Genomic DNA, 72,089 nt, shown 5'->3' with positions numbered 1-72,089 from the left:
GAAGGATGGGCCTTAGGGCGAAGTTCACTTCTTGAGAAAAATGATAGGCTTAGAGATGGATGGAGCCGGAACGGCAAGAGATTCCTTATCTAAGAAAGTTAAATGAGCTATATTTATGAAGCTTGATTGGATATGACTAAGAAATGGAGACATTCTAGGGAAGAGGTACTATGAGTTGGTTGAAATTGAAAATGAGCCCTCTCTAAGTACATATATGATTGAATACTCTATGGGAAATAAGGCTAGCACCGAGTGGATGTGGTTAGGAAGGTGGCCTAGTTTAGTATGAGATTAGGCACGATGAACTTCCTTGGACATCCCCTAAACCATATGCCTACATGGGTTGCTTACTAGTTCAACCCTTGGCAAGTAGAACAACCTCCACGGAGTAGGATAGACTCCGAATTCCATACCTAGCTAGTATGGTCTATGTCGGTTATGCCTAATCCCATCAAATGGGATGTGCACTCTAGTATTGGATAGGTTCTACAAAGTGTAGGTAGTAGTATGGGATGCTATGTATACATGGCACGAGTAGGCCTAGAAGATACTAAAATGAGTTCCCTAAGTCTAACGACTATTATGTGAAGGTCCCCTTATGTGCTTAAATGTCTCCTAAATGGTTTCTTAAAAGAATGTTGGTTTATCAATGTTATGTTGTAAAACAAATGTCCTTATCTATGGTAATCTTGGGGAACACTTAAGTGTACAGGAAGAGGTTGTACTGGCGGTCACTTCTTGTCTCACTCAAGTGTGTCTTAACGAAATGTCTCCTAAATGGTTTCTTAAAAGAATGTTGGTTTATCAATGTTATGTTGTAAAACAAATGTCCTTATCTATGGTAATCTTGGGGAACACTTAAGTGTACAGGAAGAGGTTGTACTGGCGGTCACTTCTTGTCTCACTCAAGTGTGTCTTAACGTTATATTAGGTAGAGGTCCTATGGTAATGAAATAGCATGTGTTCTCTTAAAATTAAGCATTTGGGTTGTATATGGATATATGTTGAGTAGGTGTATGGTTTGCTATATATAGTCTTATATGTGAATGTTGAATTGTATTATGTCTCTTATACTTGTGAAGTGTAGGTTTAATCAAAATGATATGAAAGCATACATTTCTTGTAAATGTCCGTTGTGCATGTTTTTGCCTGGTCTCCGTACTTAGTACTAATTGTGCTAACCCCTTTCTTTCCCTTTTTGATTAAAGTGTAGCGATTTGGAGATGGTGACATGTCATGGCTACTTCATAGGTTTCTAAGTGTTGAAGATGAGGACTTGGTGAGTCCTTATAGATTCGAGGACAATACCCTACATGTTCCTTTTGATGTATTTCTAGCATTTTCTTTAAGTCTTGTATGGGCTTAGTCCCTATGTTGTACTCCAAAGTATTAGATGATTTATGAGACATATATATTGTAAAGATTAGATGTTTTAAAAGTCTTCCGCTTGCTTATTAATGAAAGTAATCTTCGTGTGTGAACAAAGTTTAAATTCCTGATGGTTTTTAGTGTCTATGTGACGAATGAATGCTAAGAGTCTTGTATTAGACCTCTGAGAGGTCGAATACGCCGTTTCGCGACTTGGGGGTGCCCTTGGGTCGTGACAAACTTGATATCAGAGCATAAGGTTTTGAAATGGTCTTAGGTTGTCTCAAACCACATCTGGTAGAGTCTTGTTCATAATGTGAAGCGCACCACATTATGAATAAGAGGCTATTGGGTGCTAAGAAAGTTTCACTTCTTCATTCTTTTAGTCATGCCATGGAGTTTCTCTCTATAATGTCTTCCTCTGTTCCCTCCGTGATGGTCATTACAGTGTTACCTTTGAGATGTTGTTGTTGCAGGGGTTGAGGGAGAGGAATAGGTTGGTTGTGATGCCAACTATGGCTTTGTGACTTGATGAAGATGGTGTGAGTGTTTGTGATGATGACTCTTGGTTGGATGAGTTGCTTTATGGTTTTGTGTGTTATTGGTAGAATCCGACTTAGATATGTTGATGTTGAAGTACATTGAAAGAGATAATGGAGTGTGGTCTTTTAAGGGGCATAGGTGTGATGAGTATGGAAGTTTAGTGTTGTGGTGATCCTACCATAGGGTGGAAGAGATGAAATTGACAGAGTCAGTATGAGTTCCTTCTAAGTGGGGGATGTTGTGTCTTTATGGTAAGGCTTTTTGAGAATCTTTGGTAGTCATGAGTTAGGTTTGAAAGATGTTCTCATTACAAGGGCTTTAGGGAATTGAAGAGTTGGGTGAGAATGGTTTTTGGTAAGATTGATGGTCTTTCCCTTGAGATTCTTATGGCATGTCCATGTTGTCCTTAGCTTGGTTTACCCTTAAGTGGGGGATGGTATGTTGAGTAGTGAGGGGGTTGAGGAGTGTTGATATCCTTACCTTTTCTTTATGTGACTATTCAAGCCTAAAACAAAGAGTTCCTAGAAGCTTGTAGCATGTCTTGGAGTCTTAGGTGAAAAAAAAAAGTTTTCCATGGTCTCCTTATATTAGGCATGATTTAAATGAATTCTTGTTAAAGTGGGGAAATGAGTTTTCATAAAGTTATGTTCCTCATGTTGATGTGCATATGTAATGATTTGCCTAAATGTTGCATGATTTGACTTGCTTAGCATGCCTTATGTGTTATTGAGAAGTTGCATATGGAGCCATTAGGAGAGAATTGCTTAAATGTGCCTTAAGGTAAACGTTGCATAATTGTGCATTGATGAGAAATTTGCATGATGTGCTTGATGATGTTTGAATGAGCATGATGTGAATTGGAGAAGGAAGATCCTCCAATAGCATGAGAAAAGGGTAAACATAATGCATTAGGAGTTAGTAGATGTTGTGCCTACTTTCTTGAATTGCATGAAGTTATTGTGGGACTTTGATATGGAGTGATGGTCGTCCTTATTATGTGTATGATTTGTATTATGGTATGCATGAGTATGGGCTGTTTACTTTGGTCGTTTTCCTTGAAAAGTGTTTAAGTGTCATTCGAGGACGAATGTTCCTAAGTGGGGGGATAATGTAACGACCCTAAAAAATGAAAATAGGAAGAACTAGAGCCTCTCATGTGTTTTTGTAGCGGTTATCTTGTTTAAATGATAAGTTTTGGCTTTTGAGGCTTAGCTTGAAGAGTTTAAGGAGTCAACGTCAATGCACGTGTTATATTCTATGCTATGAGACCTACTCTAGGTTGGTTGAGGGTGCTAGACAAGGAGCCAAGCCAAAAGGGGCAAGCTTTAGCCAAAAAGCCAAAGCTGTCCGAAGTTGGCTGCTCACTGCCCCAAAGACCACGGGAACCACCGCGACAAGTGGTGCCCTAGACGGTCCGTATACTTGGGCGTGAAGATCACTTGGTCTCAAGGGAGGGAAGGCAAATTTGCCTTGTTGCTGCCTTATCTTCACGAGCTCCACCACGACTCGTGGTGTGCAGCACGAATTGTGGGAGCTCCCATGAAGATGCATTGGGCCCTTGAGGACTTGACATGGTGGAGAGGCTCACTGGTCAAGGGACCGCAGGCACCAACATGAGTTGTGGTGCCCCTCACGACCCGTTTAGTTGGGCGTGGTCCCTTATAGGCTGCCTCAAGTTGAGGGGTTTTTGGTAATTCCGTTTTAATGTTTTATTATGTGGGGTTGATTTTTTTGGGTAATTTCATTTTAATTTTTTATTATTTGGGATTGATTTTAAATTGTTTATATGATAAATGTATAAGGTTTTAAATCTTTTAACAATTCATTTACTCTCTTCAAACCACAAATCAAAACCCTATTTCCTTTCTCTCCCAAAGTCTTCTCTTTAGAAACTCCTTTGGAGCTCATGGTCAAGTAAAGCTAGGGTTGACGATTTCATGGTGTTTCTTCTTCAATTTCGTTTGGTTCTTGAATATTAAGGTATGGGGACTCTTCATCTTTGATTCCTTCTTCAATCAAAGAGTCGATTCAAAAGATTTCAAAGGTTGTTAAAAAAAAAACAACCTAATTTCAATTCTAGCATGGGTTCTTGTATTAATTGATTTTAAATGATGTTTTAGGTTGTTATTAATGATTATTGGTGGTTTTAAGAAATAAATCTTCTTGAACCCATGTCTTCTTAAATTCTCTAAATTTGGCCTAAAGTGGGTCTATTGATTTTGAGTAATTGATGAAGGATTATATAGTTGTTTGATGTGGGTTGTTCTTATATGCTCTTAGCTATGTTGAATTGTTGGAAATTGTTATTAAACTGTATAATGTGAGGTAGTAGCCTAGAATGGTCATAACTTGGGATTTACCCTTTATGTTGGTTATTGGATATTGTTTAGCTTAGCTTGTATAGTTGAATGTTGTTATTATCATTGTTATTGTATTGTTAATTGTTGGAATATGAGGATGATGAAGATAGCAATGGAAAGAGGTAAAGTTGACCTAACTTGATGAATATTTTATAATTGGCATGGAATTGAGTATTGTGGCTTATGGCCTTTGAAAGGTGGTAAGATGGCTTGATCTCTTAATATTGCTATAATTGTTTCTTAGGTTGGATCCACCTTTTGTGGAAGTGTTGCTTGTTGCTCTAGAAGTATGATTGTGGCCATTAAGGGCATTATATGAGTATTGTTGTATTGTTGTGTTATTATATATATAAATGAGGATATATGTAAAGTCCTATATGAAGCTATATGTAAATTTTTATGTGAAGCTATATGTGAAGATATGATGCGATTGAGTTTATGTGATCTTGTGATGATCCTATGTAAAATGGATAGCATTGTGATCTAAAGTATGAATTCTCATCAGGTATATATGTGATGATGTTGGATTATGAAGTATCCCCAGATGATAATGTTGTGACTTGGTTAGTAGACGAAAGTGTCTCTTCTTGTCACTTGAAGTCTTGAATGCACGAATATGTGAAGTGGGCTAGAACTAAGAAATGGTACCCTTTTTATAAATGCTAAAAGAGGAAATCTAGGCCAAGACTTGAATCGACAGAACTAAGAAATGGTGCCCTTTCATAAGTCTAGATTCCTAAGTAAATGTATAACCTTGAAGGATGGGCTTTAGGGCGATGTTCCCTTCTTGAGTGAAATGATAGACTTAGAGATGGATGGAGGCGGAACGACATTAGAATCCTTATCTAAGAAAGTTAATTGTGCTATCCTTTTGAACCTTGATTGGCTATGACTAAGAAAAAAGGACATTCTTGGGAAGAGGTACTATGAGTTGGTTGAACTTGAAAAGGAACCCTCTCTAAGTACATAAATGATTGAATAATCTATGGGAAATAAGGCTAGCACCGAGTAGATGTGGTTAGGAAGGTGGCCTAGTTTAGTATGAGATTAGGCACAATGAACTTCCTTGGACATCCCCTAAACCATGTGCCTACATGGGTTGCTTACTAGTTCTACCCTTGGCAAGTAGAACAACCTCCACGGAGTAGGATAGACTCCGGATTCCATACCTAGCTAGTATGGTCTATGTCAGTTATGCCTAATCCCATCATATGGGATGTGCACTCTAGTATTGGATAGCTTCTACAAAGTGTAGGCAGTGGTATGGGATGCTACGTATACATGGCACGAGTAGGCCTAGAAGATACTAAAGTGAGTTCCCTAAGTCTAACGACTATTATGTGAAGGTCCCCTTATGTGCTTGAATGTCTCCTAAATGGTTTCTTAAAAGAATGTTGGTCTATCGATATTATGTTGTAAAAGGAATGCCCTTATCTAAGGTAATGTTGGGGAACACTTAAGTGTGCTTGAAGAGGTTGTATCGGCGGTGACTTCTTGTCTCACTCAAGTGTGTCTTAAGGTTATTTTAGGTAGAGGTCCTATGGTAATGAAATGACATGTGTTCTCTTAAAGTTAAGTATTTGGGTTGTATATGGATATATGTTGAGTAGGTGTATGGTTTGCTATATATAGTCTTATATGTGTATGCTGAATTGTATTATGTCTCTTATATTTGTGAAGTGTAGGTTTTATCAAAATGATATGAAAGCATACATTCCTTGTAAATATCCGTTGTGCATGTTTTTGCATGGTCTCCATACTTAGTACTTAATGTGCTAATCCCTTTCTTTCCCTTTTTGATTATAGTGTAGGGATTTGGAGATGGTGACATGTCATGGCTACTTGATAGGTTTCTAAGTGTTGAAGATGAGGACTCGGTTAGTCCTTATAGATTCGAGGATAATACCCTACATGTTCCTTTCGATGTATTTCTAGCATTTTCTTCAAGTCTTGTATGGGCTTAGTCCCTATGTTGTACTCCAAAGTATTATATGGTTCATGAGACATATATATTGTAAAGATTAGATGTTTTAAAGGTCTTCCGCTTGCTTATTAATGAAAGTATTCTTCGTGTGTGAAGAAAGTTGTAAATTCCTAATGGTTTTTAGTGTCTATGCGATGAATGAATGCTAAGAGGCTTGTATTAGACCTCCGAGAGGTCGAGTACGCCGTGACGCGACTTAGGGGTGCTCCCGGGTCGTGACAGCAGCATATCTAGACAAAGCATGGAACGTAGCCTCGGAAGCAGCAACAGACATACCAGCTTGCTCCAATGCCATTGACTTATCCTTCTGACGATCTCGCAAAGTATGGGGCACATATGTAACAGCTCAACTTTTCAAAACGTCTAAATTAACTCCTATCTTCGTGGAAAGACAAGGAGAGTGGGTAATATATTAATAATGATGTGGTATGTCATATTTTAAGTGTTCAAGGGTTTTATCTCAAGTATTGAAGTTAGGTAAGTGGCAAAATAAAAGTTGGCAAAACTTATCGTAAGTTCCTTTTTTAAAGATTTCTCTGAAATTTGGGTGAAATGGCTTGGCTGTTTTCTCAAAATATATAAAGAGTTAGAAGGCCTATCACCCTATTAATCGAAGGCCTACGAGTCTAGTTTGCAACGCACAAAACACCGTATCGAACCGAGAGCGGAGTAAAAAGTTATGAGGGTTTTACTACTGACTGCCGGGGCAAAATTCGGGTCAGGTAAAAAATGTGGTATGTCGGGTTACTCAAAGATTTAAGCCATGAAAACATTTATTTTCACTTCCAAACCAGAGAGAAAGCTTAAGAGAGGGTTCCTATGGAGTTCCTGCATGATGAAGGTTAGTTTTTGATGATTTGTACCATTAAACGGTGCCCCCGTGCCTAGACACGTGATCTCTACACGTGGCAATCAGTTTTCCCTTCTATTAGCTGCATTTGGAGCTGTTTTTTGAAGATATTAATTTGTAGTTATTAGTATTTATTCAAGGTTTAAACTTGGTTAACTAAGGTAATCATCTCGGGGCTCTTTTATGATTGTTTTTATGAATTTCTACGAATGTTTCGACAAGTTGGGGCAATATAGCAAATCTGCCGATTTAAGATTAATTACGAACTATTTATAGGTGCATACCAGCTGTTTATATATACTGATTGTGAAGCTTAGGACATAAGGAACAACTTTCGTGAAGGAACTACGGTCTTGCGAGCGTTAATTGGAAACATATGTTAAGGCTGTAGATTGATTTGGCACCTTCTAGGCTTAAGGGGGCCTGGGTAGGTGGTATGTTGTTTGTACCTGCAGAACTTATAGGGGTTGGTTAGGTTGATGTTTGATTATTTTTTTGTTTTTTTGATTCAGTAGCGGGTTAGCATGCTTATCTAAAATTTGGATTTGCTTACGTGATTTCGTTTGGTGTATTATGATACTTGTTGAGTTAGTCTATAGCCTTTCATACTCTGTACATTATTTTGTACGGACGCCCCATTGCCTTGGGGGTGCTGCATTCATGCATGCAGGTCCCGACAGCCGACCCAGTTGACCTCCTCAGTAGTAGGATTGACTTCTATCCGATTTTCTAGCCCCTTTCCTCTAGAGCTGCCAGAGTTGGAAGGTTTATTACCTTTTGTTGTATATACTTTATGGATAGGCTGGGGCCTTGTCCCGCCAATCTTTATTACTCTTAGAGGCTTGCAGACTAGTTTGTGGGGTGTATAGCTATGTTATGGCCGCATTGGCCTAGTTTGTTGGTTTGCTGAATCATGTGAGCTGTTTGATGTATTGTCTTGATATATACCTGCTTTCAGTTTTGGTAAAGATATCATGGTGGCCTCGACGGCCCAGTCAGTACTTCTATGCTAGTTGGCTATTTATAAATATGATATCCTAGGAGTATATGTTTCTTTTATAGATCAGTTGACAGGGGCCTTGCCGGCCGAGGGCTTAGTTTTTAGCCGAGATATACTTATTTGTTTACTTGATTGCGTGTGGCTGCCATGAGCTAGTAGCAAATTGTTCAGCAGGGTCAGTTCAGGCCTGAGTTTTGGCATTAGAAGCCAGTTGCACCCCTCGAGTTTTAGGTGTGACAAACTTGATATCAGAGCAACGTCGTATCCTAGGGAGTCTGCAAGCCATGTATAGTAGAGCCTTGTTTATAAATGTGTTGTGCACCACATTCGATAAGCAAGAAGCTACCGGGAATGTTAGAATGACTATCCTTATTTTGCTCACCTCGTGCTATAGAGCAGTGTCTTAAGGGTTGAGGTTTCGGGCTTATTATTGATACTTGTATGCAGATAGAGATAGCTGACACCAAAGAGACCACAGCTAGCCAGGAGCTAGATACAGCTGCAGGTGAGGGTACTGACAAGGTACCATAGGTGGAGGAAGCCCATTGTGAGACCCAGGGGGAGACATCTTCTCAGCCCCCTAGAGCTTCTTCACCGCTTCAGGAGCCTCTAATGGCTACAGGACTTCTAGCTCCACCAGCATTACCACCTCTAGTTCCTCCTATTCCATCTGATGAGGATTTCAAGTGTGCATTAGCATAGTTAGTAGCTGCACAGTTCCAACCAGTTGCGCCAGATGATGCCGGACCTTCTGAAGGGCTGAGAAGTTCGAGAGTTCTGGAATTTCTTTAATTGAATCCTCCACAATTTATATGGATAGATCGCAGGAAGGACCCTCAGCACTTTGTTGATCAGCTTCATAGGATCTTTAGAGTCATGCATGCCTCAGTGCCTAAGTCAGTTGAGTTAGCAGCATTCTGATTGCGCAATGTTGCAGCATTGTGGTATGAGAGTTGGGAGTGATCTAGGAGAAAAGATGCATCTCTACCCACTTAGTATAGATTTACAGAAGCTTTCATAGATCACTATTTGCCTCGAGAGATTAGGGATGGCCGGGTGGACCAGTTTCTGAACCTCCGACAGGGCAACATTAGTGTCTAAGAGTACGGGCTGAGATTTAATTCATTGGCTAGATATGCACCAGTATTTGTTGATACGATGCATGATAGGGTGCGTAGATTTATGAGAGGGCTAGACTTAGACTATATCAACGCTTCTTCTACCGCTGCACTAAATGATAATATGGATATCTTGTGAATTCAGGCTTTTGCACAAGGCGTAGAGGATCACCGACATTTACAGTATATGGGTGAGAGGGTCGAAAGAGAGAGACAGAAGAGGGCTAGGCCCGCTGGTTCACATGGAGATTTCATGGTGGTCCCAGACCACGATATTCTATTACGCCACCTAGACATCCACAACAGCAGTTATAGGGTAGTATATTTGATCGCTAGGGATAGTCAGTCCCAGGTGAGGGTTCACAAGCATCAAGCTCTCAGCAGTAGAGGGGTTCAGGCCAAGCTAGGACAGCCTCCGCCGCATTGCGCTTCTTGTGAAAGGATGCATTTCGGGAGGTGAAGACAGGGTTCTACAGGTTGTTATTCTTGTGGACAGGAGGGGCATGGGTGAAGAAAATGCCCGACCAAAGGTCAGGGTAGTATAGATCAATCGACTAGGTCAGTAGTAGGTTCCTCCTCATCAGCCCAATCTACAAGACGTGGACCCCAAACTTCAGCAGGTAGAGGTAGAGGCGGAGGCTGAGAGGGAGCATCTAGTTCTGGTAGTGGACAGAACCGTACATATTCACTAGCCGGCCGACATGACTTAGGGTAATCATTAGATGTTGTGACAGGTACATTGATTGTTTGCTCCCATAGCGTTTATGCTTTGATAGATCCTGGATTTACTATGTCTTAAGTTACGCCATTTATCGCAGGGAAGTTATGTATAGGAGCAGAGTCATTAGATCTACCTTTTATTGTATCTACACCAGTTGGTGAATCTATTTTTTCCAGGAGAGTCTATCAAGGTTGCATAGTAGAAAGTATTGACCGTCAGACCTCTGTCGATATCGTAGAGTTAGAGATGGACCATTTCGACGTCATCATGGGTATGTACTGGTTAGCGTCTTGTTATGGTAATGTTGAGTGCCGGACAAAGATTGTTAGATTCCACTTTTCCAGGAGAGGCAGTTCGGGAATGGAAAGGCGATATAGCAACACCGAAAGGTAGGGTTATTTCCTATCTTAAGGGGAGGACGATGATTACTAGGAGTTGTATTTATCATCTCTTCATTTTATTCCGGTAGTTAATGACTTTTAAGACGTATTTCCAAACGAGCTCCCTGGTATCCTTCCAAAAAGGGAAATTGATTTTTCTATCGATATGCTACCAGGTACACAACCCATATCTATACCTCCTTATAATATGTCTCCTGCTGAGCTAAAAGAGATGAAGGATCATCGGAAAGACTTGCTGGATAAAGGATATATTAGGCTGTTGCTTCACAATGGGGTGCGCCAGTGTTATTTTTAAGGAAGAAAGATGGCTCACTAAGAATGTGTATCGATTACCGATAGCTGAATAAGGCGACTATAAAGAATAAGTATCCCCTTACGAGAATTGATGACTTGTTTGATCAATTACAAGGTGTTAAGTGTTTCTCGAAGATTGATTTAATATCAGGGTACCACCATATACGAGTTCGGGAGAAAGACGTTCCAAAGATAGCTTTTAGAATTAGATATGGACATTTTGAGTTCTTGGTAATGTCTTTTGGATTAACTAATGCCCCAACAGTGTTCATGGACCTGATGAATAGTATATTCAGGGCATATCTAGACTTGTTTGTGATTGTACTTATCGATGATATTTTGGTGTATTCATGTTCAAAAGCTGGGCATATAAATCATCTGCGAGTACTCCTTTAGGTTCTTCGAGATCGTGAACTTTATGCAAAGTTTTCTAAGTGTGAGTTCTGGTTGGACTCTGTAGCTTTCTTAGGCCATATGGTATCAGATGCAGGCATTGCGATTGATGCACAAAAGATTGAGGTCGTAAAAACATGGCCTAGACCCATGACTCCAACTGAGGTTCGTAGTTTCTTAGGGTTAGTTGGGTACTACAACAAGTTTGTAGAAGGGTTTTCTTCACTTTCATCCCCATTAACGAAGCTGACTCAAAAAGCAGCTAAGTTCTCGTGGACTAGGGCTTGCGAGCATAGTTTCCAGGAGCTGAAGCACAAGTTGACATCAGCACCAATTCTAGCATTGCATAGTGTTCAGAAGGTTATGCGGTGTATTGTGATTCTTCGAGTTTTGGGTTACGTTGGTATGTGTTCTAATGCAACTTGGTAAGGTTATCACATATGCTTCAAGACAGTTAAGAAAGCATGAGAGGAACAATCCAACCCACGATTTAGAGTTAGTTGCAGTTGTGCATGCGTTAAAGATCTGTAGACATTATTTGTATGGCGTTCATGTTGACATCTTCAAAGATCATAAAAGCCTTCAATATATCTTTAGACAGAAGGAGTTAAATTTGCGACAACGTCAATGGCTTGAGTTACTAAAAGACTATGACGTGGATATTTTATATCATCCAGGAAAGGCAAATGTGGTAGCCGATGCCCTCAGTTAAAGATCTATGGGTAGTTTATCCTATTTAGGTGTTGCGAAGCATGAGCTAGTGCGAGAGCTTCATCAGTTAGCTAGCTTGGGAGTCATATTGTTTGAGGCAGAAGATAGTGGGGTAACAATTCAGGACACAGCCATATCATCAATAGTTGTAGAAGAAAAATCACGGCAACAAGAGGATCCTATCTTAGACCAACTCAGAGCCAAGGCTCAGGATTAGCAGTCTTTAGCATTTGATATAGCAGGAGATGGATTCCTTAGATATAGCGATCAATTGTGTGTTCCAAATGTTGCAGGGCTTCGACATCCGATTATGCAATAGGCACATCATTCCCGTTATTCTATTCACCCTGGTTTGATGAAGATGTACCATGATATTAAGGAGATCTATTGGTGGCATGGGATGAAGAAAGATGTTGCTGAGTTTGTGGCACAGTGTCTTAACTGCCAACATGTTAAGGTTGAGCACCAAAAGCCCACTGGGCTAGTTCAGGAGATAGCCATTCCTTTGTGGAAGTAGAAAGCAATTAATATGGATTTTACTACAGGGTTACCTCGATCGCATCGCAAGTTTGACACTATTTGGGTAATTGTTGATAGACTAACAAAATTAGCCCACTTCTTACCAGTCAGAGCTACTTTTACAGCCAAAGACTATGCAGGGATCTATATTAGCGAGATTGTTAGGCTACACGGTGTCCCAGTATCTATTATCTCTGATAGAGGATCACAATTTACCGGCAACTTCTGGAAGTCCTTCTAGAAAGGACTGGAGACACAGGTTAATCTTAGTACAGCCTTTCACCCTCAGACAGATGGCCAGGTTGAGCGCACAATTCTAACACTCTAGGATATGCTACGAACGTGTGCGCTAGACTTCAAGGGAAGTTGGGTTGACCACTTACCTCGTATTGAGTTTGCATACAATAATAGTTATCATTCTAGCATCGGGATGACACCTAATGAGGCTTTGGATGGGCAAAAATGTAGGTCCCCCATCATATCATTTGAGGTAAGTGAGTCAGGGTTGATTGGACCCGACTTAGTACAACAGATAGTAGAGCAGGTTATGCTCATTCGAGAGAGGTTACTAACATCTCAAAGCCGACAAAAGTCATACTGAGATGTGTGACGAAGGGACTTAGATTTTTGTGTCGATGACCGGGTATTCTTAAAAGTCTCTCCTCTGAAGGGTGTTATGAGATTTGGCAAAAAAGGCAAACTTAGTCCAAGATTAATTGGGCCATACTGGATCTTTCAAAGGGTAGGACGGGTGGATTCTGAGTTAGAATTGCCTTCGGGGCTAGAATCTGTTCATCCAATTTTCAATGTATCGATGCTACGGAAGTGCGTAGGAGACCCTTCTTGGGTTGTCCCATTTGAGGATGTTCATATCACAAAGTAGTTGTCCTACGAGGAAACTCCAATTTCCATATTAGATCGGCAGGTCCATAAATTGAGGAGCAAAGAGGTGGTTTCGGTTAAAGAATTGTGGAGAAACAAGAATAGAGAAGAGGTGACCTGGGAAGATGAGGATGGCATGAGGTCCAAATATCCTCACTTGTTTCATACCCCAAGGTGATGGTATATCAGTTTATATTAGTGCAGTGAGGTTAGATACCAATCTAATTTTTTTTATATTGTTGCTTATTATTATTATTGTTGTTGTCGTTGTATTTTTTCTCGCACTTTATTGTGGAGTTATAGTGCTTAGCTATTTATGTCATCCTAAGAGTCGCCTAGGTTAGAATTTATGTGTTTCATGTTCCTGGATAGTCACATTTACAATGGATATTCTGCCTAAATTTTGGAAACTCCTAAGGACTTAACCGCGTGACTCAAATTTTTTCATTCGAGGAAGAATGTTTCTAAGGAGTGAAAGATGTAACACCTCGACTATTCAAAACGTCTAAATTAACTTGTATCTTCGTGGAAAGACAAGAAGGGTGGGTAATAAATTAAGTATGATGTGGTATATCATATTTTAAGTGTTTACTGGTTGTATCTCAAGTTTTGAAGTGAGGTAAGTGACAAAAAAAAAGTTGGCGAAAGTTATCGTAAATTCCTTTTTAAAGATTTCTCTGAAATTTGGGTCCAATGTCTTGGATGTTTTCTCCCAATATATAAAGAGTTAGAAGTCCTATCACCCATTAAATAGAAGGCCTACGAGTCTAGTTTGAAATGCACAAAACCCCGTATCCAACGGACATTGGAGTAAAACGTTATGAGGGTTTTACTACGCCGGGTCGGATACAGGTTGGGTAAAAAATGTGGTAAGTCAGCTTAGTCAACATTTTAAGCCATGAAACATTTCTTTTGACTTCTAAACCAGAGAGAAAGCTTAGAGAGGGTTCCTATGGAGTTCCTGCATGATGAAGGTTAGTTTTTGATGATTTTTACCATTAAACGTTGCCTCCGTGCCTAGAAATGTGATCTCTATACGTGGCAATCATTTTTCACTTCTATTAGCTGTGTTTGGAGCTGGTTTTTGAAGATATAAATTTGTAGTTATTGCTGTTTCTTCAAGGTTTTAACTTGGTTAACTAAGGTAATCATCTCGGGACTCTATTATGATTGTTTTTATGAATTTCTACGGACGTTTTGACAAGTTAGGGCAATATGGAAAATAAGCCGATTTAAGATTAATTATAAACTATTTATAAGCGTACCAACTATGTATATATAGTGTTTGTGAAGCTTAGGACATAAGGAACAACTTTCGTGCAGGAACTACGGTCTTTCGAGCGTTCATTGGAAAGGTATGTTAAGGCTATTCCCTTCGTTCGACATGTTTCCTTAGAGGTAGTTAATGTTGGAGATCTTGTAGATGTAATTGTGTGTGTTTGGCTGATTGAGTGGTTATAAACCCTCATTTTAGGGACTCATAATTTGTTAAGAACGGCCGTAAGTTAGGAACGACTTGGAGATTATTCATATATATTGTTTATAGCTAAATTTCTCGCCTTTAGCCTATTCAATTGTTTGTTGTCACCCTTGGGGCTATTGTGGTTAGTTGTTGAGCTATGAACTGCCTATTGGGGAAATTATGTTGTCTAATAGGACTATTTTATTTCCAAAGAGGGCTATGTGTTGCCCACGGGGCTATATTGATGCCAAAGAGTGTTATGTATTACCTACGGGGTAATTTTGACATATAAAAGGGCTATGTGTTTCCTACAGGGATATGTTGATGCAAAAAAAGGCTATTCCCAGCCCACAGAGCTATGATTTTGCCTAAGAGGGCTTTGTGCTGCCAATCGGGCTACATCGTTGCCAAAAAGGGCTATGTGACTTCTTACAAAGACAAGGGGATACCGATTGGGGTATGTAGATGATTTGGCACCTTTTGGACTTATGGGGGCCTAGGTAGGTGGTATGTTATTTGTCCCTGCTGAGCTTATGGGGGCTTGGTTAGGTTGATGTTTGATCATTTTTGTATTTTTTTTATTCAGTAGCGGGTTAGCATGCTTATCTAAAATTTTGATTTCCTTACGTGATTTCTTTTGGTATACTATGATACTTGCTCACTTAGTCTATAGCCTTTCATACTTTGTACATTATTTTGTATGGACGCCCCAGTAGACCTCCTCAACAGCATGATTGACTTCTATTTAATTAGCTAGCCCCTTTCCTCCGGAGCTGCCAGAGCTGGGAGGTTTGTTACCTTTTGTTGTATATATCTTTATGGGTAGGTTGGAGCCCTGTCCCGCCAATATTTACTACTCTTAGAGGCTTGCAGACTAGTGTGTTGGGTTTATAGCTACGTTATGGTCATACTGGCCTAGTTTGTTTGTTTGCTGAAGCTTGTGAGCTGTTTGATGTATTGTCTTGCTATATACCTGCTTTCAGTTTTGCTATAGATATCATGGTGGGCCTCGACGGCCCAATTAGGACTTCTATTCTAGTTGGCTATTTATTTATATGATCTCCTAGGAGTAGTTGTTTCTTTTATAGATCAGTTGACAGGGGACTTGCCAGCCGAGGGCTTAATTTTAAGCCGAGATATACTTGTTTGTTTTCTTGATTGCGTGTGACTGCCATGCTCTAGTAGCAAATGATTTAGCAGGGTTGGCTCGGACCTGAGTTTTGGCATTAGGAGCTAGTTGCCCCCCTCGAGTTTAAGGCGTGACAACATACTTCTCCCAGAACAAAGTATGAAATTGGTCCAAGTGAGTGGGGGAAAAGCTGAATATCTACACTCCACATAAGCTCTCTACCACCGCTTTACCTCACCTTGAAGTTGAAAAGTCACAAACTCTACTCCATGCTGATGAACAATTCCTAACTTATGAAGCCTCTCATAACAATCTAGAATGAACTCCTAAGCGTCCTTACTCTCGAAACCAGGGACACAAACGGTTTCAATTTCAAGAACTTAGTCAACATTTCATGTTCATTACCGGTCATAACAGGACCAAACAAAGGATGGAAGAAAGCATCATTACTATAGTTCCACCCACTTTGGGGACAGTGATAGCAAAAGGGGGATTGGCGGGAGCTTGAGTTTCTTGAACTGAGAGAAGCACTCCAGGACCAACCAATCCTTTCAGGAACGAGATAATCTGCTGAGCTAACACTGGGTCTAAGGGAGGAATATATGTAGTCTATGCCTGCACCTCTTTCTCTTGTCCAACATTCTCCTCATTCTCAACCTCTACATTTTCCTCTACTTTTTCATAATGTGAAGGAGGAGCCTCATTTCTGGGAGCATTCTCAACTGGTGCTCCATCTATAGTAGGCGCTACCCTTCCTCGGCCTCTACCCCTAGCTCTTCCTCTACCCCTGCCTCGACCGCGACGGAAGATACGGGTTTGACGTCGTTGAACCTAGTGTTAACCATTTCTAGATAGAAGAGTGAAGGAGATTAGATACAAATTTGGATCACCAACTATCAATTGGAACCAAGTAGTAGCACGAAAGGAGACAAAAGAAAACAGAGAGATTTCGTAAAGTCCTATAGCCACTCGAAGAAAAGTACATATGTCTCTGTACCGTTCCGCAAGAATCTACTAGACTCGTTTTGGTACGTCAAGATAAACAAACCTAGGGCCCTGATACCAAATTTGTCACGACCCTGACCGTCGTGATTGGCACCCATACTAACCCTCCGGTTGGAGAACCATTTGTACCAATTAGCTAACCTAAGAACAACACAACCTAATCAAAACTAAGACATTTAAAGATACGAAAACAGGTTTAAATGCAATAGTCAAATAGAGTTCCCATAAACACCAAAAGTCTAACAACGACTAACAAAACAAATGCGGAAAATATGACTAGAACCTGAAAGTCAATGTACCAAAACATCTACTAACGACCAGTCTAAGAAAATCGGTGCAACCCCAAACTAGAGTTAAGAATATCTAATGTACTAGTCTAAGTCCGAATAAAAATGGAATAAAGATAACGAGAGCGCATGGCTGCCTGGAAGAACTGGCTCACCCTTCAATTCGAATCGGTCACTAGTCTTCTAAACGAGGTCTGTCAGTAGCCGCCTGAAAATGCCCTGTACTCAACAAAGAAAGAGTAAATGCAGTATCAGTACACAACTACAGTGTACTGGTAGGATCACGCTGCTATCCCAATAAGTGAAACATATCAAAAGTAACCATAACATAATAACACAGGCATATACCGAACATATACAATATCTGTCATCATTTCAGGATCAACGACAATTCCACATTCTCAATAATTGATCAATATGAAAAGTTAATAGTCCTCTCATAGAAACCACACCCAAACTGTTAGTTTACCGGTACGTGGTACCCGATCCAAGTTAGTCTGCCGGACGTGACACCCGATCCCATATATGCACTGAAACGTGGCACCCGATTACAGTTAGTGTGTTGAGACGTAACACCCGATCCATTCACAAAGCCACAATCACAATCACAATGTACAGTCTCATAATCATACGATCAAGTGTTGGTTCATGGCATACAATCATTCATTCATACTCATTTACGATTATTGTGATCAATAATGTAACATTTGAATGCATACATGCATTAAAATGAAGGAATCACTAACATACATCACACCAACATGAAATCACAGCCATCATCTACCTCTAACAAGGCTTTAACCCTCTTAAGAAGCTTGATTCATCTCTTTCCGGATTCTTTCCGCTGGCTCTAGGTCTACAAACAAACAATTCAATACGGGGATCAATAATTAAGGTCTAATTTACCCGGATTATGACAAACCCAATAACCCAAAACCCCAATTATGATCTTATGGTGCAGCGAGGGCTTCTCCCACCATCCAAAACCGTTCAAAACCCTGCCCAATGATATAGAATCAAGATTTTATGTTCTACGGATTGAAAGAAGGAATTGTAGAGCGAAAATCTTACATTTAGCCTCAAGAATAGTGAAAAACTTTCAAGAATTGCTTGGGTTCGTCTCCTAGCTCTCAAAAATTAATTTTGATGAATAATAGCATTTTTGAGGTTTAATTCTGACTTAATTTGCGATTAAGCCGCTACTGCGGGTCACATTCGCCACAGAAGCCCCACCCTGGCGGAAATAATCCCGCTCTAGCGGCTTGCACCGTAACAGACAGTCCAATTTAGAGTTCCAAGCTCCCATTTCACAACACACCTTCAACCCATGACACTCAGTAACTATCCGTTCACGCTAAGATCACATTCCAGACTTCTACTCGCCTGAATTCAATTCTATAAAGTCATACGATTTCCTTAATGTCTTGGGTATTCACTCATTCGATCAAATTCATTATTAAATCTCTCATTTGTTACCAGATTTCCCTAGACCTCACTGACTCTGATTTTGTCAAAGTCTGGACTAGGCTAGGAGTTCTCAAGTTACTAAAAAAAAGTTTTCTGATCGAAAATTTTTCCCTGATGGTTTTTTTATAACGACGGGAACAAGTCGTTACAAAAATGTGAGAATCTAAAACACTACCATAAACAGGAACGAGAAATCTAACAAGTATGCACACAAGTGTATTAACATAAAAAGAAAAGGAGAATAACTAACTAAATCTGACTGGGTTCCCATAAACCGAAAAGTTACACTCGCACCCAAGATAAAAGTAAAACCCAAGCGGACTCCCATAAGCCCGAGATGTACAAGGAACAATATAGAATGGAATAAGAGGACCCGACAATGTTTCCAAGATTTCCATAACTTTTCATGAACTTGAACCGAACCGAACCAATCCATAAGCTTGAAGCTCATTGAGAACTGATAGGGGTTAAGGACTTTTAACCTGATTGAAGATTTAGGATCTAGGACTTGAACTGAGATTGGGAATTACCGAGGGCTTGAACCAACGTTAAGGATAAATGTAGACTTGAGCCACATATTAATATGACCAAGTACTTGAATCGAGGTGAGTAGCTATCGATTTGAACCAAGCTGTAACGAGCGGTGGACTTGAACAACGATTGCAAATGGCGCTGGACTTGAACCACCGCTAAAGAAAGACAGGACTTGAACCAAGCCTATAATACCACGGCGAGGACTTAAACCACGCCCGGTCCAGTGAATTGGGGGACTTGAACCACGAATAGAGGTGAATCGGGTAGAAATAGGATAGGCGGCCAACCCATCACCATGAGGAGTACCCCCAATCCAAGTGCTATCAAGAAATCACTCTAGCCTGAACCATATCCAACTAGAACCGACGAGTAGTTTCCACACCAAGAATTAGAGACATCGAAACCGACGGAAATAGAGGATTTATGAATATATTATTCGAAAAGAAATGTTACTGCCTAGCTAAGGCCCAAACTATTAAACTCAGATCTATTACATCAGTTTACAGGAGCTAAGCCGTCTGAAGCTACGTCGGGGAGAATACAGTGCCTAACAGCACCAAAAGGAAGCAAGTTAATGCATTCACTAGCCTAATCCTAGGCTAACGACAACATGCTCCAACAATATTTAAAAATCACAAATAAGGCACACCTAAAGGTGAGGATGATCACCAAATACAATAGACATGCTTCAACCGCCCGAAAACTTGATAAATAGCCTTAATCATGGATTCTAGGAATTTAACATGATTAACCACCAATTCAACCCCAAATTTAAACAAATCAACATAAAATTGCTTAATCATGCTCAGTCTAAGGAGAGGGAGGCCATAGCCTACCAGCAGGCCGACCCCACGCGCTCCAAATTAAGTTGTCGGAGCTTTTCTCTTCTGCATGGCATCAGAACTATGTAACACTATCAAAAATAGAATCACAACATCAATATGGTATTTTTGACACAACAATCATATTTTTTAGATCTGAATCCAAAATAGCGTCTAAAACGGGATTGTGGGACCTGCACCAGGGATCCCAAAATCAACTTTGTGACAAGGTTCATTTTACCTCCCCCATTTTGTGTCCCTAAATGGAATAAAATTCGGGACTCGGAACAGCCTGGAATCAGCCCATGCATTTAAATCACAATTAAATTAAAGCTTAAGAAGAAGAGAGGATGGAATCTAAAACTCAAAAATTACCTCAAACAGAGGTCCCCCCCCCCCCCCCCCCACCACCCCAGGACCCCACCAACATAGCTCAAATAGTCCCTGAGCACCCCCAATGCGTAGTAACGCCAATTTCAAGCAGCCCAGCCTTTGAATCACCCAAAAAGGAGCTAAAATGAGAATTAAATCATGTTTAGTAAATAAGAGTTGAATGCTGATTTTCAGCTTTAAATAATAGTAGATCTGGTCGCTAAAAGGACTTCTGGTCGCTAAAAGGACTTCTGGTCGCTAAAATATACATTTTCTAGTCGCTAAAACTGTGCACCAGATTTTTTCTATTTTTTTCAAAGTCTCCAAATGTACGTCGGGATTCATTCGGGATTCGATAAAAATAAACCAGATATGCTACCCCACTAAATTTGGAATTCGAGAATCAATAGAATTGTCGAATTTCCGTAAAAAGATTATTATGATAGAAATAACCCATTGGGACCCATTTGGCCTAAAACTAAACTTTTTGTCTAAACACGCAAATATCAAAATGAAGAACTCAAGACAAACACGAAAGGTCCAATTAGACAAAATTCAACATTCTTTAGTTAATGCGCTCATACGACAACTAATTCTCCGAATGTAGACCAAAGTAAACTCTAGTCCTTTAAGCTTTCTGTTACCTCAACCAAGTGCTCAAACCCACATTGGAATCCTTAGGACCCAAACTAAAGGTCCTTCTAGACCAAACTCGACATTCGGGAGCTAACCGCGCTGACGGAATTTCAATCCGAGAACGTTTACCAAAAATGTTGATCAAGGTCAAACTTAAGCCAAAATTTAGAAGCTAAAATGCCTAATGGCACAATCTCGCACCAGAAGCCTTGGGATTCGAACCGACCATGCCACTATCCTAAAATGACAATTCCAGAGCTGATAGAACCGTCAGAATTCCATTCTGAGGATTTTTAGCTGATGTTTTGACTAAAGTCAACTATTCAAGTTTCAAAAGCTCCATAATGGGGGAACAAGAATAAAACCTAAACGAACGACCAAGAGACCGAAGAGTCAGTGCCAACAAGTCATTAAGGCGAAAATGAATTGGAGGGTCATTACAATGCACATGTACAAAACAATAGAGAAAGTGTGAAAACACACACCCCCTTGCAAGCTTTAACTATAGGAACTCTCTTCGGTGGGTGATTTATGTAATTAGAAACTTAATATAATAGCTGTAACAACTCGCCAATTTGAAATAACTAGGAAGAAGTTAGGAATTGGAAATAACCATTTTTAGAAAGAATATAAAAATCTGGAAATTTGTAAAGTATGTTGAGTTGAGTTTTTGATCAACTTCAAACTACCATAACTACTAGATCAGTATGAGTTAGGTGTGGGTCTAGATATTGTAAGAAATATCCTGGAATAATATTTCCAACGCCGCTGAGTTTGTGCGATTCCGAGTTCGTAAGAGTGAGATATGCCCATTTTAAGTTGGGTTGTTCGAATAAGGAAATGTCCAATCCGGATTTTGAAAGTGTAATTTGGTCTTTTCCTTACCCAATTAATGTAATTCACTTTAGTAAATTAAATAAGGGTCAAATCAGAATTTGGTCAGTTTAGAAAATTGGAAATTCACGCTAGGGCTTGGCGAAAAGAGAAAAGAAGAGAAAGGAGGAGAAAAGCTCAAGATTCACCAAGATCGTGAGATTTAGTTGTGGATTTCGCCAAGGAATTAATCCTACAGGGTCTGTGAGGTGTTCATAACGTTGGGTTCGTTCACCCAAATGCCAAACATGTTTATTTTAGCGTGAATTCATCCTAAAAGAGTTTGAAAGTTCATGTTCTTGATATCTATTCTTGAATTTGATAATGTTCTTCAGTTAGGCTGAAATTGAGAACTTTCTGAGATCGTTAAGTCAAATTATTGAGTTGGATAGAGTTAGGTTCTTAGGTACATTTGCTGGGTCTCTGTATCTAAGAAGAATTTGGGAAAAAGAACCAGGTTTTGGTGAATTGGAGCTGGAAAACGAAAAAGAAATTTAGTCAGGAAAATCTGGGCACTGACTCCGCGTCGCAAACCTTCTCCCCAGATTTGGAAAATATACATTCGCGTCGTGGAGCGGTTACAGACCGTTCTACCTTAAAAAGTATTTTTTGTTACCAAAATTTAAATACCTCTCCGCGTTGCGAACCTACCCTCACACAGTAATATTTTGATCGTTTCTCATGTTTTGCTATCTAAAAACACTCATAGACATCATGATATCGTTCCTATCACAAATCGCGATCCTTGAATTCATAATTAAATACAAGGAAAGCTAAGAGTCAAGTTTAGAAGTCAAGAGAAGTTCATTAAAGTGTTTCAAAAGTCTTTCACAAATGTTTTAACTTTGTTCTAAGACTTAAGTTTTAAGTTAAGCAAAGATTAAAGAGTTGAGTTCATTTCTCCAAACGTTATAAGGGAACTAAGTATTCCCAAGAGTTTTAAACGTTTTCACATTTGAACAAGAAACGGAACATCAATTCCAACAGAGCTTTTAAGCTAAGTTTTGAGTAATTATGTCAAACCAAAGAAAGAAGTTTGTTTTAAAAATATAAGAGCTAAGTATATTTTAGGAGTAGTATTGAGCACCGATATGGGGATGCGAGTTCATATTAACTCAAGTCTCCACAAACCATGTAGCCATCATGGGTAGTAAAGGATCATACTTTTTAGATGACTCCTTAAGATGCTTTTAGCATAGACTACTGGATCCACTTAGTTAAGCTCTCAATATGAAGAAAAAGTATATGACAATTCTGGTAGCGTGGGCAAGACGTTTTATCAACACTTAGGCTCATACTGGTGATTGTCGGTTAGAGAAACACCCACATAAACTATAATACTTTATTACATGAGTAAAGTTGAGTTTGTTATTGCCTTTTGTTTAGCGAACTAAGTTTTTTTACACTGTTTTACAAGATTTATATATATTACATGTGCTTTATTGCTCTATATTGAGTTAAGTTGTTCAGGAGTTGAGTAAAGTCAAGGTAAGTGTTCCTTCCAGATTTTTTTCAAGCTTAAGTTGTGTTTAGCATTTCCAACTCGCATACTCGTACATTCAATGTACTGATGCCATCTGGCCTGCATCATTTTATGATGCAGACCGGTGTAACCAGGATCGGCATCCAGCGCCTCGTTTTGAGCACTCAGTGTCTATTGGTGAGCCTTCTTGCATTCCAGAGAACTCTTTTTTATCATTTGCTTTATGTATTTCCTTCTTAGGTTGATTGGGGGTGTTGTCCCGACATCCCTCTTTGTTTTAGAGGCTTCATAGATAGTTAGTAGTTCAATTGTCTTTACATTATTATTTCATATGTTCAGACTTGAGTTTCCATTTTGGCCAAGTTGAATGTACTTTTAAACATTCTAAGTTATCTTATTAAAAAATTGAGTATGTGCATTTGATCATTGTAATAATGCTTAGAGTCTTCCGCTAGGTAAGCCAGCCAAGCCAAGGGTTTATTTGGTTCCAGCAATGGTTCTCGAGTGCCAGCCACATCCGGGGTGTAGGCTCGGGGCGTGACAAACTTGGTATCAGAGCACAGAGTTCAACAGTCCTATGGATTCTATGAAGTCATGTATGTAGAGTACTAGTTATCGGTGTGAAGCGAGCCATATCTATATTTAGAAGGCTGCAACACATAAGAAAATTATCTAACTTCTTTCACACTCATTTCGTGTGTTAGAGTTTGATCTCTAAAAAGTTTCCTTCTAACTCGTTCTTGCACGTATTTTCAGATAATCATGCCTTCACAAAGAGCTGTAAGTGGTTGTCCTGCTAGGAGGAATGTTGAGGAGCAAGGGGTACCCAATGCACCGGAAGTGCAACCCCAAGGAGAGGTTACCAATGCTGAGTTCTGTGAGGCTATCCGGATGTTGAGACAAGTTGTGACCAACCAAGCTAGGCAACAAAGAGGAGCTAGACAGGAAGTGACTGATACTTCGAGGATCCTCGAGTTCTTGAGGATGAATCCTCAGGTTTCACGGGTTCAAGCACTACTGATGATCCAGAGAGTTTTGTTGAGGAACTGAAAAAGGTATTTGAGGTTATTCATGTTGCTGATACTGAGAGAGTTGAACTAGCTGCATATCAACTGAAGAGAGTTGCTAGGACTTGGTTTGACCAGTGGAAAGAGGGTAAAGCTCAGGATGCACCACTTGCGAGTTGGGCATGTTTTGAAGAGGACTTCTTTGGGCGTTTCTTTCCTCGAGAACTGAAAAAGGATAAGGTACGAGAATTTCTTACCCTTAAGCAGGATTCCTTGAGTGTTCATGAGTATGGGTTGAGTGAACCAACTATCCCGTTCTGCTTCGGAGATGGTTGTGGATATGAGAAGTAGAATAAGTCTCTTTGTTGCTGGGTTTTCCCGTCTACTAAGCAAGGAGGGCAAGGCAGCGATGTAAATTGGGGACATGGATATATCAAGGTTGATGGTCTATGTGCAGTAGTTTGAAGAAGAGAAGCTGAGGGATATAGAAGAATTCAGAAATAAGAAAGCTAAGTCACGGAATGAGTCCGGGAAGCAGAAAAGTAATGTGAACCGTTCGTCCTTTCAGCCAAAGCAAAAGGGAGGAGATCCATCATCTGCTAGTGCACCTGTACCCAGAAACAAATGTGATAACGGTTAGAATTTGCAAAACATCAGAGCTAGACCTGCGCAGTTTCAAGGTAGTGTGGTATAAGGCGGTTACTGGGCTTCTGCATGTCCTAGGTGTGGTAGAACCCACCCAGGTAAGTGTTGTGATGGCCAGTCAGGTTTTTTCAAGTGTGGACAAAAGGGTCACTTCATGAAAGAGTGCCCTAAGAACAGGCAAGGTAGTGGAAATCAGGGCAATAGAGCCCAATCTTCATCAGTTGCACCACCAGACAAGGCTGCACCTAGGGGAGCTATATCCGGTACTGGCGGAGGAGTAAACCGCCTCTATGTGAGCACTAGTCGCCAACAGCAACAGAACTCTCTAGATGTTGTCACTGGTATGATCAAAGTATTTTCTTTGATGTTTATGCTTTGCTAGACCCAGGAGCAAGTTTATCTTTTGTAACCCCTTATGTTGCAAATAAGTTTGATGTTATTCCTGTGAAACTCTATGAACCCTTTTCTGTTTCTACACATGTTGGGGAGTCTATTATAGCTAAGTGAGTATATCGTGATTGTATCATTTCGATCAATCACAAAGGCACCCTGGCTGATTTAATTAAGTTATACATGGTATATTTTGTTGTCATTCTAGGTATGTACTCACTTCATGCCTGTTATGTTTCCAGTGATTGTAGGACTCGAGTTATCAAGTTCCAAATTCCTAATGAGCCAGTCTTAGAGTGGAAAAGTAGTTCAGTAGTGCCTAAGGGTCATTTTATTTTCTACCTGAAGGCAAGAAAGTTAGTTTACAAGGGGTGTGTCTATCACTTAGTCCGACTTAATGACTCTAGTGTTGAGATATCTCCTATTCAGTCAATTCCTATAGTAAAAGAGTTTCCAGAAGTTTTTCCAGATAATCTACCCGGAGTCCCTCCTGAGAGAGAGATAGACTTCGGTATAGATGTTCTTCCAGATAATCGTTCTATCTCTATTCCACCATATAGAATGACACCAACAGAGTTGAAAGAGCTTAAAGAACAATTGAAATATCTCTTTGAGAAGGGCTTTATTTGACCGAGTGTCACCTTGGGGTTGTACGGTCTTATTTTTTAGAAAGAAATACGGTTCCCTTAGGATGTGTATAGATTACCATTAGTTGAACAAGGTTACCATCAAGAACAAGTACCCTCTTTCGAGAATTGATGATTTGTTTTATCAGCTTCAGGGTGCTTCTTGTTTTTCTTAGATAGACCTCAGATCTGCCTACCATCTATTGAAAGTAAGGGAATGTGATACTCCCAAGACAACATTCAGGACCCGCTATGGTCACTCTGAGTTTCTGGTCATGTCGTTCGGTTTGACCAATGCACCTGCACCATTCATGGACCTTATGAATAGAGTTTTTCAAAACCTTATTTAGATATGTTTGTTATCGTCTTCATTGATGACATACTAATCTATTCAAGGAATAAAGAAGATCATGCTAGCCATCTGAGAATAGTTCTTCAGACTTTGAAAGATAAGGAGTTATATGCTAAGTTCTCTAAATGTAAGTTTTGGCTTGAATCTGTGGCGTTCTTGGGCCACATAGTTTCCGGTGATGGAATTAGAGTTTATGCCCAAAAGATAGAGGAAGTGAAGAATTGGCCTAGACCTACATCTCCAACTGATATTAGGAGTTTCTTGGGTTTGGTTGGGTATTATAGAAGGTTCGTAGAGGGATTGTCATCTATTTCGTCTCCTTTGACCAAGTTGGCTAAAAAAATAGTGAAGTTTCAATGGTCTGAAGCTTATGGGAAAAGCTTTCAAGAATTGAAAAAGAGGTTGACTACTACCCCAGTGTTGACCTTACCAGAAGGTACATAAGGTTTTGCTGTATATTGTGATGCGTCTAGAGTTGGGTTGGGTTGTGTGCTAATTCAGAATGGCAAGGTTATAGCTTATATCTCCAGACAGTTGAAAATCCATGAGAAGAATTACCCAACCCATGACTTAGAGTTGGCTGCTGTAGTATTTACTTTCAAGATATGGCGTCATTATTTATATGGTGTTCATGTAGTTGTATTCACTGATCACAAGAGTCTTCAATATGTGTTCACTCGGAAAGAGCTTAATCTCAGACAAATGAGGTGGTTGGAATTACTCAAGGATTATAACATGAGTATTTTTTATCGCCCAGGTAAGGCTAATGTTGTTGTTGATGCCTTAAACAGATTGTCTATGGGTAGTACTACCCATGTTGAGGAAGAAAAGAGAGAGTTAGTGAAAGATATGCATAGACTTGCACGCTTAGGAGTACGACTGATGGATTCCACAGAAGGAGGAGTAGTGGTGATGAATTGGGCTGAATTTTTTATTAGTGTCAGAAGTAAAAGAAAAGCAAGACCAAGATCCTATTTTGCTTGAATTGAAGGCAAATGTTCATAATAAAAAAGTATTAGCTTTTTGAACAAGGGGGAGATGGCGTATTGAGATATCAAGGTAGATTGTGTGTACCAATGGTGGATGTACTCCAAGAGAAAATCATGGAGGAAGCTCATAGCTCCAAATATTCTATTCATCCGGGTTCCACAAAGATGTAAAGCGATTTGACAGAAATTTATTGGTGGGGTAGCATGAAGAAAATCATTGCAGAGTTAAAGTGGAGCATCAAAGGCCCAGTGGTTTGGCTAAGAATATAGAACTTCCGGAATGAAAGTGGGAGATGAGAAACATGAATTTCATCACAGGTTTACCAAGGTCTCGCAGGCAGCGTGATTCTATTTGGGTGATTGTCGACATAATGACTAAATCAGCCCACTTTTTACCGGTAAAGACTACCCATTCAGTAGAAGATTATGCTAAATTGTATATTCATGAGGTGGTAAGAGTTCATAGAGTCCTTGTTTCGATTATATTAAATAAGGGTGCATAATTTATTGCACTGTTTTGGAAGTCATTCCAGAAAGGCTTGGGTTCAAAAGTGAACTTGAGTACTGCTTTTCATACTTAGGCAAATGGCCAAGCATAGCGCACTATTAAGACCTTAGAGGATATGTTGAGGGCTTGTGTGATTGATTTCAAAGGAAATTGGGATGATCAACTACCTCTTATTGCGTTTGCTTACAGCAATAGTTACCACTCCAGCATCCAGATGGCTCCTTATGAGGCACTTTATGGGAGAAGATGTAGATCTCCTATTGGATGATTTGAAGTTGGTGAAGCTGGGTTTATAGGACAAAATTTGGTTCATAAAGCTATAGAGAAGGTGAAAGTGATTCAAGAGAGGTTGAAAATGGTGCAAAGTCGTCAGAAATCCTACACTGATGTTAGGAGAAAGGAGTTAGAGTTTGAAGTAGATGATTGGGTGTATTTGAAAGTTTCACCCATGAAGGGAGTTATGAGGTTTGGGAAGAAGGGGAAACTTAATCCCCAATATATTGGACCTTACAGAATATCTAAGAGGATTGGCAAAATAGCTTATAAGTTAGAGCTACCACAAGAGTTAGCAGTCGTTCATCCAGTATTTCATGTTTCCATGATGAAGAAGTCAATGGGATATCCTTCACTGATCATACCAACTGAATATGTTGGGATCAAGGATATTTTATCTTATGAAGGGATTCCAGTTCAGATTCTAGATCACCAAGTTCACAAGTTGAGAACAAAAGAGGTAGCATCAGTCAAAGTTCTTTGGAGGAACGAATTTGTTGGGGAAGCTACTTCAGATGCTGAGGAACATATGAAAAAGAGATATCCACATCTCTTTGAAACCGAAGAAGTTCCAGACCAAGGTACTAATTTTATTCTTAGTACTCTTTCATTTATAAGTTAGCATGTTGAAATTGCTTTGCTTGTTGGGTGGTTGGCTGAATGTTAGATGTTACACCCTTAGCCTAGTAAGAGTAATCTCATTTGAGGGTGAATTTTTCCCAAGGGGGAGATATTGTAACATCTCGCCAATTTGAAATAACTAGGAAGAAGTTATGAATTGGAAATAACCATTTTTGGAAAGAATATAAAAATCTGGAAATTTGTTAAGTATGTTAAGTTGAGTTTTTGGAAGGGTAGTTTGGTCTTTCCCTTACACAGTTAATGTAATTCGTTTTAGTGAATTAAATAAGAGTCAAATAAGAAATTAGTCAGTTTAGAAAATTGGAAATTCATGCTAGGGCTTGGAGAAAAGTGAAAAGAAGAGAAAGGAGGAGAAAAACTCAAGATTCTCCAAAATAATGCGATTTGGTTGTGGATTTCACCAAGGAATTAATCCTACAAAGTATGTGAGGCTTTCGTAACGTTGGGTTCGTTCACCCACGTGCCAAACATATTTATTTCAGTGTGAATTCTTCCTAAAAGAGTTTGAAAGTTGATGTTCTTGATATCTATTCTTGAATTTGATAATGTTCTTGAGTTGGGCTGAAATTGAAAAGTTTCTGAGATCGTTACATCAAATTATTTAGTTGGTTGGAGTTAGTTTCTTAGGTACATTTGTTGTGTATCTGTATCTAAGAATAATTTGGGAAAAATAATAGAGTTTGGGCGAATAGGGGTTGGAAAACGAAGAAGAAATTTAGTAGGGCATCTCTGGGCACTGGCTCCGGGTTGCAAAATTGCTCCCCAGATTTGGGAAATATGCCTTCGCGGAGCGGAGCGGTCACGGACCGTTCTGCCTTAAAAAGTATTTTCGTTACCATAATTTAAATACCTCTCCGCGTCATGAACCTACCCTCAGACAGTGATATTTTTATCTTTTCTCATGTTTAGCTATATAAAAACACTACTAGACATCATTAGATCTTTCCTATCACAAATCACGATCCTTGAATCCATAATTAAATTCAAGGAAAGCTAAGAGTTAGGTTTAGGAGTCAAGAAACAAGTCAAGAGAAGTTCATTAAAGTTTTTCAAAAGTCTTTAACAAACGTTTTAACTTTGTTCTAAGACTTAAGTTTTAAGGTAAGCAAAGAGTAAAGAATTGAGTTCATTTCTCCAAAAGTTATAAGGGAACTAAGTATTCCCTAGAGTTTTAAATGTTTTCATATTAGAACAAGAAAGGGAACATTTGTTCCAAGATAGCTTTTAAGCTAAGTTTTGAGTAAGTATCTCAAACCAAAGAAAGAAGTTTGTTTTAAAAACATATGAGCTAAGTATATTTTGGGAGTAGTATTGAGCACCGATATGGGGATGCGAGTTCATATTAACTGAAGTCTCCATAAACCATGTAGTCATCATTAGTAGTAAAAGATCATACTTTTTAGATGACTCCTTAATATGATTTTAGCGTAGACTAGTGGATCCAATTAGTTAAGCGTTCTATATGACGGTAAAGTGTAGGAAAGTTCTGGCAGTGTGGGCAAGATGTTGTATCACCACTTAGGCTTATAGTGGTGGTTTTCGATTAGAGAAACTCACACAAAAACTATATTACTTTATTACATGAATAAATTTGAGTTTGTTATCGCAATTTCTTTAACGAACTAAGTTGTTTTCCACTGTTCTACAAGTTTTATATATATTGCATGTGTTTTATTTCTTTATATTGAGTTAAGTTGTTCAGGAGTTGTGTAAAGCCAAGGTAAGTGTTCCTTCCAGATTCTTTTGAAGCTTAAGTTGTGTTTAGCATTTCCAACTTGCATACTCGTACATTCAATGTACTGATGTCAATTGGCCTGCATCGTCTTATGATGCAGACGCAGGTAACCAAGATCAGCATCCAGCGCCTTATTTATCCAGTTGAGCACTGAAAGTCTGTTGGTGAGCCTCCTTGCATTCCAGAGGACTCCTTTTTATCATTTGCTTTCAGTATTTCATTGTTAGGATGATCAGGGGTCTTGTCCCGACATCCCTCTTTGTTTTAGAGGCTTCATAGATAGTTAGTAGTTCAGTTGTCTTTACATTATCATTTCATATGTTATGACTTGAGTTTTTTATTTTGGCCAAGTTGAATAGTGAATTTTAAACATTCTAAGTTATTTTATTAAACAATTGAGTAAGTGCATTTGTTCATTGTAATAATGCTTAGAGTCTTCCGCTGAGTAAGTAAGCCAAGCCAAGGGTTCGCTTGGGGCCAACAATGCTTCTCGACTGCCAGCCACGTCCGCGGTGTAGGCTCGGGGAGTGACAATAGCAATAACGATCAATATACTATATGATAACATAATAAAATATATCTAAATTTATTTTGTTGATAATATATAGATATTTCTTCGGTTAAATATAATATTGGTCCATAAGAAGATAGCCCGTATATTTATGAGCTTATTCTTTAAGTAAATAATTATTGCTGTCTTTTTCACTTTAGATTCAACAAAAAGCTATATTAGGAACTTGATTAAAAGAAACGTGCTTTTACTAGATTACAAGAAACTTAAAACTTTAGAGAAAAAAAGTTATATACAAAAGAATTGAGAAAGCATGTAGGAATTTGCAGCTTACTATTATTTAGGTTTTAATTCTTGATCATGCTAAATTGAGATAAATTTGACCTACTGAACTATTCATATTGAATATAAGTACAAGCAATAAATTTATATCCTTTTACATACCTGAAAAAAAGGGAAAAGAATAAGAGTATAGTAACAAAAGAATATGCATTGTGAGAGGCCGCAAAGATTATAATAACTTCCAAAGCATAATTTCACTACAAGATAAATTCATGCTCATATCAAGTAAATAGAATTACAAATGAAGAAAAAATAGTACATCGAAATATTACAAAAAGATTAGAAATACGAAAAAGTCACCTAACAATTGGATGTTGTGTAGGAAATTTCTTCGGTGGGTGATTTATGTAGTTAAAACTTCATATTACAGCAATAATGCTCCATATACTATATGGTAAAATAATAAAATTTATCTAAATTTGTTCTGAGGGTAATATATAGATATTTCTTTTGTTAAATTTAATATTGGTCCATAAGAATATAGCTAGTATATTTATGAGCTTATTCTTTAAGTTAATAATTATTGTTGTCTTTTCACTTTAGATTCATCAAAAAACTATGCTAGGAACTTGATTACAAAAAGCGTGCTTTGACTAGATTACAAGAAACTTAAAATTTTGGAGAAAAAAATATATACAAAAGAATTGAGAAAGCATGCAAGAATTTTGGAACTTACTATTAGTTAGGTTTTACGTCTTGAACATGCTAAATTGAGATAAATTTTACCTAGTGGACTACTCATGTGGAATAAAAGTATAAGAACTAAAGTTTATATATCCTTTTTCATACCTAAAAAAAGGGGGAAAATAGGAGGATAATAATAAAAGAATATGCATAGTGAGAGGCAACAAAAATTATAATAACTTCAAAAACATTATTTCACTACAAGATAAACTCATGCTCATATCAAGTAAGTAGAATTACAAATGAAGCAACAACACTACATCAAAATATTACAAAAAGATGAGAAATACTAAAAAGTCAGCTAACAAATTGATGTTGTGTCAAAAGGAATGACAAAATTTTCTATGCACATCAAAAATCAATTGAAAAAAAATAAAGGATCGTGCTATACCAACCAAAGGAAGAATTTTGTCAAAAACAAAATTCTTCCATCTAAATTGTAATCCCAAAAATCATGCTACATTCTTTTCAAATTGGAAGTACTTGATATGAATTGATACAAATAAATTGCTGCAATGCAATTAAGTTGGAAAAACAAAAAGGTAGAACAATTTTCTAGAATATCAAATACATTAACTGGTATTTTAATAAGAGTAGACAAAAAGACCTAGCGACATAATAATAATATAGTACTCGGCAAATTAATTCTTCCGTTATTGTTTTGATAAGTTTCTCTTAAAGAATTCCAATAAGAGTAGATGAAAAGACTTGACTACAATATTATTTATTTATATATTGCACCATAAAGTACCATGTACATTCGTATATGTTTATCTTGGAGCTTTATTTCTCTAAGGAATAATATTTATTAGTAATATATATATTCATATAAATATATATATACCAAAATATTATAGGTTCAATCACTTACAAAATTTATGATTCACAGACGAACTTCTAAAATTTGTTTTTTTATTTGTTATTGTTTAAGTAATAAGTATAACAATCCATCATATTATGAGTATGTATTTAAACTTTTTAACTTAATGATTTCTTGCTTAACCACACTTTTATGTAATTTAAATACTATTATTCAATAAGATATTTAATTAAGAATTTATTGAATGAAGTCAAAAGGTCATTACATATTTATGTAATTAAAATGATTAGTATTTACAGAGAGGGGCATAAAATGCCCTTCAACTATTTGAAGTGGCACAAAATTACCTTCCATCCACCTTTCGGTCCCCAAATACGCACGACGTCAACTTCTTGGCTCAATAATACCCTTATTTCTAACTATCGACACTCATAAACTGGATGAAGGGTATATTTATACCAAATCTCATAGTTTAAGGGCATTTTAGGCCCTTCTCCATTAAAATAATTTGAAATTACATAATATATGGGCTCGTATGTTAGCCCAGATAATTTTTGTCTTGTATCTTGTCCATCATTTTAAATTTTAATAATTTTGAAAATAAAAATAAAAATAACAACGACATTCATTTACGTATAGTTAGTTCAATAGAAGTTGATTTAATTAAGCAATTATGTAAACGTATACTGTAATTTTTCTTTTGGGTGTTTCCAAAATTCAAAATAAAAGAATGAAAATAATTTTTTTTGTTATCCCCACCCAACATAAAAATAATACAAAAAGAATATGAACATATATGTTCATTTCAAGTTTGAATCCTTGATATCTTAATTAGGAATAAATGATTTTTTATATAAAAAAAATGAAGAAGAGGGAAATGAACAAAAGAATTGGATAATTGATAGAAAAAAATAATATTAATAAAGAATATTAATATTTTTTTAGACTGACAATCAAACTGGGCGAGTATCGATTTTAGTTAGATCTCCAATTATAAATTGGGCTATAATAAATTGGGGTTGATTTGAAATAGGTCTATAGGAAGATATCATAAAATTGATATTTTTTTGAATACTATATTCAAGCTTTTTGGGTCAAAATATGAATAATATGTAGTTTTCATTACTTATTTGAGAAGGGTTTAAATTCAGAACAATCAGATTAGGCAACATAATAAATAAATATTCAGTAATTTTACTTTCAAGGAGTTGTTAAAAATAAGGAAAAATATGAGCCACAAGTTTACATCAAGGATATTTTTGAGCCAAAAGGTTAACTTCATGGGTAATTGAAGCACGGAAGATGGATGGAGGGTAATTTTGTGCCAATTCAAATAGCTAAGGGGGCATTTTAGATCCTTCTCCGTAGTATTGGATATTTAAATAATTATATATTTTATAACATTTTAATTTATAGAGGGCAAAAACATAATCTAACTTTGAAGTTAGGAACTTCCACTAATAACGAGGTATATAGCGCTCCTTATGGTTGAGCACATGGTGATAGTGTACTTTTTTGCTTCTCGTACAAGTATAGGAATAATAAAAATGTAACTCTATATGGGGTTCGTCTTTAAAGTCTAAATTATGCTATTCTCTTGCTCCAATAGCAAGTTAAACAAAATATTTGGACTCCAAGGTTAAAATTAGTGGCACATAGCAATGTATCAAATAATTTTTCATGACAATATGCGCTTGCACATTCCACTGTGTACTTGTTATCTCCCATATGCATAGGGTAACTTTGTAATCAATGTTTAATTAGATTGGAACCAACCAATGTTTTTTGCTTCTGACTAAGATTTTGAACTTGCAAGGTACCGGAGTTAGCTGTAAATTCTAATGAGCCAAAAAACCACTTCATGAAAACTATTGCCCAAAATTTGAAGAATTAAAAGAATCCTACGTGATATTAGAAATAGAGTAGGGTATGGACTACCACAAGATTCGTTAATAGTAGCAAATTGAGCACTGAACCAGGATTCCAGAAATATGAAAGACATAACATATAGAAATAATCATTAGAAAATATGGTTGCACATCAAGTCCATCAAGAAGAATCACAAGCACAATAACATCCATATATGTATATATCAGCCTAACATATATGCTCAAAAAATTTGAGCAGTATTCCTAAAAGTAGAAAACCAATCACATGTTTTATTTGCTTCATTAACTTATATTTTAATTTATGTTTTAATGATGATACTAATCCAAAATGATCTGTGCAAGATAAAAATAAAAATAAGACATCCAAAATCTGTGAAAAGAAGGCATAAATCTAAGAAAGGAAATCACACACTTCTAGAAATAAGGAAGATTAACAAACGAGTATAAAATAATAAAGGAGATTGACTCGCGTAAAGATGGAAATAAGAAGAGTCAGCAACATACCACAAGGAAAGACACCCTACCGGAATCAAAGGAAGAATGACTTTTTTAGTTTCAATAAGTATTTTTGGTACTTGGGGACAATAGGAAGCACTAAAATAGACAAAATTAAAGCAAGATAACCACATTTGCACACACTGAAATATCTTGCTCAGATACAGATATTCAAGCCAAAGTGAAAGATAAACACAAAAAAAGATGATGACAAGGTAGAAAAGTTACCAGTTTTCGATTTTGAATGCATCGTGTATGCAGACTCCTTTCTTAAGCTGTTATGATTATCAAATTGGTCATTCTGGTAACTGTAAACCTCAAATTGAAAAAATATAGCATTGTAAGTAAACAAAGACAATTCACCAAGTAGCTATACCTTTGCCTTGATTTATTCAATACGATGCAACAAATCTTTTCCACTCCTTTTTTGTGAGCCACACAAAACACAAATACCAACATTCAAAATCTTTTTGAGTTTTGAACGAGAAGAAACATAAGTTCAGATGTTTCAAAGCTTCACACCATATGAAACAAAATTAGTCTTTGAATCACAGTATCGACATAATTACTCTACATCTAAATTGTTGCTTTCTCCGACTTTCCAAGCCATGTAAGTTCGTAAAGCACAACATGTTGACAACCAGTTTTGACCTCACATTTTTTAAATTCTTACTTTTATGTTTTATTCATCAAATAGTTTGAAATACAGTTTTTATAAATTTAATTAAATTTATCCATGCTTTTCCTTATTTCTCAATTCTTATGATTTTTATAAATTAATTTTGATTACATTATTTTTGTCACAGTTAGTTGAATATGTTAAGAATATTGGCTCTATTTGAATAAATCATTATTCTTTGTTAAATTATTTGTTTACATGTCATTAATTACTCTTTGTTAATATTCATTTTAGTATTTTTAACATAGTCTAAAAATATATTGATACACACCTATTTTATTAACCAATAATTTTGTGCCATGGTCTTGAGCCTATGGTTTAAGCTCATTATATTGTATAAATGTGGTTTTTTTTCAATATAAGTTTGTCTTAGTGGTAAAAAAATTTTCATTGTGGTGTGAAGTTTCAAAATTTGACAAAACCCTACAAGCTTTCTCTTCTATTTTTTCCCCTCTCAGCCGCCACCACCACCAAGCTCCAAAACCCATCGGCAAAACCACACATGAAACACCAACCAATCCGCCTTCATTCTCACGGTCTTACACAAGGTTCAACCAAGCAGACACCCCCCCCCGCCCAATCTCAAGAGCATCCCTCCATTTGCTCTCCTACTCCAGCAAAACCCACACCCAACCATCGCTAAAAACTTCGAAAACCACCAAAACCCCCCATTCTCTTCATATTCTCCGATGAAGTAACGACACCGGAGAACAGCCAACCCAAAACCACCTCAATTCCACCACAAAACACCAACCAAATCCACCCAAAAACCTAATAAATCCATCGGAAATAGACCCACATCACCACTGCCTCCCTTCCTCTTTCCCCATTTTTGTGTCTTTTGTTTGTTTTGTAGGTAGTCAGCAAGTTAAAATATGCAGCATAGGTTTGTCAGACAAAAACCAACAACACCACATCGAGCAACCAGACCCCGCTCCAATTACCATTGGTGAACGGTATTCGGCTCACTACCTTTGTTTCATCTTCTTTGGTGACTCTGGTATCTCTATTTTTCCTTGTTTTATATTAATTTTGTTGTTAAGTTTTCACTTTAGCCTTGTGTTTCTCTAATAAACTCCATAAATGTTAGGGTGCCTTGATTTTATTCGTTCAATTTTAGTTGTTGTTCATTCTTGTTATGTTGTTGTATGACTGATTACTATTGTTAGTAGGCTGGTTTTGCACAATTTCTAATTTCTATTAATTATTATGTCATTCACAACTAACTTAGTAACTTTTTTATTATTTTGAACTATTATTATATTGTTTAGTTTACTATGTGTTTATGTTTTCTACTAAATATGTATCAATGCTATTATTTGATTTTGTTTTATCATTTTGTCTAGTTTTACAAATTAATTGTTAATATACTGCCATGTTATTGTTTAGTTAGTGCTCTATTTTATTCATAATCTTGTTACATTTTGATTTAGTTCATCCATGAGTCATTTTGTTTACTGTTTGTTAGTGATTGAATGTTATTTTATCTTTCTAAATTTTATATGATTTTTAATTTGAAATTACTATAAAAAATTACCAATGAAAAAATTTCTCAATCAATTTTCGAGGCCTCCCCATTATTTAAGAGAAAAATTTAGTTCAAGTTTATATACATTACTAGTAATGTATGAGTTTAATTAATTACCACGTAATGTGAGAAGATGGACAAATAACTGTCCCCGACTTAGTGAAGTAATTGTTTCAAGTTATAACATCTAGGGAAAGTTTGCTTAATTCCAGCCGATCCTAACATTAGTTATGAGGAGTTGGACGACGAAGCCTCCTTCTAAGATAAATATGTCTCTGACGCAACTCTCCTAGCAAGAAGAAATTTTCTATTGTGATTTTTGGCAAGTTCAGTTAGGAGGGACAGAAGAGAGATGATTTCTATCAATCGAAAATAGATATTGGCCCCCATGCTCCCATGGTATGATTACCGAGGAATAGAAATAAAGGAATTAGGGCTAGATCAAGTTGGGTTGGGGTATAGAGTCGTAAGGGCGGTGGGGGGTAACAAAAGATGTCCTCGTACGGTTCATAAAAGGATATGACAAATTAGATTCATTTTGAGAACTTTCATTCCTCTATATTTGAAATATGCCTCCATAGGAGCATTAAGATCTGCAGCTCAAATGGTCCCTTATGAAGTCTTTATTAGCCTTATTCTTATTGTGTGCCTTGTGAGCGTGTTTGAATCTGCAAAGGAAATTGCTCAACTGTTCCCTAACCCAAATTTGTGTCTTAGATATAGATAAGTAAATAAAATGCTGAGATCTTGCTTACGAGTCTTGATCCAAACCCTCTTAAAAACTATAAATCTTATTATAAAGAAAGAGAACAACTTACAAAGAAATATTTTTTTAAAAAAACCAAAGAGGCTATTACGTTCATATTGTTAAAAATAAAAGATTGGACCAAGGATATATCAGATCGAATAGGCCAACAAACAAGGCCAACTAGAATAGGAGACAAAACAAAATCATATTACGCTCGCATCTCTGACCGAGACTTTGTTACCCTAAATTTGATGCACTCAATTTCCATATTTTTCCTTCAAGCTCTTTCAAGACAAGTATCGTTGATATACTCCTCTTTAATCAAACTTTCTTCTCCTTTTATTAGATCAATGGGTTGAATCCTTACAAGATTAATAGCAAGATCTTATGAGAAGAACGGAAAACAAACATAAACTAGAAGGTTCAATTTGTCCATTTATGGCGTCTAGAGAAACACCATCCAATAATCTTCTATGGGTGTGTAATCTTACCCCTAACACTATCGATGCTCCCCTAATATCTTTGTTCGAGAACGTTGGTCCACTTGAGAGCGTAACGACATATACCTCTCGCAGGTTTGAATTTATCCATTTTAGAAACATCAATGACTGCAAGAAGGCTAAACATGCACTCTAAGGATGATTCTTTCATGGAAATCCTCTTAGGATTTGAATTCGCTAGGCCGACTTACAGATAATAAAAAAACAAAAACCGGGTAAAAAGATGACACATATGTCTCTTCGTATGTGTAAATTGTGTAAAGATGACACACAACTAGAGTAAACATCAAATGAATGGAAATGATGTCTCAATACATAAATAAGGATAAAATAGTAAGAAATCCTTTCTCATGGATGTTTCTTAGGGGCGTGTAAAAAAATTCACGCGAGATAATTTGAAATGTAAGGGTACAATATAAGAAGTGTTAACTAGTATTTGAGATCGATATTATTTGGGACTTTCAAACTTTCCATAATAAGAACACTCCGTCGGAACTTTTTATTCTTGAAGAAATCAAAGAAAAATTCTCATAATTTAGAAATATAATGTCACTTCAATATATTTGAGGACCGTCAAACACTTTTCCAAGTTCCAGATATTATAGATTTATCTTTTTAACGGATGAATGTATTTTTTCCACCATTAATGAGAGGTCTAGAACCCTAAGACCATATTAATTCCTAGTGAGGATCGTTTTCCCCATCAATAAGTCCTACCTATAATGAGGATGAATCGAACAAATGAGTACGTAATACTAAATAGTTAAAAAAGAAAAGTGAGACGTGATTATCAACCATGAAATAAGGAAATAGAAAGAAAAGAGAGAGAAGAGGAAGTTAAATAGTGAGAAAGTTGAATTTCCAAATTGAGAAAAAGAGACTTCTTCAATACAAAACACCACTAAAATATCTAGTGCCATGAGCTATACCAGCATCTTGATGTCTTTTAAGAAAAGCTGTCAATTAACATAGCTCGAACACTCTGTTAAACTTGGAACATCTGATAGAGGCATACCTGTCGTTCCTTCAATATTACTTGATGGCTGAACGTTCCTTCCACACTACTTGATGGCTCAAACTTACTTAGACATGTAATATGGTCATTTTTTAAGAAGGAACTCACTTGGGAAACTTTAGAGGATTTTATCTCAGGGGCATCCACATATCAAGGTTGATAGGACTCTGGTGGGGAGGATTTTCCACTAGATGTTTGTCACGCCCCGAGTCTACACCCTAGACATGGCCGGCACTTGGAGACTATTGCTGGCCACAAGCGAACCCTTGGCGTGGCTACTTAACTCAGCGGAAGACTTAACTCAACACAAATATAAGTTCATAAAAATAACTTAAATGATAAAATCTGGCCAAAATGGCAACTTATGTCTCAAAAATAGAATAATTTGTAAATACATAGATGAGAGACTCATAACTACAGTCTAATTGTCTATGAAGCCTCTATAATACTGAGATGGATGTTGGGACAGACCAACAACATCCTAATAAGAAAAACTAGGAAAGAAATAAAAGAGTCCTCCGGAATGTAAGGAGGCTCACCACTGACTATGGAGTGCTCGACTAGATCAACGATGTACTGGATGCTGATCCTGGTTACCTGCGTCAGCATCATAATAAGATGTAGGCCAACTGGCATCTGTACATTGAATGTACGAGCACTTGGAGACTATTGCTGGCCACAAGCGAACCCTTGGCGTGGCTACTTAACTCAGCGGAAGACTTAACTCAACACAATATAAGTTCATAAAATAACTTAAATGATAAAATCTGGCCAAAATGGTAACTTATGTCTCAAAATAGAATATTTGTAAATACATAGATGAGAGACTCATAACTACAGTCTAATTGTCTATGAAGCCTCTATAATACTGAGATGGATGTTGGGACAGACCCAACAACATCCTAATAAAGAAAAAACTAGGAAAAGAAAATAAAAGAGTCCTCCGGAATGTAAGGAGGCTCACCACTGACTATGGAGTGCTCGACTAGATCAACGATGTACTGGATGCTGATCCTGGTTACCTGCGTCAGCATCATAATAAGATGTAGGCCAACTGGCATCAGTACATTAAATGTACGAGTATGCTAGTTGGAATGCTAAACAACAACTTAAGCTTGAAAGGAGTAAGAAGGAACACTTACATTGGCTCTGTACAACTCATGAATAACTGAACTCAATATAAAGCAATAAGACACATGCAATATATATATATAAAGCTTTTAAAACAGTGTAAACAACTTAGTTCATTTAAGATGAAGGAATAGCAAACTCAGCTTTACTTATATATAAAAGTAATATAACTTTTGTGGGAGATTCTTTAACCGATAACCACCACTATGAGCCCTAGAGATGGTACAACCTTTTACCTCACGTTGCCCAAGGACAATCCTATACCTCGCCGTGATATAGGACCTTACTTAACCTAGTGGATCCACTAGCTTAACTTATGTGATCATCTAAAAAGTATGACCCATTAATATCCATGATGGCTACATGGTTCTTATGGAGAGTTGAGTTAATATGAACTCGCGTCCCCAATTCGGTGCTCAATACAACTCCCAAAATATACTTTAGCTCATATGTGTTTTAAACACCTTTTTTTTGTTTGAGATAATTGCTCAAAGTTTAGCCAAAGGCTCTCTGGGAATCAATGTTCCCTTTACTGAAAACTAGACCAAAGGCTCTTTTGGAAATCATAGTTCCTTTCTTGCTCAAATGTTAAAACATTTATAAAGTTCTTTGGGAATATTTAGTTCCCTAATAACTTTTCAGAAATGAACTCAACTGTTTACTCTTTACTTTATATGAAACTTTAGCCTTAAAATGAAGTTTAAACGTTTAATAAAGACTCTTGAAAACTTTTAAGAAACTTTGCTTTTACTTGCTTCTTAACTTCTAGACTTGACTCTTAACTTCTTTCACTTTGATCTTAACTTTCCTTTAAATTGGATTATGGATTCAAGGTTCATGATCTCATGTTTATGGATGATTCCATGATATTTAGATGTACCTTAGAGTGTTAGAATCAACTAGGAAACATAGGTACATCACTTAGGAACTAGAACGAAAAGGTGGGGGAAGAATAGGGTGAACTGGCGTCCTTGGCGCTCTGAGAGGCATGGGGCGCTACAACACAAACTTTAGAACTGAAGTTGTGGCAATCTGGCTGGTGCGTCGCCCCAGAGGCCAAAAATCAGACTCTGAAGTGGGGAGCTCTGAGAGGCGCCATGCCCCAACCACTTGCCCAGCAAACTTTGACTTTTCTCCTTCGTTTTTCATCTCTAAACCCTCTAAACTTCTATGGTTCTTTCCCCAAAAACATAGGATCATTAGTACCCTCAATACCAAATGGATTTAACTTGAAAAACAACCTGGAAATACGAATTAAATCAACATTGGGTATTCAACAATCAACCAACAAGAATTTAATAATGTTCTTCAAGAACTTCAGTTCTTAACATGTAAACAACTCCAAATCGTTGAATTGAAATAAGTTGGTGTGTGGGTGAACTAACCCATCACTAAAAGATCTCACATACCTTAATAGGGATTACCCCAGACGAATTCCACTTCTAACGCTTGATGTTCTTGGCGAAATCTTGATGTTTCTTTATATTGCACTTGTTTTAAATTGTTTTATATTGAAATGAGTTCATTCATATTGAGTTGAGTATTTAAAGTGGAGTATCCAGAGTTGAGTATCCAGAATCGAATATCATTTTCTTGAGTTGAGTATCTAATCTCTGAGTTGAGTATCTTATCCTTGAGTACTTCTGAGTTGAGTAAGTTTGAGTAGTTTGATACCATGTTTGTCAACCCCCAAGTTTACACCCTAGACGTGGCTGACAGTCAGAGACCCTTGCTGGCCCCAAGCGAACCCTTGACCTGGCTACTTAACTAAGCGGAAGACTTAACTCAACACAATATAAGTTCATAAAATAGCTTAAATGATAAAATCTGGTCAAAATGGCAACTTTTGTCTCAAAATAGAATATCTATAAATACATAGATGAGAGACTCATAACTACTGTATGACTGTCTATGAAGTCTTTATAATACAGAGATAGATGTTTGGACAGACCCACAACATCCTAATAAAGAAAAAACTAGGAAAAGCGAATAAAAGAGTTCTTCGAAATGCAAGGAGGCTCACCACTGACTCTGGAATGCTCAACTAGATCAACGGCGCACTGGATGTTGATCCTGGTTACCTGCGTCTTCATCATAATAAGATGCAGGCCAACTGGCATCTGTACATTGAATGTACGAGTATGCGACTTGGAATGCTAACCAACAACTTAAGCTTGGAAAGAGTAAGAAGGAACACTTACTTTTGCTCTGTACAACTCATGAATAACTGAACTCAATATAAAGCAATAAGACACATGCAATATATATATAAAGCTTTTAAAACAGTGTAAACAACTTAGTTCGTTTAAGATGAAGGAATAACAAACTTAGCTTTACTTATATATAAAAGTAATATAACTTTTGTGGGAGATTCTTTAACCGACAACCACCACTATGAGCCCTAGTGATGGTACAAGGTTTTACCTCACGTTGCCCAAGGACCATCCTATACCTCGCTGTGATATAGGACCTTACTTCAACTAGTGGATCCACTAGCTTAACTTATGTGATCATCTAAAAAGTATGACCCATTAATACCCATGATGGCTACATGGTTCTTATGGAGAGTAGAGTTAATATGAACTCGCGTCCCCAATTCGGTGCTCAATACAACTCCCAAAATATACTTTAGCTTACAAGTGTTTTAAACACCTCTTTCTTTAGTTTGAGATTATTGCTCAATGTTTAGCCAAAGGGTCTCTTGGAATCAATGTTCCCTTTACGGAAAACTAGCCCAAAGGCTCTTTTGGAAACCATAGTTCATTTCTTTTTCAAATGTGAAAACATTTATAAAGTTATTTGGGAATACTTAGTTCCCTAATAACTTTTGATAATTGAATTCAATTCTTTACTCTTTACTTTACTTGAAACTTGAGCCTTAAAACGAATTTTAAACGTTTAGTAAAGACTCTTGAAAACTTTAAGAAACTTTTCTTTGACTTGCTTCTTAACTTCTAGACTTGACTCTTAAATTCTTTGACTTTGATCTTAACTTTCCTTGAACTGGATTATGGATTCAAGGTTCATGGTCTCATGTTTATGGATGATATCATGACGTTTAGATGTACCTTAGAGTGTTAGAATCAACTAGGAAACAAAGGTACATCACCACATAGGAACTAGTACGAAAAGGTGGAGGCAGAATTGGGTGAACTGGCGTCCTTGGCGCTCTAAAATGGCGTGAGGCGCCAGAGCACAAACTTCAGAGCTAAAGTTGTGGCGCTCTGGTTGGCATGTCACCCCAGAGGTCAAACATCAGACTCTGAAGTGGGGCGCTCTGAGAGGCGCGATGCCCCAACCCCTTGCCCAGCAAACTCCGACTTTTCTCCTTCGTTTTTCATCTCTAAACCCTCTAAACTTCTATGGTTCTTTCCCCAAATACTTAGGATCATTAGTACCCTTAATACCCAATAGATTTAACTTGAAAAAAACCCGGAAACACGAATTAAATCAACACTAGGCATTCAACAATCAACCAACAATAATTCAACAATGTTCTTCAAGAACTTCACTTCTTAACATGTAAACAACTCCGAATCACTGAATTGAAACAAGTTAGTGTGTAGGTCATCTAACCCATTACTAAAAGATCTCACATACCTTAATAGGGATCACCCCCGATGAATTCCACTTCAAACACTTGATGTTCTTGACGAAATCTTGGCTTTTCTCCCTTTCTTTCTTCTTTTCTCTTTTCTCCAAGCCCTAAGCGTATTCTAATTTTCCAAAACTGAATTAAGTTCTGTTTTTACCCCAATAAATTGCTAAAAACGAATTAGGAAATTAATTAGAGAAAAACTACTTTGCCCTTCCCTAAATCCGGATTGAGACTTTCCTCAATGCAACAACCCAACTTCCGGAAGGTATATCTCACTCCTACAATGTCGAAATAGTGCAATCTCGGTGGCGTTGGAAAGATATATCCAAGGGATTTCCAACCATATCAAGATCTTCTACTAATTAATCCCGATCTAGGAGTTATGGTCGTTTGAAAATGGACAAAACTCACTTTCTTTACTAAGACAAAATTTCCATATTTCCTTATTCTTTCCAAAAATAAATATTTTCTTTTTTTAAACTCTATATAGTCATTTCTAGGTGTGATATTTTATAGTGTATGAGGTGTAGATTTTATAACTACATGATAAAAACATATTGGACCATCAACTTTCAGAACCTTCCTAATGAAGTCTGAAGGTGGAACAAAGAACATATTGGTTCCACCATCATATTTTGCAACCCCAACACATTAGCTTGAACTCAAGTACCTCAAAAACTTTGTGTATAAGGCAAAATCTTTATTAGTATTAGGGTAGAAGAATACAATGTTGAACCATCCAATAACATTTGAATAATATTTAGCCAAGTTATATAACCCCGTTCTGGCTGAGCAGTTGAGTACATGAAGACTGCAAAAAGAAAAATGTCAGCACTTGAATGTAGTTGATAAAATCCATACAAAATAGTTAACTTATATAGGAATTATATGTACTCTGCTAATCCAAAGAAATATCAAACATGCCTATATTCTATGCTAACAACTTTTCTTTACAGAATTTAGGAATGAGTTTCATAAGAAATTATGCTAAATCATAATTATATCTACGATTCTATATTTATCCCGATAGGAACAGAAACAATACGACACACCAATTTTCCATTTTTAGCAATAATGCCATGCCATATATAGTCATGGCCAGAATAATGTCGTCAATGAGAAACTCTTGCATCACTGATGATGCTTGATTGAGTGTTACAAGACCTGAACAAACATTTCTATCAAATGGACCTAAACAATATTGTTCATGTAACAGATGACCTCAATCACTTGTTCTTTTATGAGGATAAGAACTATCATTTTCCCCATTAATCCTCGATCTTTTAGTTTCCCTTTGAAGTTTGCTAGAATAAGTAATTAGTTGTCTTGGAATAACAGGGTGAAACCTGCCTTGCATACTCAAAGGTCTAGGTGGGATGTCAGAACCATAACGTGGCAAACATCCAGATACATCAGAATCTAGACATCCTAGCTAGACCATTGAGTATGCAAGGTAGGTTTCACCGTGTTATTTCAAGACCAGTAATTACTAATTCTAGTGAAAATCAAAGAGAAGCTAAAATATCGAGGATTGATGGGACAAATGATTGATCTTATCCTCATAAAAGAACATGGGATCGAGATCCTATGTTGGATGAACAAAATGGTTTGGGTCCATTTGACAGAATGATTCTTTAGGTCCTGTAACAGTCAGTCAAGCAAACAAAGTTAATGCAAGAATTTTTCATAGACAAGACAATTTTTGCCATGATTATATATGGTGTGGTATTATTACCAAGAATGGAACATTTGTATGTCGTGTTGTCTGTGTTCCTATCGGGGAAAACATAGAATTTGAGATGTAAGTATGATTTAATAGAATTTCTTACGAAACTGATGCCTAAATTATGTCAAGAAAAGTTGTTAGCACAAAATATGTATGTTTGATCTTTCTTGGGAGTAACACAATTTATATAATTCTTATATAAGTTAACTATTTTGTATGGATTTTATCAGCTATATTCAAGTGCTTACATTTTTCTTTTTTTGCAGCCCTGATGTAGTCAACTGCTCAACCGAAATGGGGTTAGACAAGTTGACTAAACACTATTCAGATGTTGTTTTCATGTTCAACATTGTGTTCCTCTTGTCTAGAACTAACGAAGAATTTACCTCATACACAGAGTTTTTGTAACACCTTTGATCTCAAAATGAAGAAATTCCTAGTTTTCAAAAAATAGGTGCCAGTAACAACGGAACCACCCACGAACCATAGGTAGACCCACATACCAAAGGTGGGGTTCCTTCATTAAGGTCAAAATTTCAACCGTCTCTAACCATAAGTGAGGGTCAACAACTATTTAAATGAAAATTGTTGTTCAGTCAACTTCAAACGGTCATATCCTTTGGAACAAAATGAAGTTGGTGGCCAATAATATTTCATATTTAAGATAATTAAATTCTCTTTCCAATGCCACTGAGTTTGCTAAAATCCAAGCTCGGAGTAAAAAGTTATTCTCGTTTTAGTGAAGCCATGTCGGGTAGAAAATGAACGACGATCCCAAAGGGTGGTTGGTTGTTCAAACGACGGCTCGTCAGTCCAGTAGTAGATGGTACTCATCAGTTTTAAGTTAGGGTCATTTTTGTTCTTTTCCCTATGCATTAGGCACTTAAACTACGTCGTTTTACTCAGTGTAAGTCTAATAACCTAGTCAGGTATACCCAGAACCCTCATTCTCCAAAAGCTAACCAAATTAAAACGGAAAGAAGAGAGAGAGAGAGGCATCAGTTTCTTTCAAGAACAAGTAGTAGTGTTCTGCAAGTTTCAACCCCAAAATCCATAGGATTTCTCCGTAGATTTTGTCACCAACTATGTGGTATTTCATTAGTGGATTCCTTTCATCCTCTAGGTCCTTAGAATTCACTGAGTTCCTTCATTCTACAAAGCTTGTTTAGACCTAGGGTTTCTAAAACCTAGGAGATTTGTTGTGATTTAGTTGTTGTAGTATCCTTAATCGAAATAGCATGTTTTTTGGAAAATTTGCTTAATTCCTTGTATAAAAACTCAGAACCCTAGTTTGTGTAAATTCTCTTTGTCACGCCCCGAGGCTACCCCCTTGAAGTAACACGGGAACTAGGATAATGAGTGACCCCAAGCTAATCTTTTTTCTGGCATATATCAAGCCTACCGACAATAATTGAATATGACATGTACTATGTGGAAGCTAAAACAATGGTTAACTAAAAGGAGTTAACCCCCAACTAGTTTAAATGTATAAAACATACTAAGAGTTTAATAACAACTGCAAGATAAAATTAACAATTAAAGCTGATTCTACTACTATGTTTGAAAAGCCTCTAACAGAGTTGAGTTGCTGGGATATTCCCCCAGCGGACTCTAACAAAACAGAAAAATGAATGTAAAAAATAAACTAAAAGGCATATCTATAGTCCTTGAAGTATGAGGACTCACCACTGAAGCTGCTGACTATGGACCGAGAATTGATCTAAGCATGATATGGATGTTGAGTACCTGAACCTACATCATGTAAGGATGTAGTGCAGAATATACGTCAATACTTGGAATGTACTGAGCATGTAGGATATAGATACTAAGCTGAACAAATCATAACTGAGCAATGACATAAATTAAGCAAGAATGTAAATACTGAAAACGTAACTGAAAAGCTAAACTGAATTCAATGACATAGTTCTAATCATGAACATGAAATGCTAAGCTGAATGTTGAAGTATATACTGAAAACCTGGTCAAATGCATTAGGAGTCTGACTGTGGGAGATACTATTAACTAGCATAAATCACGGGAGCAAAATGTGGAGTCTGATCTATACGCCCCATCGAGAGGAACTAAAATACCTTCCCAGGGGTATAAAGGCATGACTGGTGTGATCACTAAATCTGATGCCCAACGCTGGGAACTATTCCTACAGGGGCACTTATTTCTTGGACTTTTATGGTACGTCAAACCCTAGTCGAACTCGGTGCTAAGTTTACTCCCAACTAAATATGTATATGATACAAATGTAACTAAAATGCTGAATTACGAAACAACTCAAAATACTCACATGCAATCTGAGAATGCAACATTTATATACTGATAATGTTACATTCAAAATCAGGAGCATGATTATCTGTTGAACTGACCTAGCAAGTATAATTCGCGGACTAACATAATTTATATAAACTAGGATTCTGACTTTCGTACAAGGAATTAAGCAAACATTCCAAGAACAAGCTACTTCGATTTAGGATTCTACAATAGCTAACTCACAGTAAATATCTAAGGTTTTAGAAACCCTAGGTCTAAACAAGAAGTGATGAATCAAGAAACTGACTGAATTCTAGAGACCTAGTGGATGAAAATAACCCACTAGTGAAATCCCACATAACTTGAAGAACACTGTTGCTTGTTCTTGAAAGAAATTGGCACCTCTTTCTCTTCTTTTCCTTCTTATTTGGATGATTTTTTTAAAATGAGGGTTCTGGGTATGTTTGAATAGGTTATTAGCCTTAGATTGAGAAAAATGACGTAGTTTAGGCTTCAAACGATGTAGTTTAAGTGCCCAACGCATAGCGTAAAGGACCAAAACGACCCTATATTAAAACTGCGAGTGTCATCTACTACAGGATTGACGGGCCATCATTTGAACTACCAACCATCGATTGGGGTCGTTGTTGATGCTCTTCCCAACACGAATTCAATAAAAAAACATAAATCCTTCCTCCTAGCTTGGATTCAATTACCTTTAATTTTATAGGTCATGGGCCACCTAATTCATTTTGTGCTAAAAGTTATGAACGTTTGAATTTGACCCAACAACCATTTTCCTCCAATTGTTTGCTGACCCTCACCTAAGTCAGACCTACGGTATGTAGGTCAAACTATAGACCATACTGGTTGACAATGGGTGGGATTAGAGACCATCAAAATTTGGACCTTAATGATAAAACCCTACCTACGGTCTGTGGTTCTGCCTATGGTTTGTGGGTGGTATTGGTGGTACTGGCACCAAGTTTTCTGAAAACTAGGATTTTCTTTATTTTAAGATTTGATGTGTTACATTATCTCCCCCTTGGGAACATTCATCCTAGAATGAAGTCTAAACAAGCTGAGTGTGGAGGGAAGCAGCTGCAATCCCTACCACTAAATACTAGAAATTGATATCTGATTGATCTAAGTTCCCTGAACATGCAAATATGGTGAAATGCAAGAATGACTTAGGGAACAAGATTGAGACTAAATTACACAAGAGTAAACTGAGAGACTGGAGAGGAACTGTTGCCTGAAGCTAAAATGGAATCGGAAGGAAAGAGATGAGGGTACTTGGGGATCATGGCTGCTTCTACTTCCTAAGTAGTTCCCTCTACTGAATGACTCCTCCACAAAACCTTTACTGAAACGAATTCCTTACTTCTCAACCTACGAACCTAATGGTCAAGAATTTCAACTGGCTATTCTTCATAAGTGAGACTATTCTTCACAACCACACTCTCTAAAGGTACTATTGACGCCAGATCACCCACACATTTCTTCAACAAGCAAATGTGAAAGACTGGATGAACCGCTGCTAATTCTACTAGAAAGTCTAACTCATAAGCCACATTACCAAATATTTTCAGGATTCTGTAAGGACTTACATATCTGGGACTGAGCTTCATTTCATTCCAAATCTCATCACCCGCTTCATAGGTGGATCCTTCAGGAAAACCCAATCATCGATTTTGAACTCTAAGTCACTTCTCCTTACATCTGCATAGGACTTCTGACAACTCTGAGCTGTCTTTAGTCGACCTATGATAAGCTGAACTTTTTCCCTAGCCTCATAAACCGAATCTGGCCCAATTAAGGCTGCTTCACGTACTTCAAACCAACCAATTGGGGACCTGCATCTATGCCCAAATAGTGCCTCATATGGGGCCGTCTGAATGCTCGAACGAAAGCTATTATTATAGGTGAACTCTATGAGGGATAGGTGATCATCCCAACTACCTTTGAAATCGATCATGCAAGGTATCAAAATGTCCTCTAAGGTATGAATTGTACGCTCTGCCTGACCATCCGTCTATAGCAGTAGTCAACCTATTCTTTACTACTAAGAAGATTTTCTCACACTCATCTAACCACTGAAATTTGACATTCTTCTAAGTCAACTTGGTCAATGGGGAATCTATGGATGAAAATCCATCAACAAATCTCCTGTAATAATCGGCCAAACCCAAGAAACTCCTGATATTAGTTGGAGAGGTGGGTCTGGACCAGTGTTGTACTGCCTCAATTTTCTGTGAATCAACTGGGATCCCTTCGCTGGATACCACATGACCGAGGAAAGCAAAGGATTGTAGCCATAATTCACATTTGCTGAACTTAGCAAATAGCTGGCGATGTTTGACAGTTTGCATAACAACTTTCAGATGAGTCGTATGCTCCTCCTCACTCCAAGAATAAATGAGGATCTCATCAATAAAGACTATGATGAATAAGTCCAATTACTGTTTGAACACCTTGTTTATTAATTTCATGAGAGCTGCGTGAGGATTTGTTAGTCCAAAAGACATAACTACAAATGCATAAGGACCATACCGAGTTCTGAAAGTTGTCTTCGGAATGTCACTATCTCTAAGTCTAAGCTGATGATAGTTGAATATGAGGTCTATATTAGAAAAGAAACTAGCACCCGAAAGTTGGTTGAACAAGTCATCAATCCTGGGGATGGGATATTTATTATTGACTGGGAGAACCATCTGTCTTTTTCAGGAACATCACTAGAGCACCCCATGGAGAGATATTGGGTCTGATGAAGCCTTTATCTAGAAGGTCTTTGTCATGACCCGAGTCTACACCCTGGACGTGGCCGGCACTCAAGAACCATTTCTGATCTCCAAGCGAACCTTCATCCAGGATGACTACAATCGGAAGATAAACTTAAGCATGCAAAAGCTTAAAAATTGATTAAAATGCATTGAAACTTAAATACAAAGCTTTAACTTAAAAGAAAACTATGAATAATATAATATATTCAACTCACCCCAAAATGGGTGACTTAAGTCTTTAAAACATTTAACAAAATCAATGAATAGAATTCTGAAACTCTACTGTCTATCGATGAAGCCTCTAACTGACAAAGATGGAAGTCGGAACAAGACCCACAACATCCTAACTACTGATATAACTGAAAAGTAAATGAAATCCTCCGGAAGCAAGGAGGATCACCATAGCTAACTCGAACTCCATAAGGTATCAACGAAGCTCCATTTGATGATCCTGAATACCTGGATCTGCATCATGAAAAGATGCAGGCCAAATGGCTCAGTACGTGGAATGGACGAGCATATACACATAAGCTTGAACTTCATAAAGAGAAACATACTTACCTCTTCTCAACTTACTCAACTCAACTCAACTACAAAAAATAAGATAACTCAACACAAAGATTAGATACTCAACTCAAAGATATGATACTCGACTCTGGGTACTCAACTCTGGATACTCAATTCTGGATACTCAACTCTATATAAAGCAACAATAAACATGCAATATAATGAAAGCTTTCTAAACAGCGGAAAACAACTCATTTCTTTAAAGAAAATGCAATAACAAACTCAACTTTACTCATATAATAAATTAATATAATTTATGTGGGAGTTTCTCTAACCGACAACCACCACAATGAGCCTAAGTGATGATACAATATCTTGCCCACGCTACCAGAACTGTCCTATACTTTGCCATTATATAGAACGCCTTAACTAAGTTGATCCACTAGTCTATGCTAAAAATCACTTAATGAATCATCTAAAAAGTATTACCCTTTACTACCGATGATGGCTACATGGTTTATAGAGACATGATTTGTATGAACTCAAACTCGTCCCCATATCGGTGCTCAATACTACTCCCAAAATACTCAGCTCATATGTTTAAAAACATAACTTTTTCTTTGGTTTGAGATAATTACTCAAAACTTATCTTTAAAGCTCTCTTGGAATCGATGTTCCCTTTCTTACTCAAAACTCTTTTGGAAATCTCAGTTTCCTCTCATCTTAAATGTGAAAACATTTATTCTTGGGAATATATAGTTTCCATATATCACTTTAAAGAAAATGAACTTTACACTTACTCTTTACTCAACGTCAAAGCTTAAGTCTTAAACAAAGTTAAAACATTTGTGAAAGACTTCTTAAAATATGGTTCATGACGAATTATGGATGTGAACGACTCAATGCAAGGTTTTCAATAACCATAGATAGAACTTAATACTTGGAACTCAATAACTTCGATAATACTACTCATTTCAAGAGTGCTCAACTCAGAGGGTTCATACGGAATTAGGAGCATGAACTACTCAACTCAAGGACTCAAAGAAACTTCTCATCTCAAGACTATTCGACTTATAGGGTTCATCAGGAATTATGAGCATGAACAACTCAACTCAAGGACTTCATGGGTAACATGTAATAGTCCCATAATTATAAATATAATCTCAAAGGGGATTAGGAACTCAATACTCAGGACTTAGAACTTGAAGATACTACTCCTCTCAAAGGTACTCAACTGATGGAGTTCATGCGGAAGTTATGGGCATGAACGACTTGACTCCAGGGTCAAAATATCAATAAGGAACTCATGTATATGACTTTTCTCATTCTCATAATTACATACCCAAAACATAACTCAAATCCATGATGGATCTCAAAGGATTCACAATTGAACTCAAAGACTTATGGTTCATGATATGAAAGATCTCTTTATAGTGTAGACTCATGAATACATTCTCCTCACTCTCATGCTCAGTTACTTGAGTCTTGAAACAAGTTATTAGAAATTGTAGAAGACTCATCGAAAGGACTCAAACGGACTCTCTCAAAATGATCGGAAGAACTCTCAAGACTTAACTCTTAACTTTAAATTGAATTTGAATTATGAATTCAAGGTTATGATCATTTTATGAATGATTTCTAGGTGTTTAGAAGTAGTTTAGAGTGTTTAGAATCAACGGGGAGTAAAGGTACCCTTTGAAAGAACTCAAACGGACGAAAGGATGAAGAACTGGTGGGGGCAGGAAACCCTGGCTCTCTGAGTGGCGCAGGGAGCCAGACCCTAAGCTTCAAAGAAGTGGTTGGGGTACTCTGGCAGGCGTGGAGCGCCAGGCCCCAACCCTAAAAACTTTGACGACTTTCTTTGCTCGTTTTCTCACCCTAACTCGCCTAGAATCGAACGGTTTCTTCCCCAATTACTTGGATTAGATTACTTAACATAATTACACTCTAATATACTACAAAAACACCCAAATAACTAAATATCATCTCAAGAAATCAAAAAAACCCCAACACAACAAGATTTAGAAAGAACTTCAAGAACTCCTATAAAGAACTATAATCTTTCAACTTCAAGAATGAAATTTCGCAAAAAATAACGTGATTGGCATGTCGGTGAAATAACCCAACATTAAGGAACCTTACATACCTCTTAGGGATTAAACCCATGGCGAAAATCCGCAACAAAATGCAAAACTCTCGACGAACACTTTGATCCTCTCATCTTTTCTCTTCTTGAACTCTCAACTAAAACCCTAGGCATATTTTAGGATTATACAACTGAACCTAATAGGATTAGACCCCTAAAACATTACTAAAAACGAATTAAATCTAATTGGTTAAGGAAAAGACCAAAATAAATCTTTGTAATCTAGTTTTCACTTTTCTTATCTTGACAGCCCAACTTCTAATAGACATATCTCTCTAATACAAACTCAAAACTAGGCAAACTCGGTAGCGTTGGAAAGAGGACTCAAAGAGATTTGATTTTCCATCTGGTAGCTCACCTAAAACATCTTGTATTAGGAGTTATGGTTGTTTGAAGTTGACCCAAAACTTAAGAAAAACTTAGGAATGACTTGAATGCTTTTATCTTTGGTTCTTCTTGGAACTTAAGGTGCTACATCTAGTGACCTTAACACTTACTAAATTTTAATTCCTCGGTAAAATCCTACTCACAACGAAGGATGGTTCAAGTCTTACTAAAACATCTTGTATTAGGAGTTATGGTTGTTTGAAGTTGACCCAAAACTTAAGAAAAACTTAGGAATGACTTGAATGCTTTTATCTTTGGTTCTTCTTGGAACTTAAGGTGCTACATCTAGTGACCTTAACACTCAAGAAATTTTAAATTCCTTGCAAAAATCTCACTTACTACGAAGAACAGTTCGAGTCTTAGCTCAAAAATTTTCTTGGGTGTTACAGTCTTTCAACTACTCTTTCAATTCCATAAGCTCGGTTGGAGCCATACTGTAAGGAGAAATCGAAATAGGTAGGGTATATTAAAGGAGATCTATTCCGAAGTCGATTTCTCTTTCTGAAGGAAGTTTTGGATGATTTTCTGGGAGCACTTCAGGAAACTCATTTACATCCGAGACTGACCCAAGAGTTGGGGTTTCAAAGTTTTAATCCCTAATGGAGATATCCATATCCCCTACAGGCATCATATTACTGCACTCAGTCTTCACCAGATTGGATACCCCTAACAAGAACTTACTCATTTGTGCCCTTAAATAGGCAACCATGTGTGGAGCATACCTAGAGAGCTGGGTAAACTTCAGCCCTTACTCTTGGACCGACATTGACCCCTGCTTCAAGTTTATGAACTCTTGTGCCTTAGCTTCCCTCAATTCCCTTGGGAAAAACATGTCTAGGAAAGCTCCAGTAAAATAATCAAAAGTCACAAGAGCTGCATATGCACCACTGCTATCTTTCCATTGAGTGAACCAGATATGAGTCACATCCTTAAGTTGGTAAGATGCCAACTCAATACTCTCAGTATAAGCCACTTGTATTGCTCCAAGAATTTTGTTAACCTGATCAATGAAGTTCATTGGTTCCTCACCAACCTTCGACCCTAGAAACTCAGGCACATTCATCCGAACAAAGTCTCAAGCCCTAGCTACCGCTTATCCACCATTTGTGTTAGTAGGAACTGGGACCTACTAATTGTTCTGATTGGCCATAGTCTGAGCCAAGAGTTGGATCGCATTCTAAAATTCTGTGTTCATAACCTCATGGTTCGGGACTAGAAGAACTGCGTTAGCATTGCGTGCATTATCATTCTGTGCATTAACTCTAAGAGGAGGCATTATCTGAAACACATAAAGATGGATTAGAAAGGAGAAGTTGGATCATACCGACACATGATAAGAATAGCGAAGAAAGTGATGTTTTTCTTAAAACGCTTTGTAGACCCCCCCTCCTCCCCATAGATGTGGCGCGCTTCACACTTATGAAAGAGACTCTACTTAGTGCGGCTTTCAAACACCCTAGGAATCTCAAACCTAATGCTCTAATACCAAGTTTTTGAACCCCTGAGGCTACCCCCTTGACGTAAAATGGGACCTAGGATCACGAGTGACCCCAAGTTAACCCTATGTCTGGCATATATCAAGCATACTAACAATAACTGAATAAGACATGTACTATGCTGAAGCTAAAACAATGGATAACTGAAAGAGGGAAACCTCCAACTAGTCTGAATGTATAAAACATACAAAGAGTTTAATAACAATTGGAAGATAAACTTAACTATTTAAGCTGATTCTACTATTATTTCTGAAAAGCCTCTAACTGAGTTGAATTGTTGGGACATGCCCCTAGCTAACTCTAACAAAACTGAAATTTGAATGTAAAAATTAAAATGAAAATCATGTCTATTGTCCTCGAAGTATGAGGAATCACCATTGAAGTTGTTGCCTGCTGACCGAGAATCAATTTAAGCGTAATTTGGATGCTGAGTACCTGAACCTACAACATGAAATGATGTAGCGCATAATATGCGTCAGTACTTGGAATGTACTGAGCATGGAAGATATAGATACTAAGCTGAACAAATATATATAAGCTAACAAAAAAAAAACCTATCAACGACATAAATTGAGAAAGAATGTAAATACATAAAACATAACTGAAAAGCTAAACTGAATGCATTAACCAAGTTCTATTCATGAACATTACATGCTAAACTGAATACTGAAGTATATAATGAAAACCTGGTCAAATACATTAGGAGTCTAACTTTGGGAGCTACTATTAACCGACATAAACCACCTGAGCTAAACATAGAGTCTGATGTATATGCCCCATTGAGAAGACGCAATATACCAATGTATACACCTCATCGAGAGGACCCAATATACCGTGCCAGAGGTATAGAGGCATGACTGGCATAATCACCAAAATGTAATGCCCATAGTGGGGACTTATAAACTTATGAGGGCACATATTTCTGGGACTATTAGGGTACGCTAAACCCTAGTCCACTCGGTATTAAGCTATTACCAATTAGAATGTATATATAAGCAATGTTATGACTGAAATGTGAAGTAATGGAAAACTTAATCACTGACATGTAAACTCTGAGAATGCAACAATAATAGTTGATAATGTTTCATTCGTAAACTAAAGCATGTATATCTGATTTAACTGACCTAGCATGTGTAATTCATGAACGAAAAGAACTAGATAGCTAGGGTTTTGAATATCTTAAAAGAAACTAAGCAATAACATGAAAATCAGATTTGGAGCATTCTAACAGCTAAAACCCAACAATTTCTAATATTAAAAAAACCTTAGGACTAGAGAATATTAAGGGAATCGAACTTCTAAGTGAAATCTAGGGACCTAATGGATGAAAGGAACCAACTAGTTAAATCCCGCATACCTGGTGACGAAATTCACGGAGAATTGTTTTGATTTTGGTGCTGGAACTGAAGAAACCTTGCTGCGTGTTCTTGGAAGGCTGCTCGACTTTCTCTCTGATTTTTTTACTCTATATTTCGCTTGATTTAGCTGAATAATTGATTAGGATAGGTTCTAATTCTTTTACTAGGCTAAAGCTGACCAAAACCACATAGTTTAGGGGTTATACGACGTAGTTTAGGGGTTATACGATGTAGTTTAGGTATCCAATGCTGAGGGGAAAAGACCAAAACGACCCTACTTAAAAAGTCTGATAGGCTGACCATGTCCCCTATGACGGGCCGTCAAAGGTTCCACAGACCGTGGAGTAGGTCGTGGTCCTTGGTTAAGTAGCGGCGTATTTTGGGTCTCCCTACTACGGTCAACATCATGGACCGTGCGAAGGATCACGGACCGTGAAGGTCCTCGTGGTCTTTCACCTGGGTTAGGGGTTGCGCTGGTAATTAATAATGTTTCAAAGACACTTCATCCAATTCTAAGCGTCAACGATCGTTAATCAGTATATAACCCAACTAAATGAGTTGGGGTTGAATCCCATGGGGAGCGGTACGTGTTTAAGATTCAATTGGGAAGTATAAACATGGTCAAATCAGTCATAGAAATAAAAATTATTGAATAAAGACATCATTCAAATTAAGGGGTGACACGAATGTCAAATGGGGGTTTTGGTTTAAACTATCAACTACAAACAATAACCAAAATAACACGAAATAACAAAAATGAGATGGGTTCTTAGGATGTGATCGATTATAGGCTAATATAGACAAATGGGTAATTGCAACTATTTGTAAATAGCAAGATATTAGTGAGTAATCTAGGCTATAGTAGAGGTAAATTTTCTCTTGAACAATTTACCCCGAATCAAGTGATTTCTCTCGAACATCAACAAGCATGCAAAATAAGACCAGCCCACACCTTAATCAATTCAGTCTCTCTCGCAGAATGTGTGGGATGGGCTTCAGGATTCACTCTCTCGAGATGAACCCAGATCAACCCAATACCCAGAAACCATCAATCAAAAACCTTAGTTTCAAAACATCTCTCTCGAGCAAGCCAAGAACATGAACATAGAACTGCATTTGCAACTACAATTCTTAAATTAAACCACAATTAATGATTAAACGCACTTATAAATAGCATATAAACTAACAATTAGCAATACCCATAAACTAAATTAGCCCATAATCACACCCCAAAAATTGGGGTTTTAGATAGACATCAGAAAAAGATAAAAAACAGTTACCAAATTGATTATCCATCAACTGGGTAAGAGTGACTTCGTCCTTAAAATGCTCCAATTCGAAGAATCTGAAAGACCCACTTCTAATTTTTCAAAAGTGAAAAAACTTCAATTCTTTAAAGCTTAGGAAAAACTAGAGAAAACTTGTCTCCAAATTGTTCTAAAAAGTAATTGCTTGCCTAATTGATAAATTTGATACTAAACTAAATGTTCAAAAATGTATTTATAGTCACCAAAAATGTGCTGCAAAAAGTCACTCGGCGAAGGAAGTCGGGTTAACCGAACCACTCGACGAGCCGCCCTTTAGTCACTTCCATCGCCTTTCTGCCTTGGCGTTCAGCATCCTCAAGGTCTGTAACTTTAGGTGATCTTACACTGTATCATGGAATCACTCGGCAATCTATCGACTGCTCATTTCCATCGCCAACTTGGTTCTTTCCTTCAGGGTTTGGTAGACTGGAACTTTAGGTGGTCAAATAGCCATTCGGCGATTCTCCAATAGTTAACTTGGCGATCACCAGGCTGCCTTTCTTCATCCTTTCGGCCTGTTTTGTTCCTTTTTGCTTGTTAGTGTCCTTACTTTGTTCCTCAATCCATATACTTGAAAATCAAGGGTTTTACATCAGTTATTGGCACAAATCAAGCATTTGAGGACACTAATTCTATAAACGAAGCCATAAATGAGTCCAAATCTTAGACTCATCAACACCCCCAACTTAAACTTTTGTTTGTCCTCAAGTAAAACTCATGTTCACCAGTTCAAAAAAGATGTCTCAGATAGCGCTTAAAAAGACTCAATCATGAATGCACACAACAAGCTCAACTTACTCATGTAAGCATCAATTATGCACTCAAAGATTCAAGTTGTGACTCACCATTATCAAAGATTCTCAAGTTTATAATACTTGCCTCAAATGCAAGTTCAAGCTCAACAACGGTACTCAAATTCCCACACAACAAAGATGATTCCATATTCACACACAATTCTTCAACAATTTATCTCTCTGGAATCACATACAACTCTCACACTCATAAAGATGAACACATGCATGACTTCACCCGTAGGTTTGCTCTTATTTTGCAATCAACATTCATTTCAGCTCACCCAAGATCAAAAAGGTATTTTCAAGGCTTGTAACGGGGCTAAGTGTAAAAGTATGGCCATTTAGGCTCAGTGGATGCTATCTTCATGAAATGTGGCATGAACATCATTTTCCTTCCTTTTATTCAACATTTTCACTCATGCTCAAAATTCACCCCATTATTCACTTCCAATGGAATACCGGACACCCCATTTCTTTTGTAACTTTCACAATTTTATTTCACTACTTTTTCATTCTTTTTCTTTTCATTCTTATTTTCTTTCTCTTTTTTTTGTATGGAGGGGTGCCATCTTTTTCAAAACTCAAACGGGAATTCTTCATCTTTTTTTAATTCACCTTTTCTTTTCACCACATCCCTAACTTAGGCTTTTGGCCTAAGTTGACTATTCAATCAAACCACACTTCATGCGGATTATGGGTGAATGGATAAAGAGCGGTCTCCATTGCTCACATTTCTTCCAAGAAAAGGATAAGGCTCAAAAGGGGTTCAAGCAAAGTTCACACATCTAACAAGGTTGGCCACAAAAGAGGTATATTATCAAATGGTTTCACTCTTCAAAATTGTTGCCTAAGATCATTTCAAGAGCTTGCATCACTTAGTGAACCGGACCACTGGGGAAAATTGTAGGTGTCATCACACAAGGTTCACGGTAAGCTCATCGCACAAGGCATTGGCACCAATATCAAATAAGACTCCACACTTTAGCTAGTGTGCAATGTTCATCACAAGAGACTCATTCAATAATCGGCTAGTCACAATGATATTTAAAAAGTTCACATATTGTCTATGCAATTTCATTTGGCGTCATCGTAGCCGTGCATTATTTTTTGTTCGATTAAGAGCACTATTCAAGTCATCCGGTATTGATCATAACTGACACTCAAATTTGCACAACAACAGCCGCATTCAAACACAACCAGAGTGGAACAAAGGTTTTTTTAGAAGGGTCAAAACCATTTACATATATCATATGGAGCCACAAGCTAAAACATCCACAAAACAATACCAACACATAATTTCAAAACACAAAAACCCAATATACACAATATAATTACAAGAGGTAGGTATGGAAATACCTCACCCCACCACAAATAAAAATGCAGTTGTCCTCAAATGCAACAAAAATAATAAAGAGTCAATAAAATGACAGAGAGGGAGGTAAAGAAAGGTCCTGTCTACACAGTTGCTCCATCTATCGGGACATCAATGCCCGGGGTCACACTCTGATCCTGGGCCTCAGTTCCCGGTGTCACATCAACATTAGCTCCACTACACCCAGCCATGGTGGTGTCTTTCAAGGATGTCTGGTGGGTAGTTTCGAACATCGCATCCTTTAAGTCGACGAGATCATCATATAGAGCGGCATTTCACTCCCTAAGTTGCTCCTCATTGGTCTCCTCCTCTGATGCATCAGCTGCCACATCCTCCATAGGTAAATCTCTGTTGGTAGCCGGAGGTATCTCAGAACTGCCCGGCACACCCTGAGTCTTCGCTGCCTTCAATAAAGATGTGAAGTCCATTGACTTTAGATAGTCCACGTTGATGAGTCCTAGGTTTGGACTCATTTACGGCTTTATTTAAATAGATTTAGTGTCCTCAAATGCTTGTTGTGTGCCAATAACTTATGTAAAATCCTTGATTTCCAGGTACTTGCATTGTGGAACAAAGCATAGACACTAATTTGCAAAAAGAAACTAAGCTAGCTGAAAGAACGAAGAATTAAAGGCCTGGTGATCGCCAAGTCCCTTTGGCGAGTTGCCGAATGACCACCATCACGCCTAAAGTTCCAGTGTGCCAAGCCCTGAAGGATAAAATCAAGTTGCGAGAGAAAGGAGCATTCGGCGTGTCGCCGAGTGGTTCTGCGACGCAGTGTTGGATCGCTCAAAGATCCAGAACTTGAGGATGCCGAAGGCAAAAAAAAAAGGCGATGGAACTAACCAAAGGGCAGATCGTCGGGTTGAACGGTGAGCCCAACTTATTGCGCCGAATGGAACTTCTTAGAATATTTTTTGAAACTATAAATACGTGTTTGAACATTTAGTTTAGGAGCTTTCATATTATTGAGGGAGAAATTTTTCAGTTTTGAACTCAGCGTATTGAGAAAAGTTTTCTTTAGCTTTGAAGAATTGAAGTTTTCCATTTTTGAGAAATTGGAAGTGGGTTTTTGAGATTCTTCAATTTTGACTTTTGTAAAGACGAAATTAATCTTACTCAGTTGATGGAAACATAATTTGGTAACAATTTTTATCTTTTTATGATATCTGGCTAAAATCCCAATCCTTGGGGTGTGATTATGTGATTATGGGCTGATTTAAATTATAGGTATTTCTAATTGTTAGCTTAAATGTTGTTTAGAAGTGATTTCAATCAGTAATTGTTGTTTAATTTAAAGAATTGTAGTTGCAAATGCAGTTCTACCTTCGTATTTTAAGCTTGCTCGAGAGAGAGGTTTTAAAACCAAGATTATTTATTGATGGTGTGTGGGTATTGGGTTGTCATGGGTTCAGCTCGAGAGAGTGAATCCTAAGCCCTTTTCCACACATTCAGCTCAAGAGAGTGAATGGACTAAAGTGTAGGTTGTTCTTATTTTTTATACTTGTCAATATTCGAGAGATATTGACTTGATTCGTGGTAAATTATTTGAGAGAAAATTTACCTCCTCTATAGTATAGGTTATTCACTAATTTATATCTATTTCCTAACAGTTGTAATTACCCATTTGTCTACATTAGCCTATAATTGAATCACATCCCAACAACCCGTCTCAATATTATCATTTCCGTGTTGTTTTTTGCTACTGTAGTTGATGATTAAAATTAAATCCCCTGTTATTTGACATTGGTGTCACCTTTGATTTGAATTATGTTTTTATTCGTCAATGTCTATTCCTATGGCTAATATGAGCATATTCACACTTTACTCTTGAATCTTAAACACGTACCACTCCCTGTGGGATTCGACCCCAACTCATTTAGTTGGGTTATTATATTGACTAACGATCGTTAACGCTTAGAACTGGATTAAGTGTCCATGCAACGTAACTCAAAATGGCGTCGCTGCCGAGGAGTGGTGTTGGTTAAGATTTTTTAGTTAAGTTGAATTTTGTTCTTTTTAGTCATAGTCGAATCTACTTACTTTTAGTTTTGGTTTGTGTATTGCTTGTTGAGCAGAGTAATTGAGCATATCTAATAGTAATAGTGACCTAATGGATCTCCCTCCTTTTAGATTGATGATTCTTAGGGATAACATCCTAACTTTCAAGCAATTGGAGGGTGAAACCATTTATGAGTTGTGGCAAAGATTTAAAGCCCTATTGTAGTAGTGCCCAACTCATGAAATTCTAGTAAAGATGCTTCTGGAATGCTTCTACAGGGGTCTTAGCCCCGGAAATAGAATAGTGGTTGACCAACTCTTTTCGGGATATCTCATACGACAACCCTATGAAACAGCAGCCCAACTCCTTGATTGTGTGGCCAAGACAACAAGGAGACAGAGAAGGACCAAGACTTGGCCACATTATTGGGTCAGCTGGATCTCTTAGACAAAAAGGTCAAGCAACTAGAAGTAATGTACAAAAGTAAAGATAGGTACATTCCCCCTCATGAGTGTCGAAGGACAAAGGAGCATGAAGGTGGACAAATAGAATTTACTGAAGCGACTTCTTTGTTTCTCAACATTCGAAGCTGACCATCAAGGATTTCTACTGGTACCTCTTCATAAGTGAGACTATCCTTCTTAGCCACACTTTCTAACGGTACAATAGATGCGGGATCACCCACACATTTTTTCAATAGTGAAATGTGAAATATAAGATAGACTGCTGATATATCTGCTGGCAATTCTAACTCGTAAGCCACTTTACCAACCCTTTTCAAGTTCCTGTCAGGGCCTACATATCTAGGACTGAGCTTCCCCATCTTGCCAAATCTCATCACCCCCTTCATAGGTGACACTTTTAGAAAAACTCAATCATCAACTTGGAACTCTAAGTCACTTCTCCTTACATCTGCATAGGACTTCTAAAGACTTTGAACTATCTTAAGTCTATCTCTAAAGGGCTGAACATTTTCCATGGCTTTATAGACCGAATATGGTCCTATCAAAGCTGCTTCACCTACTTCAAACGAACCAACTGTAGATCTAAATCTACGCTCATACAATGCCTCATAAGGGGCCATCTGAATGCTGGAATGATCACGCAAGCTCTAAGGTCTGAATTGTACGCTCTGCCTGACCATCCATATGTGGATGAAATGATGTGCTAAGGTTAAGCTGAGTACCAAGACCTTTCTGGAATGACTTCCAGAAATAAAGAGGTGAACTGAGGACCTCTATCTGAAATCATAGACAAAGGAACCCTATGCAACCTTACTATCTCACTAATATAAAGCATGGCGCAGTACTCTGCCGATTCTATAGTCTTAATAGCCAAAAAGTGCGCAGATTTAGTGACTCTATCAACTATCACCCAAATGGAGTCATGATGTCTGCGCGTACGAGGTAAACCTGCGATGAAGTCCATGTTGACCACTTCCCACTTCCAAGTAGGAATGCTGATCTCTTGAGTCATACCAATTGGTTTCTAATGTCTACCTTCAGTTGCTGGAAATTAGGGTCGTTAGCCACAAAATCCACTATATCCTTTTCCATACCATTCAACCAAAACACTTCCCGAAGATCATGGTACACCTCAGTGGTGCCTAGATGAATATTATATCTAGAATTATAGGCTTCTGCAAGAATCTGCTGTCTTAACTCACCCACCTTAGGAGCACCTAATCAACCCTGATAGCGAAGCACACCATCTCCCCCTTGGGAGAACACCACAACTCTCTGCTGATGGACTGCACCCTTTAGTTGAAGCGATATCGGATCACTATCACTAAAACATTTTATGTCTACAACCACCCTAGAAAAGTGTGGCCTAAAACTAGGAAAAAGTGTGGCCTTTGATAAAAGGCCACACTTTTTTACTTTAAGCCACGCTTTTCCACATATACTCCTTCCATCCCATTGCTACAACAGTGTATGATTGGTACAAATTTTAACATGTATAATTGAATTATGATTATTAGTGATAGTGGAAAAACATTTAATTTATAGTTGAAGAGTTAGTTTGATAAGAAAATATCATACTTATCAGATTTTGAATTTGGATAGTTCGACATTGAAGTATTAGAAGTTGGATACTTGGCAGCCGGTTGTTAAGATCCCAGAAAACTTTGAGTGGACGAAAAGACTATTTACTCAGGGAGGGAAGATGAAGTATATCGACTCTCCTTAATATACACAAATATTTTATATCTATTGTCTATTTTGTGCATGCTTGTAAGTGTTTCAGCAATTTGGAGAAGATCATTGGGGATTTTTATTGGAAGGGTAAGAAGTGTAATAGGAACTTCACCTAGTAGAGTGGAAGAAGATTATTGTTCCCACATGAAAGGGGAAGGAATTAGGAGACTATCCACCTATAATACAACGCTTTTATGGTAAGTTGTGGAGATTTTCTCTAAGATAGAAATTTGCATGCTTCATGGAGAGTGGTTATTTGAAAGTGACTTCTCTTCATCGTGAGACTGATTGAAGCTGCTGAAACTGCACCTAGTAGTTGATTTGTGCCAGAAATGAGACATAGTTTCTCCCAGTCCTCCTGGTCTTTCAGCCTTTACGCCTTTACTTCCTTTCCTTTTTACTTTTCAAGTCTACCAATCTCTCTTTTAAGATCGAGAATCCATCTAGAATAACCCTTTGGCCAACTACAACCTTTGAAACTTGGGGATGATAGGCCGACTCCTCTACCCTTCTCCACTTAAATAATGGATTTAGTTCGCTTGGGGCAGGTCTCTAACTTGTGACATAACACATAAGTCCCTCAATTGGTCCCTATTGAGCTAACCCTTGGTGGCTTAAGTCTACCAATCTGATCCACAACTACCAAAATCTCAACTTTCTTCATGTTACCAAAACAGAAAAGATGAAAAACAACACTATAAATCATTGTTGTTCTTTTCCACATTTGCACTCCCATTTTACTAGCTCTATGTTTTCTTAGCTGGGAATAATCAGTTGATCACCTTCAAAGCTCAAATCAATTCGAAATAAAACAATTGGTGTTCCAAAAAAAGGGCTCACTGAATTGCTTATTCTCAACTGGGACAATCTTTCAAGGACATGCAACTGTTGAGGCACCCCATATAGAATTTCTCCTAAGTCCTAAGACAGATATTGACCAAGACAAAACTCTAAGCCAAGTAGAATTTATCTTATAATTTTCTTTGAATATAGAGTACTGATGTATATGTTAGAATGTCTAGTCTTATTGTAAAGACCTTGTTGATATTATGGGTAAGGTGTTAAATCATGATGATACAGATTCAGACAGAACAACAGAGACCAGATCACCACAAGAGAAGACAAGGCAAAACCAACAATATCAGCCTAAGGCACAGTCAGGTAAGACACTTAAATCTACTATTTCTACTCATAATAACTATAATAATCTTATTGTGCAGGAACAAACCAACAGACAAGAAGAACAAGAAAACTAGCTTTACAATTTGATACATTAACAAACAAAACAAAGGATGATTTGAATGAAGAACTAGACGAGGTTGAGGAAAATACAGTTGAGAGGTTCAAAAGAGAGAAAGAGAGAAAAGCCTTAAGGAACCAACAACACCACAACCCATGGCAAGTGAACCCATGTCAAGTGAAAACTTTTAGAGGTTTCTCAATATAACTTCCAGATCAGTCATGCCAAAACTAGAGCAACTTTGAATGATTCAAACATGAAGTTAGAAAGTTTGCAATTAACTACATCAATAAGCCAACTACCACAAATAAGACTTTTAAAAAAACTGAGACGACTAATTAGCCAACTATCACAAATTTACATTCACATAGGATATAGTTCTTTAGGATACTAATTTGCTAAATTATTGTTCTAAAAAAAGAACATTTGAAAAAAATATGAAATACCTTTTGAAGAATCGGATCATGAGTTGACCCGGAAGAATGTGGAAGATTTTGGCCTTTTACAGCTTGTGCACTACTCGCATCAATAGGTGAAGCAATGTTAGATCCAACACACCCTGGCATATCTCGAACATTCAATCCAGGGTTGTTTTGAAGCAATTGACTAAAGAAATGTCGCATTTCTTCTCTCATTTCATTTATTTCTTCTTTTAAAGAAGTGATTTCATTGACATGTTTCTGCTTTAGCTCGTTAGTTTCCTCATCTTTCTTCAAAGAACTTGTTTTCACTGATCTACCATAGCACCTTAGTCGACCAGGTTGCTCCTTTCCAAACACTGTCGTAAAAGCATCATCTGTTGTTTCCCCGGAATTTTGGTGATTCTGAAGTTCAGCCTATTGAATAAAATTGACATCCATATTAAATGTAAGTACTTCTTTCTTTCCAGCTTAAATGAGTTTATGATTCATTAAGTTAACTTTAATTGACATCCTTTCCAAGTAAATTGTCCAGCGACTCAAGCATATTAAAATAAAATTATCACCCTCCCAACAATATATACTTTTAAACCTGAATTAAATTCATCACTAATCCACTTTTAAAAACTTACTATTGCAACTTGAGTATCGGCTTGAATTTCCTTTCCCGTCTTTGTACGAGTTGCAATAAACATTTCATACTTTGATGGTTCCTCATTGTTTTCTTTGGTTGCACGCTACAAATTACATCAAAAGAAATTAAAAAACATATGGACGAAGATGATATAGTGGACAGTGGCTAGAAAAAAATAGTACAAAAAACAAAAAAAGAATAGATATGATGCAAAATAAGTTGAAGAGTAGAAATGCACAATTTTAGCCTTACTTGAAGAGTTGGGTGTTTCTAATACTTGATCAATTGACGGAATTGACCTTCTGGTATGTCATTAGGACGTTTTGCTAGCATATCCTCAACGGTACTATTTTTATCAAAACATCTCTCTTTAATTTTTTGCTTGTGTCGCCTCCAAGCATCACGAAGACCAGTCATCACCCATTTCTTTCCTTCTACTGGAATTAGGAATTTGGACTATGCAAAATAAAATATATTTAGCCTCAGCCAGTAAAACAAACAATAAAATATGGCAATCTCAAAATTAATTGTTCTTACATTGATATATTCCCACATGCGTTTTTTAGTATCTTTTGGCACCGCATGCCAACTAGTGTACATCAAGTTGATGAATCTAGGATTCCTTGAAATTGTTCCTATAAAGTTGGTTAATTCCGACACTATCTTACCAGTTGGTCGCATTGCTTGTCCTTTATCAAATGTCACTTCCTTTCTTTCTTCCAAATTTCTTGCGTGAATATCATTACATGTTGTTTTTCCTCAAACTTTTTTCAGCTGCAGCATTCCTAGATTTATGTAACAGTAAGGAAATAAGAATTTTCTTTATGTAAGTAATAAATCTTACAATGCTTAAGACATACCTTTTGTACTACAATCAATGCCAATTTCCTCGTCTATAGCACACTTATCCCCACCGATTTCTTCTTGATCCACAAGATCATCAACTACTATCTGGTTATCAATTTTTGTTTCATCACCTATGTGTGTCGCTTGTTTTTTTTTAAACTGATCAAGACTAGTAGCTGGTATGACCGACTTTCTCTTTACCTGCTTGCAGTTTGGTAGATCATTAATATCATCTTCTTTCTGCAGTTGTTGTTCTTCCAGAAACTGATCAAGACTTGTAGTCGGTAGAACCGACTTCCTCTTCACCTATTTGAAGTTTAGTAGATCTTGAATATCATGTTGTTCCTCTGCATTACCAAGTGTTAATATCATCTTCTTTCTGCAGCTGTTGTTCTTCCAGAAACTGATCAAGACTTGTAGCCGGTAGAACCGACTTCCTCTTCACCTGTTTGAAGTTTAGTAGATCTTGAATATCATGTTGTTCCTCTGCATTACCAAGTGTTTCCCAGTCACATGTACTAAAGCAGTAACACCGTTCTGGGGAAGACTTTTGGAACCTAAAGTTGTGCATAGGAAGTTTAATTCCTTTCTCTTGAATGGACTCTCCAGATTGAAATAAGCTCTTTTTAGTTTGTCCTTTCCCAACAACCATATGTGAGGTACCAAGCTCTTTCCATGAAGACGATTGAATTACTGATTTGTGCTTAACCAATTTACTCTTTCCTTGTTGTGGAATGAAATCCTCAGAATTCTTTCTTTTATGCGCTATTGGTGCATTGCTCTTTCTTAGCTTTTATCATTGCGTTCGTTAGCAAGTTGTTCTCTCTTAATCTTGAATTGGTTATCCAATTCAGTACTTGATCGGTATTGCATATCAAAGTTCATATTCTTCAATGGACTTTGAGCTTTGTTTGGATTCGAACCCTTTTTCTTTAGTGCTATTGATTGACTCATTCTTCCCACTTTCTTTTAATCTCTTTATTTTCTTTCCCTACAGTAAGTTAACCTACAAAACAATAATCAGGTGATTGTTAACTTTGATAAAAGCAAACCTGCAAAGAGAAGAGGTTCTAGCCTCATAATCATATACGTTCTAGGATTATTAGATAGGGAAAGCTACATAAATCTAACTTTGAAAGATTTAAATGTGTTGCCTTCACTGTGCTAATGAGAACAAGTAGTGAAATAATCTTTAGCTTCCAGAAAGATAAGGGAGTACTACATACAGATGACTGATTTCATTGTGCTGCCTTCACTGTGCTACCTTCACTGTGCTGCCTGTAATGTCCAATGCCTGATAATAATAGGAAAAAATAAGTGTTTAGATAACAACAACAATTCACATTTACTGATTAGAAAGCAATTTGATAATTGTAACATGAATACTCCAGATATTACTAACCATAGTCATACAAGTTTATGCCAACAACAAAACAATAATTACATAAATTAAAGAAGCTAACATAAATTATTAACCAAACAACAATCAGGCGCATAAATGAAGCCAACAGAATACTTAGATGTCTTAAGGTGTTTGTACAAAAACAGTTAAATAACAAAAAGAGTGAGTTAGCACTATATGGTCATCACAAAAATAATAAAACTCATGGTGTGTCATCTTCAAACTCGTCTTTAGACTCATTTTCCGACTCATCTTCAGAATCGTCTTCATACTCATTTTCAGACCCATCTTCAAACTCTTTTTCAAACTCATCTTCAAACTCTTCTTCAGACTTATCTTCAAACTAATTTTCATACACGACCTCAAGTTGTTGAGTAACAAAATTCCTCTGAAGGCACATCAATAACAGTTTCTGGTACATCAGTCCTTACTAAAGGTACTTCACCATCATCTTCTGGTATGAATGATCCCATCAAGTGTTCAGACAACTCATTTTGATAACTTTGTGGGAGATCATATTCAAATTCATCAGTCAAGTTAAACAAGTCTCTCGAAACAGGCTTCATAACATAATGTCTATCTTGATCATATGGATCTTGCACATAGAAGCATTGATGTACTTGAGATGCAAGCACAAAAGGCTCTTCCTAAGAGCATCTCTTGTTAAATTAGACATAAGTAAGGCCACAAATATCTTTTTCAACCTCATACCAATCGCACTTAAACAAAACAACCTTAAAATGACTATAATGGTCTAACTCAACTATATCAACTATTCTACCATAATAAGTCAAAACTGCAGCAATCGGGTTCTTATCCTTTGAGCTTGCAAAGCTCGTAGTTGAGGCAACAAGTGTAACACCACAATTTTGTGTTTTACGCCTTACATCACGCTGCCTAATATGGAATCTATATCCATTAATGAGATACCCAGAGTATCTTTTAGCAACAAAATTTGGTCCTCTAGACAATTGTTTTATCAAATCAGGCACATCCTCTTGCAAAGCACGAGTTTCAAACCATTGAGAGAAGTTTTGACAATGATCCTTGGCCTTGCTCCATTTAGATCTTCGCGAATGATTATTAACATCGTGCTCATGCTCTCTACACAACATGTACTTTTTTTGTTAAAACGATAAATAAAATAAGTTAAAAATTAATTATACAATAGAAAATACTATATTAAATTAAAGTACCTAATATATTCTTGAATCTCATCACAATTTCCCAATAAGTATGCATATGCCTGACTTACTGTCTTGTTATCTAAAATAAATGGATTAGTTTTCTTTGCTCCTAAAGGACATCCCTTTTTAGGAAACAAACTCACTGTTTCTACATCACTTGGGTCACATTCATCATTATTTCTGGCTCTTCTGTTAAATCTGGTTTGTACAGCACCATGCAGATATCTAGAAAATAAATTCATACAGTTTATTCCCACACGTGCCACTGCTATGCAACCTTCTGGATAACGTCTGTTGCAGATATATGATTTTAATGTACCCATTTCTCTTTCAGTGGAATACATCCATCGGTTCTAAACTGGACCATCTTATCTCACTTCATTCGCCAAATGAATAGGCAAATGAATCATTATATCAAAAAATGACGGAGGAAAAATTCACTCCAACTGATTTATTGTTTCTCTGATCTCTACTTCTAAGCAATCTAGTTCCTTCAATGTGATAACTTTTTTACACAAACGTTGGAAGAAGGAACATAGACGAATCAATCACTTGCTAATCCAAGTCTCACATTGCGAAAATCTAGTACAAAATCTGGATGCAACCTATCAAAATCTTTCCATGCTTGACCATCTGCAGGATGCCTTAACTTTCCATCTTTAGAAAGCTCCTCGTCATGCCACCTCAAAGAATCTACCGTCTTTGAGCACAAAAATAACCTTTTGAGTCTAGGAATTAATGGAAAGTGTCTCAAAGTCTTTGCTGAAACTCGATGTGATTTTTTAGAAGGCTCAACCTCACTATCAACTTCAGGATTTTTAATATATCGTGAAGCTCCGCAAGTATGACAAAATTCATCATCCTTATGATCATTCCTAAACAACGTGCAATCATTTGGACATGCATCAATTTTCTCATAATCAAGACCGAGATTCTTAACCATAGACTTGGTTTTATTGTAAGACGGAGGAATCTTCAAGTCGAGCATCGCCTCTTTTACTAACTCCAAAAGAGAAGTGAATGATTCATTGCTCCATCCATGTAGACACTTCAACAAATATAAGCGAAGTGTGAATGATAATTTAGAGAATCCTGTACAACCAGGATATAATTCTTGGCTTGCCTCTTCAACTAAGTTATAGTATTTCTTGGCATCTTCATTTGGACCATCGTAAACTCCTTCGGCCTATGCAATATCTCTAAATTGATCATTCAGCAACCCATCAATATCATCACGCGAGTAATCCATATCATCGTCAACATTCAACTTGATATCCTATTCCCCGTTATTAATCCATCTAGTATAACCTTTAACAAATCCATAACATATTAGATGATCATACACTACATTCCTTCAAGTTCAACGAATATTACAACATTTTGCACATGGACACTGAATTTCCTCTCCTTGAGGATCTCCATAAGAGTAAGCAAAATCTAGAAATGATTCAACGCCATCAATATACTCTTTGCTATACCTTGCTAAATTCATCCAATCCTTTGATGGGATATATGAATTCCTAGAAGAAGATATCAATATTTAATCTTACAGTAACAATCATTAAATCATTAACTACTTCACAAATAAGTTTTAAAAGTCACGAGTAAGTTATCAGAATCATGTGTTATGAGATGATAAAAGTTTCTTACCTAGTCATGGCACTTGTGTTATGCCAAATCAAACCTTGAATCCTCCACAAATG

Source organism: Solanum tuberosum, unplaced genomic scaffold, assembly GCF_000226075.1.
Source record: "Solanum tuberosum cultivar DM 1-3 516 R44 unplaced genomic scaffold, SolTub_3.0 scf00209, whole genome shotgun sequence".
In the NCBI taxonomy this organism is placed as follows: domain Eukaryota; kingdom Viridiplantae; phylum Streptophyta; class Magnoliopsida; order Solanales; family Solanaceae; genus Solanum; species Solanum tuberosum.
Note: the sequence above shows the minus strand (reverse complement) of the source record.